The 72,089-nt window shown below is 38.4% G+C and overlaps 1 long non-coding RNA gene across 1 annotated transcript; it reads left to right on the top strand.

Moving 5' to 3' along the window:
• The first annotated feature begins 27,360 nt into the window (after positions 1 to 27,360).
• Positions 27,361 to 55,448, top strand: LOC113919179. Its single transcript, XR_003518876.2, has 3 exons — positions 27,361 to 27,701; positions 45,662 to 45,768; positions 55,427 to 55,448. It is a non-coding gene; the product is annotated as an uncharacterized LOC113919179 (long non-coding RNA).
• The last annotated feature ends 16,641 nt before the right edge of the window (positions 55,449 to 72,089 follow it).

Raw genomic sequence — 72,089 nt, 5'->3', positions numbered from 1 at the left:
TGAGTTTCTCCTTGGGAATCAGTCAGGAATGCTGGGAAGCTACATTTAGCTCTTGAGGTTCCTGTTATTATTAAAGAAACCATGCCTTGAGAGTCTAAATGCATGAGGGATGGAGAATTAGAACTTGAATTGCACTCATGCACCTTTTGGAAAGTAAATGCTCTTACATAATAACTTCAAGAATTTTATGAGAGAGTAATGACAAATAGAAGTTTATTTTTTGCTTCATCATTTTATGGTTTTTTATTTGCATATAAAATGCAAACTGGGAATAGTAGAAAGTTTATCATTCTTTGTATTAGTGATATTATTTACAAACTTACTGACCTATATCCTCTTATCTCACAAACGGGGAGAAGTAGTGCTTCTCATCACCTGTAAATTAAGGGTGAACAGGAGAGAACGGATCATTAAAGTCCTTTCCAACTTGGACATTCAGCAATTCTACTGCTATGATTGTAATAGTCACAGTGAGAAGAGAGGGCTCTGTTCTCCCCCCCCCCATTTTTATCTAATGAAATTCTACCCCATCTTCAAAACTCAGTTCAAATATTTCCTTTTCCCTCGACACTGCCCCACATTCTCTCTGTCACGTCCCTCAACTCTGCTCCCACAGGGAAGAGTCAGAATTAATCTCCCCTTCTGTGAGCATTCACAGCACTTTGTTCATATTGCTCATAAAGAGTGGATCGGAGTGTACTCTGAGAAGTGGGGTGCTAGTTTATTTCTCCCCACCCTTTCATTGCTTCCCTCCGTGCTGGGAAGTGCTAGGAAACTAGCAGGAGGCTACTCATCATGAGTTTAATCACCCCGAGGCAGCAAATGAATGGCTCTCAGTCTGCTTTCTTAAGCTTCCAAAAAGCACGTAGTAGAATTTATTTCACGTTTTAAAAATAAAAATTGCCACAGCTTCTTGTGTTTAAAGAACATTATTTTGAATTTTAGCCCGTTCTTGATTATAAAATGCCTAACTTCCTCTCCCCTGTTTAGAGTGATTACTCACACTGGTTTGTTTTGTAATCATATCAAACCTTATTTTATTTTAATCATGATGTTGAGTCTGACACATTTCTTACCTTTCCAGTTACAGAACCATTAAGGAAACCAAATTTCATAATCTTCTTCATGCCATTTGTTCAATGGCTATAATACTTAAAATATCACCCTCAAAGAACAATCCAGAAAAGAATTTCAGAGGGTCACGTGAGTTTTCCGGTCAGCTTCGTAACCCGCAAGCGGAGAGCTAGCAATGCTCAATGACCAGTGTTGCTAACGAACCACTGAATGTCTGACAGTGGCAAGGAAAAACCCCAGATCTTGCACCTCTTTTGTTCTCTCCATTAAAACTTCACTACTTTTCATGACTGTTCAGACAATTCTACCTCGCGAAAGAGTAATATTTACGCTTCCCTCCTAAAATACAAATTGCTTACATATCTCAGTCTTGTTCTGAGTTCCATCAATGTATCAATGTGCTTGTGTACTGAAGTCCTACTCTATTAGCCAATATTTTTAACAAGATATGGATGTGAAAAAAAGATATAAAAAGTAAAGTAGATATGACTCTCATAAAAGAGCCATTAAGGGACATAGCTAAAAGATTAAGGTAAATATATATTATGAGACATGGTAATAAGGTGGTCAGGCACTCTTGAAATTAAGTTGAAATGTAATATCCAGAGATGAAAGGAAATGAAATATGAAACCCTGAGATACTTATTAAGCCGTCAGTGGGAATCTGGTTGGTGACGTCACAGCCAGCAGAGAAAAGAAGACACGTGCAAAGTTGGACCAGATCCAGTTTGCGCTGTAGATTTATGCAGTTAATTTTGTCCCCTGACTGCATTCAGATGAGCATTTCTCCTCGACATACACCAAGAAAATTGCTGCATTATAGCTGTGTTAATGGTAATCAGCATGCTAATGAGCACCAGAAGGTCGTTATAGCAAAGAGAGGTTCAAAGATGTATAACCCAGAGAAACAAGAACGTAATTCTTCAGGGAATGCAAGTGTCTTGTTTGTAGGTCATAGATTATTTGTTTTGGTCACTGCATTGCACAGGGAGTTTAATTTAAGCAGGAAAAAAAAATGAAGCTTTTTGAATTGTGAGAGCAGCCCCGCTTAATTAAGAAAAGTAACACTGGATAGCTTTGAACTGGTGGTAAAAATAGAATCTTCAGTAGATCGAAGATAGTACCAAATAGGGCTGTCCAACGTGGGGTTCCATCTGTCCTTATGCAAAATGTGAGACTTTAATTGTATTTATTTGTAAGCCCGCAGTTGCTTCACAGCTCTCCGGCAAGGACAGGGTCAAAATATCAGGGGTGACAAAGGTAACGCTCAGAAATTAAGTCATGGTATTGTGCAAACAGTGTCAGGGTCTAAACCTTCTGAGAGCATTAGAAATATTTCATTGTTTACTTCAGGTGCACATTTTAGCTTCAAAAGGTTAAGTATTTATTGATACTGACAAGGGAGAGTATTCAATCAGGAACACTGCTGCTATAGCTTATTAAAAGCTCACAGACATAAATGATGCGCAGATTTTTAGGCTAAGCTAAGTAGTTTCTCCCAGGAACCTCCCCCCACCAAAGATTTAGGGAGCCACATTAGTTCATCAATTCCTACCTTGTATCAGTAGAAACAGAATCATAATATCACCCGCTTAAATCATTATACAGGTCCTGTGTTTTTGTTTAATGCGTACTTTCAAATAGACTGTTTTGCTAATATGCTCTTTGGGTAGATTTATAACCAAAGAACGATGTCTTAGAAATGAACAATGGTAATAATTTTATTTCCCCTCTTTGCTAGAACATGGATTTTTTCACAATACTCAAATGAATGTTTTTTCCATCCCGAAAAGGACAAATAAAATGGTTTCTGATAGACAGATGATAGACGGATAGATAGACCAATAGATGGATGGATGAATACACACACATGTATAGGACTGATTATAATATAATGTAATCTACTATATTGTAATATAATAGTATACCTTCATACTGTACTATACACTATACCACACTAAGGGCATTTTACAATTTCCAACCCAATACCTCTCTGAGTTAAAAGTTCCTGCTTTTTACATTTACCAGTTTCCTCAAATAAACACCTTCTTTTGTGATGTCAGGAAACATCCCTTGTTCTGAATTCTCAAGGTTAAACATCCGGGGGCCCAAAACTTCCTCCCTGGAAAAAAAAACACCCTTTGGATGAAGCCAATGTTTTAATTGTTTGGGTCCATCTTGCCACTTTTTAAAAAAACATCTGTGACCCATATCCTCTCATAAAGGTACTATCCCATCTATACAGAATAATTAAATGGGAGAAGAATAGGCTTTCATACCAATTTGGAAAAAAGAAAAAAAGAAAAAACAAACAAGAAAAAATGAAATAATAGCCAGGGAGGGAGGGGAGAGGAAGGAAGGGAGAAGGGGAGGAAGAGAAGTAGTGACGGATTATGGAGGCATAGGAATGTAGGACGAATAGGTAAAATACTTAACAATTATCACTATAACAGTATGGGGTTGGGGAAATATAATTGAAAGACAAAATCTTCTTCCAACACAGAAAACCTCTCCACAGAGGTAGTGAAGAAAGAAAACACCTTTGTTGCTGAATAAGCATTAATCCAAATGTGATGCACATGGCAGGCAATCTGCTGAGAGATTGCAAAAACACAAAAGCAACTGACCCCGCCCCTTACATAGCCACGCAGACACAACCCATTACATACATGTTCTTGAGATAAATGGTAACTAGCCCTTAAGTCAGAGGACTTGCCAGCAGCATCTGTTCATCCTCACTTCACCTGATAGTTGGGGTGACCATCTGTGTTGACTAATTGGCTTTATCCAGAGGAAAAAGAAACTTCTCAGATCTCTATGACAGGAAGTAGTTTGGGAAGTTGGAACAGGTGTGTGGAAGGTAGGTTCCTTCCCTCGCACAGACCCTGGGGGGTAGGGGTGTTATCTTCCTTGACGTTTACATTTTAAAGGGATGACTCCTAGGTCCTTGAGAAAGACATTCCCAGATCAGAAAGCTGACAAAAGTCCTATCTAGTTTTCAAAAGGATTCCTATATATTTCAAACAGATGAGAAAGTATGTTCATGACAAGTTTTCTAAGGTAAATGCTCTGAGAAAAAAGGAGGGGAAGAGAATCTCTTCCCTTACTTTCAAGAGGAAGAAATAAGCCTCTCTTAAAAAAAAAAAAAAAAAAAAGATTTTATTTACTTATTTGACAGAGAGAGACACTGTGAGAGAGGGAACACAAGCAGGGGAATGTGAGAGGGAGAAGCAGGCTTCCCGCTGAGCAAGGAGCCCAATGATGTGGGGCTCGATCCCAGGACCCTGAGATCATGACCTGAGCTGAAGGCAGACGCTTAAGGACTGAACCACCCAGGTGCCCCAAGAATTGAGCCTTTTATCTTTAAGTTGTATTTGTCCTACAACGGGCACCACTGATTTTAACCCCAAATAACCCACTGGGTCACTCTGAGGTTTGGGTTACTTGTCCTGATAGAAGGGTGGGCAGGAGTCTGAACTGAGCTTTTCCAGTTCAGAGAACCCTGGAGTCCCCCAGGTCTGACTCTCTCATCCACTGGGAGTTTGGTTGTAGTTCGTTCCTTAACGAACTCAGCGCTTCTCCCACTTTAACGTGCATACGGGGTTGGCCCTGGAATCTCCAGCACAACACAATTTCCAGCACTCTCCCCAGTGGGGCGGCAGCGGCTGGTCCAAGGCCCATACCCTGAATGACAAGCAACTCCGGTCAGTTCTCACAGGCATAAATCCCACCAAATACAGAAAAGACCCACACTGAACAAATTCTTTACTGAGAGAGTTAAGAAATTGTTTCTTGGAGCAGCAGAGACTTAGAGGCTTCACACAGTCATGCACACCTAGTTTCACCCTGAAAGACAGATCCATCCTATCCTCGAACACTTTCAGCTTCCATTTTTAACATCCGTGCACTCCCCTGTTGGATAGCCCACCGTCTCATGTGTGGAGATGCGATCTGCTCCCTTATACTTTTGACCTATTGGGTTGACTATGTCCTCTGGAACTACATACAATAACATGAGATAGAAAGAGCTTAGCTCTCCATAACACTTTAGAACTTATAAAAGCAAATTTATGTCGATTATCCGATTTTATCAACATAACTGTTTATATATTTGTAGCTAGCAGTTGTTGCTGTTGTTGTTTGTTGTTGTTGTTGTTTTTACTGCTGCCTTATCTTCTGTGGTTTAACTCCCCAGGGTTTCCAGATCTTTCACCACTTTGATCTCCTTCATTTACACTCACTGTAATTTTTAGTCCCTATTTTAATTGGGTACAAATTAATGGCAATTAAAGAATTAGGCCTTATCTCAGTAAATCCTTCCTAGTAAAGATTTCCTTACCATAAATATTTCCTTTTGTTAAGTTAATGTGCTTCATTCGTAATAGTATTCCTTCTTATGAATAGGAATAAACCAAATATTCTTATAGAAAAGAGCAGGCATCATATGAGTTTGTTAAACATTTTTCTCCTTTTCCTAAGCAGATTTGTTATAAACATGTTTGTATCTCATATGTCATCCTATAATAGAGGAACCAAGACTTTAGAGAAGAAGAAACCATGTTTATGAAAACCCTAACTGCCCCACAGATCTGTTCTACATGTAGACCATGTAGAAGGGTTGTGGTGTTAACTCACACTTTATCTTGGTTCAGACTCTCAGATACTCTTCTCTACCAAATACAGCCTCCACAAATAAAGAGGCAGGGGTACGTGGGGGCTTCCTGACATCAGAGGAGAGTGGAGGCTGGCGCTAATAGACACGCTAGTCCTTGGCTGGTACCTGCACACTTCTGCTATGTCCTGAATCCACCTGTAGCCTGGGAGTCCTGCAGATCTTGAACTTGTGGTTTATTCTTTTGGCTCCTGGAAACTCTGGGTCTCCACCATGTCTAATGTCCAGTCTCTTAGCTCATGCAGAGAGAGAGACCCCTGGAGGGCTGTCCCCAAGAAGGCTATGTGTCAACTCAGCTTCCACGATGCATGGAAACTGAGAAAGCCTAAAGAGAGGCAGCTAGATCTTCGTTCTGTCTGGACCACGCTCTCTCTCCCTCCATAAGGCTCTTTGCTGAGCAGTCTCCTCCCAACATTCCAAATGGGCGGTGCAACACGGACATCATTCGATCACTGCTTCCTGTCAGCTACTTAATGCCAGGGCACAGCCCTCTACACACCACAGCACCACTGTTGCTTCCCCAAACCAGCCCAAGAAGGGAAAACCAGGCAACCCCAGTCTCACAGTCCTCTCCTTTTACCACAATCTCCTGAGGCCAAAAAAGACTATTTTCCCCTACTTCCTTTCCAGTCTGAACCCCACTTACACAGAACTGTGATCAGACTTGCTAAGCCTGCCTAATGGTACACTTAAAGAGTAGATGAAGAAATTCAGGTAATTTGTTCAGATGATCTGGCATACGAGGCTTGATTCTTGATGCGCTTTTAATGCAAGAAGATGAATAGTATGTGCTTTCTCATTGTATTCTGGGTGAGCACTGTTAGTTGTTTCTTCGAATCCTTCCTTCCTTCTTCCTCGCCACAAGAACCCTGGTTCTGTATTATGCAGCTATGAGTGTTGGGGGAGGTTGAACTCCTCCCTAATTTGTCTGCTGATTTTGATTCCTGGGACTGTGGCAGCCATTTTGAAACCATGAGGACCACCCAGCTGTAAGGGAGACAGGTGATACTGAGAAAAGTGGCACAGATAAATGGGATAAAATGATTCCTTGGTACCGTCATTGAGCTCCTGAGTTAACCAAGTGCCCCTGCTCAAAACTTCCTATGTAAGATAACAAATTTTTCTCATTATTTAAGCCATTTCCAGTTGGATTTTTGTTATTTGGAACAGAGTGTATCCAAACTGATGTCCTGCCTTTCTGTAACATTCTCCTCCAAGGCAGAAAAATAACCTGGGCAAAATACTAAAAGAAAGGAAATAGTAAAAAAAAAAAACTAATGATATTAGTAAGAGTAAGCCTGGGAACAGCAAGTACTTAAGTGCAGAGTTCTGTCTCTCTCTCACTTAGAGTCTCACTACCATTGCCCTAGTTTAGGATGCACCCATCATTTCTCATAGCAAGTTGCAATAATTAGTCTAACTGCTGCTCATCTCTACCACCACCTCGAATCCATCCTTTCTACTGATTCTAGGGTCTCTTACTAAAACACAAATTTCATATGACTCTCTTACCTAAGACCCTTCCGTGGGCCCCTGTGGTCTCTGTGATGAAGTCCAAACTACAGGTCATTTTCTACAAAGCTCTTATGACCTCGCCCCTGCTTACTTTCTCAGCTTCAGTTTCTGCTCATCACTGCCTGCCATTCTGTGCCACAATCACCCCAAAGCTGAGAGTTTGGGAATGCACTGTGTCATTTTCTTGCCTGTGTGCTTCTTAGGTGCCATTCCTGGTACTTAGGGATCAGCTTCCTCAGGTCTAAAGATTGACAAAACCTCAGTCATTCCTCTCAACTCAGCTGAAGCTTCACTGTTCCCAGAATCAACCCCCTGAGAGCACTCAGAAATGGTGCATTACATTTGGGGTATTAGTTGAACCTTGCCCGGACCCCTCCTGGGGTAACTCTCAAATGAAAAGCACTCCATGTCTGTCTCTCCCATATAGATTCTGGATTCATTAAGGAACAAAACCTTGTTGATTTTTGTATCTTCATCACTCAGTGCAGCTTCTAAGATCCAGTAAGGCAGCACAGCATAACCCAAGTTCTGGCTGGGTTCAGATCTTGGTTCCATCACTCCCGGTTGTATGACTTTGGACAAATAATTAACCTCTCTGTTCTTTAATTTCCTTATCTATTAAGCGGGGGAGATAATAATAGCTATAATCAATAATAGTAATAATAACCAATAGCTTTGCTCTGTGTATTGAGTCTATTCATGTACAGATATTTACAACACTGTCCAACTCATAGTATGCCTCCAATAAATATTATTTTTTATAATTAGCATTGGCACACAATAAATATTTGTGGACGGTACCGAAGGCATGCAGGGGCTCTTGAGCCCACCCTCTTCTCTAGGGAGCCAAATAGAGCTTATAAGGGCAGTGAGTTCTGCTCCCAGATAGATTTATGCTACACTACACCCTATGATACCCCTCGTCCCACAGAGTCTCCAATGTTCGCAAGAACTGTGGAGGCTGTGCCCACTACTCCTTCTCATATAGATCCCACAACAAACAATAAATGTATACATTTAATCTGAGCCCTGCTTCATCTCCCGCATGATGCTTAGGGCTGAGATGATGTAAGGGCCCCTGGAGCGCCCAGGAGGATTAAAAGGTGAGTTGACAGAAACACAATAGTGGAATCCTGAACCCTGCATCCAAACACAGTACTATGAGTGGTGTCATCTTGGGAAGACATTTAACCTAATTAAACCTCAGTTTCCATATGGAAAATGCAAGTGATAAAGACTGTTCCACCTACCTCATTGGGCAGATATAAGAAAGAGATGAAGTAAAACATGTGAATATTCATTTGTCAAGCACCTGATAATTTATAAAAGCAAGAAATTTGCTAATTACCCCATCAAAAACCTTCTCTGAGTGCTGCAGTTTGTCTGACCCATGGATCCCTCCTGTAATATCCTCAAGGGACACCCCCCAAGTCTGAGACTTTTCATAGGACCTGACATCAATGTATTGTGTGTGCATGAATGTGTGTGTGTGTGTGCGTGTGTGTGTGAATGCCTGACATGTCCATCTACTCTCGTATCTATACCTCACATCCTAAGAAATCAAATTACTTATTTTATTCCTACCAGGAATAAAATAGAAGAATTTACTCTAATGACTACCACACAGTAGAGTAAAATGAGCTTCAGACGACTATGAAAGAGCATAATGTTCTAGTTTAACAGAAACCAAGGAAACCTAGTATATCCAGCATCAATTTTTCTTCTTTCTTATTCTTTCTTTGTGGTGAAGCTGAGAATAATGCCCTCGGGTTTTTCTCACTATATATGTAGATGGGGAGCAGAAAGGAGCCGCAATGGTACAGACTCAGAGACAGTGCAATTAGAAAGGCTGAGATAATTTGTTGGTCTTTTAACACAGTGTTTCTTTACTATTGAAGTCACCTCAAATCAACAATTTTAACATAATGTAATTCAACAAAAATATTATTTCAAGCATAAGAAAATTTTATAGGAGGAAACATATTGGATGAAGTATCGCTTGTGGTATAATTTTAATTCTGAAAGATCTTGCTAAGAGGGCTTATTTAAATAGGTTCTCCCTGAGATGAATATTTAGGGGGAAAAAATTCCTACAGGATGATTTATAGCAAAATTATATGAACAGAATGAAGGACAGAAGAATTTTATTAGAAAAGGGTCTCATTTCCACAAAATATAAATTATACCTTTTAGAAAATATATTGAATTTTATTAATATTCTGTAGACAGCCTGAAGTGTTAATCTCCACCCCTACCTATAAGACTTTCATTATGATGTACAAGGTGTATTTACCCTTTAACCAAATAATTTTTGAGCAACGCGGTGGAGCCTTCAGTTTACATATCCTACAAAATATTTTCATTGCAGTTACAGAGTCTTATATTTTGCTGGCAACATTTAATGATATATATCTGAGGGTGTATATTTTATATACATGTATGCATGCTTTTGGTGTTACCACACAAGAACACATAATGATAAACTCATTGTGTTTGATATCTGAAAGACTGTTTCCCCAATATCCACTGTTACTGTTGTTATGGTCTTGGCCATTGTTTTTAAGGAGAAACACAAGAAGTTTGAATTTTTTCAATGCTATGATTAAAATTTGGCCTCGCTTCATCTTGAAATTTATAGTTAGAGGAATTACTTAGGGTAGGCCACTGAGTACTGTATTTCTGCCTGGCATTTGAAAGTGACCTCATTTAGACCTTGGTAACTAATATTTTTGATGAGGAAATTGACTTATTATTATTCAAAGAACTTGGTTATAAATCCTTGTCCAGTCTCTACCAGTCTTGAAAATTGAGGCTTTCTTGGGATGTGACTTTGTTGTAGCAAACGAGTGAACTGACCCCTGATACAGTTTGAGTTTCAGCAAGGACAGCTAGCATTTAGATTTTATATTACTTTGAAAGTGAAGACTGAGATGAAGAATGAGGACAAACTCGGGAGATTAAAAAGACTAGAACTCATTTTGAACTCTCAGTAAATATTATCAAATATTTTCCTCTTAAATACATGCACACAAAATGCAGCAATCGATACACATCTTCCTCCTAGGACATGTAAAGACAGCAGTCTCCCCATCCTGTTCAAAATACCTGGGAGATACACCATTGCAAAAATTATTGTTCTCTTTTTATAAAATGGGAAGAATCTTGCTTAAAAAGTTGGGCCTAAGTTAAAACCAGAAGCCAAGCTGTTCCTTACAACGTAAAAAAATATTTCACTGATTCCCCACTGAGTGCTAATTAAGGCCAGCTTCTATTCACATCTCCACAAAGAGGAAAATACTGAAAAGTACCTGATTATTTGAAATGATAACACCTGGGCATTTCATCCAAGGTCATACAGAGATTTGAAGCCCCAGGGAACCACACAGGAGGGAAATCTCTGGTATTTATTATTGGTCAAAATGGCAAACATTTCCAGGTAATGGAATGGAAGCACAGAGATACGTTTTAGCACAAGTATTTCTGGCTTACCCTCAGAATAAATGTTCAAATTCAAGAATCCATAGCCTCTTCATATGGATAAAAAGAGTTGAAACAAGACATTAGACCTATCAAGATATGTCTCTAAAAAATTTAATGGGATGGTAAAAAGGAAAAAGTATTTTAGAATTATTGTTATCAATCTATACGAAAACACCAGCATCATTCTCTAACTATGGAATTTTAGAGCTGTAAGAATTTTGAAGAGACTATTTACTCTCTGACACACATCTTCACATTTGAGGATACAAACTCAGAGTTGTTATCATGTGTCTAATGTCACACAGCCAACCAATGGCAAAGTCAGGACTTGAACTAGGGTCTGCTTATATCTATATATATCTTAAGTTCTGCTATTTTTCAGGACCCCTTGACTCAGGCAAAGTTCAATATTGTCAAAGATATCAAATGTAGCCTTTGCTTTTAAGGGGAAACAAACCAAATTAAATCTATCTTCAATCAACAAAATTTGATTCTTCATATAGTCCTTTGTGTCCCACTATGGTTTTCATAAGTGACCATTAACAGAGGAACAGCTGAAGTGTGGAGATGTTAGAATGGGTGACTACGGATAAATCTTCAATAAATTTAAATCATTAGTTTGTATTATGGCCTCTTATTTTTTTATTGTAAATTTATTTTCGTTTTATTCATTTATGTATTTACTTGACCCTCACCATATTCCAAAAAGAAATTAAAATGGCATAGAAGTTACCTAGGCCTGGGTTCTGTATTCCTTCTGCCAAGCCTCAACACGCATCTGTCAAAAATTAATAGAATAAGGCAACTGGGCAGTTTCCTTCTTCATCACGTCTGATGACTTGTCCTGGTGATCCATCACTGCTGTGAATATTCGAATATCTGCCCAAGACGACATGGAAAGGTGAAGTCACAGTTACCACATAATACAATTATGCAATAAATCAAACATAAAATGCTCGTTTCAGTTATGTTGCTTATATACCTACAGAACTGACCCAATTAAGAAAATATGGATTATTCATTTCTAAGGTTTATTCCTAGATATTACATAAAAATTGTAGGCCTTTATTTAAGTAAATGGTTTTCCCAAAGTCTCTGTAAGCAACTCTAGGCCCTAAGATAACCAGTCCTAGAGAAGCTTCTTACTCCACCTGCTTATCATTCAATTGCATGCTTTGGTCACTCAAGCTATTGTCAATGGAAATTTGGAGTATCAGAGGAAAAAAAGAGAAGAGATGAAATCTTCTCTTTGGCAGCATTTGGTGCCTTTAAAATAAAAAGTCAGCATCCCCTCCGCTATATAAGCTCAAAGCATCACATTTGCTGGCATCTTTTCAAAGGGCCTGAATTGTATTTCTCGCTTTCCTTGATTTATCCCCCTGTTGGCCCCTGCAGGAGAGCATCATTTTTTTTCTCCTGCCTTCTGTCTTCTATATTTCATTTCAGGTGTCTATCGAGGCAACGAAAGACAAAGCTCTCTGCTTTCCCTTGTACTAAAGTTCTATATGGAATCAGTTCACCTGTCTGTCACTCCTCATTAAATTCTTACCCTCTTCATTCACATCCTGATCTTTGCAAATGAACATTTGCTTAATAAATGTTCCCAAGACTAACAGTGCAGACTGAAAATCCCACACAGCAGTAAATTATTAACTCAGTCACAGAGGGAGTGCCATATATGACTTTTCAGAATGAGTTATTATGTGGATCATCATGTAATTATGAATTTTTCAAGCCATGATAGAGGAAAATTGAATATTTAATATTTTATGGACATATTCTACACTGAGGACATCTTTCAAAATTTTATGATAATTTTTAGAGTGAGCGAAGAGCAGAACAAAAGTTACAAAATAATTGCAAACTTGAATATTTAATCACTAGGGACATTGTTGGTTATTTCTCAAATTATATAATGTAACCAACGCTGTGAACTTTTAATCATAGTGTATTCAAATGGGGGAAAAAGTGCATTAAAATCAATCCATAAATATGTTTTGGTTGTTTAAGAAATAAGAATACAGAGTTTAATGTTGTCAAATTGAGACCTTAAGGTATAAATATTCATGTGGGAGGTAATCTTGAGTGACTTGTTCTAGATGAGCTGTTGTTGAACAAAAACTTTTTTAAATGAGCCATTTCAAAATGTTCAAAATCAAAACCGGGGCATAAGCACTAAAATATTTTAAAAGTCTTAGCTGAGAATAAAATGGAAAGATGAAATCGGTGTTTGCCAAAAAATAAAAAAAAAAAAAATCTGTGATAAATATGAGCTCTTTGGTGAAAAAAATAAAGGAAAATTAAAACAAGATTTTGATATGAATTACCCTATTTATTTACACAATTCATGCATCCATAATATAGCACTTCGATTATCACCCATGTTTTAACTTTGAAAATTAGAATATTTAGTGATTTCAAATTATTTCTTAATAGGTTCCCCTTGTTGGAGGAGGTCATTTCCCAGCACTAGAATACTAATAAACTTTAAGGACATTTGAACTCAGAGGTTCTCAACACTGGCTGCACATTAGCATTGCCCAGTCCTATCCCCCGGGCATTGTGAATTGGCCTGAAGTGAGGCTGGACTCTGATGGTTTTGAAACTTTTCAAATTATTTTAATTTTCAGCCATGGTTTAAAATCACTGACACCAATAGGGCTGCCATCCAGTTTCCAGAGGCCAAAACTTCATATATCCTTTTTTTTTATTTACTCATTGTTTTTTTGTTTGTTTTTTAATTTTATTATGTTATGTTAATCACCATACATTACATCATTAGTTTTTGATGTAGTGTTCCAGGATTCGTTGTTTTCATATAACACCCAGTGCTCCATGCAGTACATGCCCTCTTTAATACCATCACCAGGCTAACCCGTCCTCCCAAATCCAAAAGAATCACCTTTTAAATACATTGGGTATATGAGCACTAAAGATACAGGGATGACTAGTAAACAGCCCTGGTCCTCATATTGCATATAATCTAAAAACACACACACATAAATTACTGCAATTCAGTGCAATTACTGCTGTTAGAAAGGTGTATGCCAAGTGATAGAGTAGTGGAGAGAAAATCAACATTAAAGGCACCAAAGTGGACGTTTTTAAACCTGAAGTTTGACTAAGAAAAAAATATGACTATACTGTATCTTGCATTCATTCATTCATTCATTCTTTCACTTATTTAAATACTTACCCCCCAAAAATGTATTAAGTGACTATTGTATTTTAAATATTATCTTCTTCTCATGGACTATGGAAGGTTATTGACAATAAGGAATGTGTGTCACCTAGCTATTGCTGCATAACAAACTACAACAAAGTTCAAGTGACTTAAAACTACAACTATTTATTTGCTCATGTTTCTGCAGATTGGCAATTTAGGTGAGGATCAACAGTTTAATCAGAAAAGTATGTCTGAGTTACCTCTTATGATTTTTGAAGAAAGTGAGATTTGACAACAATGTCTACACTTGCCAGAGAAATTGAATCTGTTTAGTGGAGTGAATAGATTCTTTACAAAAAAAAAAAAAAAAAAATGGATCTATATACTGTGGAAAGCTTTAGGGAAACAAAACAAACAAACAAAAAAACCCCACAAGTAGACTACCAAAGTTGGGATACCAATTTTCTGCTCAGTCTTTATCCAGTATTATTTCCCAGCCCTGTAAATAAGAGGTGGGGATCAGTTATTCCTTTCTGTCTAAGACCATCCCAATTGCAGACCCCCTTCTTTGCTCTCTAGGACAATAAACCAGAAGCAGGATAAAAGAGTCTTACAAACTAATATTGGTCTCCAACTTCTCTTGAACAGAGTAGTAAAGAAGGCACAGAAGCCCAACAAGGTGTGGAGTCACAAAGATTTCCCACTCTCCTCTGGAGTCCTGGCACTTCCACAAGTAGACGGGAGACTGGGGAGGAGGTGGAGAAGCACAGTACTGTACTTCACCACTGGATTACTGGGGACAAAGTGCTGAAATTTGAGGCCATGGGTTTTTGTTTTGTTTAGTATTTAGTCTTGCTATCCTTTTTGTTTGTTTGCTCACTTATTTATATGTTTTACAGATAAGAAAACTGAACTTAGAAAATTTTGCTATATCATAGACTCACTTGAAAGTTAGGAAGTTATTCAGGATAAGACAGGTACTGAGTACATTCCAATAACTCTCCTCATCTTGGCTTTCTCTTTGTTTGGTTGGTTGGTTGTGGTAAGAACATGTAGCATGAGATCTACATTCTTAAATTTTTAAGTGTACAATAAAGTATTGTTAACCAGGGGTACCTGGGTGGTTCAGTTGGTTAAGCATCCATCTTTAGCTCGGGTCGTGATCTTGGGGTCCTGGGATCAAGCCCCATGTCTGGCTCCCTGCTTAGCAGGGAGTCTGCTTCTCCCTCTCCCTCTGCCCCTCCTGCCACCCCCCCCCCCGCTCATGCTCTCTCTCTCTCTCTCTCCCTCTCTCAAATAAATAAAATCTTTTTTAAAAAAACATATTATTAACCATAGCCACAATGTTGTACAGCAGATCTCTAGAACTTATTCATTTTGCATAAATAAAACTGCATACCCACTGAATAGCAACTCCCCATTTCCCCCTTTTCCAGTCCCTGTCAACCATTATTCTGCCCTCTGTTTCTATGAGTTTGACTATTTTAAATACCTCATATATGTGGAATCATACAGTATTTGTCCTGTTACTGGCATATTTCACTTAACATAATGTCCTCAATGTTCATCCATGTTGCCACATATGGCAGATTTCCTTCTTTTTTAGTGCGGAATAATAGTTCATTGCACATATATACCACATTTCCTTTATCTATTCATCCATCAATGGACATTTATGTTGTTTCCATATCTTGCCTACTGTGAATAATGCTACAGTGAACATGGGAAAGTAGGTATCTCTTCAAGAGCCCAATTTCAATTCTTTTGAGTAAATACCCAGCAGTAAAATTGCTAGATTATATGGTAGTTCTAGTTTTAATTTTTTGAGGAACCTACATATTGCTTTCCATAATGACTGCACCAATTTACATTCCCACCAATAAAGCACAAGGGTTACCTTTTCTCCACATCCTGGCCAACATTATGATATTTTTAATCTGAACACAAAACTATGGAAAACAATATACCTTGAAATAATCTCAGTGAACAAAACTCCCAAACATTTTAAATTTAAAAAAAAGGGGGGGGGGGCGCTTGCATAACTGGCATGAGCAATCATGTGTCTAATGGAAGACTAAAACAAAACAAAACAAAAAACCCACAAAAACCAGTAAACATAACAGTTCTCCCCAAACTATTCTACATTTAATGTATTCCTAGTCCCAGTGGGAATTTTTAGGAAAACAAATTCAGAAAAAACGAATTCCACAAACTATCCTGAAATTCTTCTGGGAAAGTGTTTAAAATACTGCTAAAAGAAAAAAGAAAACTGGGAATATTTTTTTCTTTTCTCTATTTTATGAAAGCTTTTATGCTTTTTAAAATTTTTTATGATAAAATTGTATTTTAGTTTGTGAATATTTGATCATTAGATGTTCAAAATAATATTAAAGCCTTAATATATGCAAATCTACTGTTGAACTAAAAATAATATTTCCCATTCATTAATCTTTTAAAAATGGATTCACTGAGTGCTAATGTTGAAACAGGAATTCTGCTAGTTTCTGAGGATTCAGAGATAAATGAGATACAGCTCCTGCTCTCAAAGGAGTTCACAGTCCTGTGAAAAGAGAGGACAGTAAATAATACAATTACCATGTGGTGTACTCTGTGCTGGGATGGGGACTCTCACAGGGTCCTGTGCGAGGATATATAAGAGGGACCCTTGGGGACAGACGTTGAGAGGGCCTGAGCAGCTAAGAAGGCAGGCTGAAGGAGGGAATGCTGACCAGTAAGGCTGCAGAAGTAGATGACTGCCACATCATACCAAGCACTCTGCATCTCTTCTCCACTGAAGCATCAGGCCTTGACCGAGGACACTGACAGCCCATCAAGGTCCCTCACCCTCAACAGCTCTAGTCCCAGGATGACTGTCTACCTCTAATACAGATGTGCATAGGTGTACATTCCTGAAGTGCATTTTCATTTAGGGCAGGTAGAGTTTGATCCGAAATACCACTTAAAATTTAGGGCACCAATCTTTTTTTAAAAAATCAGTATTCGCTGGTGAAATCTTGCTTTATAAAAGTGCTGACTCATTCATCTTTCTTTTAACCACCCAGGCATCACATTGAAGATACTTAACCACTACCAGGAGCTCGAACTGAGAAAGTGCCAGAACAAGGTGAATGGCTGCAAGTGCCAGGTCAAGCATCCTTCTGGAGCTGTCACAAAGAATCCCCTTGCTCGCCTTGCCCAGGGCCATGAAGCATCGCAAGCAGACCGGCAGAGCTGCAAGCAAGCCCCCTGAACACAGCAGAAGAGAACCGACCACAGCACCTGAAGCTGGCGTGTTCTTTTTCACAGGGATGGCCAACCTGCGGTGTACAGAACAGCTATTCTTCCGCATAATGACTGAAGATCCACCAGAGTCGAGGCGAAGAGAAGAATGGAGGAGAGGGGTAAGTGTTCTAGAGTGAAGATGGGGGTTGTAACAAAAAGGAAATCGAAGAGCAAAGAAAAGTGTGCAGCAGGCAGCTGAACTCCCCCAGTAGGCCCCGGGCCCACAGGCACGGTCTGCCTGGTCGTGATGATCCAGATTGGCTCAGAGAGGAACCAAGTCTGAAAGTAGATCTCCCTATTCTGATAAAATGGGTCTCTTTATCACGTTTGCATCACACTGACTAACCCGCCTGATCCCAAACTCGGTCCTCTAAGTTCATTTTCTTTCTTTTTTTTTTTTTTAAGATTTTTTATTTATTTATTTGAGAGAGAGAGAATGAGAGACAGAGAGCACAAGAGGGAAGCGGGTCAGAGGGAGAAACAGACTCCCCACTGAGCAGGGAGCCCCAAAGCGGGACTCGATTCCGGGACTCCGGGATCATGACCTGAGCCGAAGGCAGTCGCTTAACCAACTGAGCCACCCAGGCGCCCTTCTAAGTTCATTTTCTAGGTGCCCCCAGAATGCCCATGGCCAACAAAAAAATCTGTCTGTCCTCCTCCCTGCCCCTCCCCTGGATCTAGAAAAAATCGTAGCTCGTAATTTTCTGATTTACTGGAGTAAGAGGCAGCTTCCCAAAACCTAGCTAACATCAAGAAGGCCTGTGGAGACTGGTACTCTTATTGTTACTGCTGCTAGCATCTGATATTAATTTTGTATATTATGTGCTAGCACTAGATGCAGACCCTTCAATGATTATATTTCAAAGGGATAGACCTCAGTCCTTGAGAAACTTCTCTAAGTTGCAGAAGATTCACATCTCAAAGGGTCAGAGAAAGAATTTACAACTATAATTTGTTTGTAATACATTTTTTTGAGTACAGTTGAAACACAATGCTACATTAGCTTCATGTGTACAACTTAGTGATTTAACAAGTTTATACATTATGCTATTGTCACAAGTGTAGCCACCATCTGTCATCATGCAACACTATTATAATACCATTGAGTAGACTTCTTATGCTGTACCTTTCATTCTCCTGGTTTATTCATTCCATAACTGGAAGCCTGTATCTCCTGCTTCCCTTCCCACGTCTGACCATCCGCCCGACCCCATCCCCTTTGTTCTCTGTAGTCCTGGGTCTGGTTCTACTTTTTGTTTGTTTGTTTATTAATTTGTTCTGTTTTTTAGATTCCACATATAAACAACTGCAAGTTTTCTAAACTAAATGCTCTAAGAAAAGGGAGGTCAAGGGCCTAAGGTCAGGAAGAAGCCTGTCTAAAGGTTAGTCAAACTGAACATTTGGCCATCTTGGTTAAAAATCACTTCAAATTTTATGAGCAATGTTATGCTTCAGGTAGCATATTTAGAGGGAAGTGTTGAGTTTCTTAGATGAGTAAAATAATTCAATCTCTCAGACTCTGGGACTACAACACAGTGTGAGCTATGTTATCATTGCCAAGTCCTGTATGGCCCCAAGTGCTTTTTACTTCCGAGGAACCCCACCTCTGTCCTGGTTTCACCCAAGATATCCCTGGAAATGAAAAAAAAAAAACAAAGGCGATATTGGCTGATGTGCATGTTGACAAACTACCACCCTTTAAAAGGAGAGGCGTTTACTTTTGTCTCAGCAAATACAAGCCATCTTGCCTATCAAGCCGATTAAAGCATATAGGACAAAATGTCTTCTAATTGCCCCAAATCAGCTCACGTCTTCTTCCAAGACTTATTCATTTGTCCATTTATTCATTAAATGTTTATGTGGCAGGATTTGTGCTAAGCAATAGATGACATTCTCCCAAAGCAGATACAAACTGCACCGTACCTACAAAACCCACTTTGAGGGGTCAGAGCTAACATGATATTAATATGATAATAATAAATATTTATTCAATATTTCTGACAAGCCCTATGCAAAATACTTTGCATCATTTGTATTATCTCATGGTCATAAGAGCCTTGTGAGTTCAGTGCTATTATTATCAGATCCCTACTTTACAAATGAGGAACCTGAGTCTCAGAGTGGTTACGTGAATTATCCAAGATTAAGTGGCTATTAACAGGTAGAATAGGGACTTTAAACCTATGCTCCCGATCATTTATTATAATTCCCTGCTGAATACTATACAGAGCATTATGTGCCTCCTTCATGAATTCAGTGTAAATTCAGCAAGTACATATTAAGAATTTAGAATTCACAGTTAGTGGAAATGCCTCTGTTTCAGGGCAGAGAGGGCAAGAAATGATCTCTAAGATGCCAGTAACACACAAAGCTTGATGCTAAAACTCAATCAGAGTGCTCCCAGAGTACCAGCAGGGCACATGGTTTGGTGAAACAAAGAGGGCCCTGCCCTGGAGAAGGCTACATTCATTAGTGCCATGTGTCCCCAACTTCTGGCCATATTCACAATTTTTGCTCTCTCCATGTGTCACCTGTACTGTTATTTATTTAATATTTATCTTTAAATAGACCTACTTGATACCATCTCAGTGAATGGAGGGGGGAAAGGTGCATTTAATTATTGCCATTAAAATAAATAGAGCTCTATTATAAGGTAAAGATTCACCTGTGTACTAAGTTCATCTCAAGTGCAACTTTTGGAAGGACTACTTGCCCTCAGTCTACTTTTGGTTTCCTCTTTCTCATCCCAACTCTGGGAAAATGCTCTAGGCTTTTCTCATTTTTCTCTACCCTCCAGGCCCCTGCCACCCCACTGCACACATCAGTGAGTATCCAAACCCCATTAACCAGGGCCTTCATGGGTAACTCACGAGATAGTCTGATAAAGTAACTCCTTGGAGGGTGTTCACAGAGTAATAGCCATCAATAATTAGGAATTTGCAATGATCAGCATGAGACAAATGTGTAACATGGATTATGTTATTCAGTCTTCACAATAGTGTGATGAGGAAGGTATTATTAACTTCTTTTTATATATGAAGAGACCAAATGCAGTCTGTATTTGGACTATGTGAAGGGAGGTCAAATAGTTTGCCCGATGTCCCATAGCTAGTATGTTGCAGGCCTGTGCCCTCCCAAATCTAAATACCCTTCCATACTAAGGTGGTCAACTTTTCTATACTGCTGTTAATGGGAGCCCTATGCTTAGGCCGGTGTTATAGCTCACAGAAGGATTGCCCTCCCCATCCCACACATCTGCCACCCACTGTCTTCCTCTGTGTTCATCTGCCACATGGTCACCACACACACATACACACTTGCGTGCGCGCACGCACACACACACACACACACACACACTTCAAACTTCCCATTGTCTACTGGATATAGGGTAAAGTGCAGACCTCTTATAGCATTCAAGGCTCATCACAATCTGGCCACAACTTGGCTTGCCTGAGCCCTTTCCCTCTCCCCTCACAGCCATATTGGATCTCAGCCTTCTTTGGCAGTCTGCGTTCCCTTACAGCTGTGCAAAAATGTAGCCATGAGCACTGCAAGGGCAAAGCAGGGGCATGAGCTTGGAAATAGAGAGACCTGTTTGAATCCCCAAAGTGGGTAAGCTATTTAACCTCCTCTGCTTTTTTACATAAAAAAGTGGTAATATGTCTCCCGTGTTAGAATTGGGCTAGATCTATCTACAGCATGCCACCCAGTGCCTGGTACTTTACATGGCAACCAGCACCTGGCAGGCCTTCAAATACAAGCCGCTATTACACCTGTGCCCATGTTGTTCCCTTGAAAACTACCTGGAATTATTTTTTCCTCTCATCTTGGTAAACGCATATCCATTCTTCAAGCTCGAATATCACTTCCTTTGTGAAGGCTCTCCTGATTTCTTCAGGCAGTGTTAATCCCTCCTTCCCCCACCATTCCCTAGCACTCAGCACCCATCTCAACTATAATATTTTCAATTGGCTTATAATTGTCTATCACTTTTTCTCTCTTCCATTAGATCATGAATTCTTCAGGAGCCTATATATCTACCAAGTGCAATACTTAGCACATAGTAAGCTGACAAATGTTTGTTGAACGACTTAATGTGTTTCTCCTTCCCAGACATCATTTGTGTTTGAATAATGCTATAAAATTGGACTGAAATTTTAGGTACTGAAGCAGAAGCAGTGAGGTAGTGTGGTTGAAAAGTGAGATATTTCTCCAAAATCCCCAAACACATCTACTCTCTATGCATAAAGCCATTTCGGTTCCAGAATCATCGTCTGCAAATTATATTGGTCTTCCCTCAGAAGCATGAGGGAATTTTTGTGACAGGAAAAGATAACGCTTACAAAACCTTTTCATTGTAAACGTTGATTATTTATGAACTCTTATAGGAGAGGGACCCTCTGGATGCTGGCACATGAGAGAAGCCATCCCCCCCAATTTATAATAAATGAATGTTGGAGTAAATCTCTTCATTAACCAGATAGAGAAAGGAATTTACGCTCCAAAGTAATCACTCATCTCTTCAGCCACAAAAGCCCCAAAGACCTCACTTTCTGAACGTTCTGTCCAATGGGACAAACCTTTGTTGACCTATTTAGCACAAGCATGACTTCAGCAGGTAGATTCTACAAAGCTAGCAACCCAAAGCAAACACACAGCAACACTGCCTGGAAACCGGTGGGTGGCCTTGGCTGGTGAAAACCCGTCCTTCAAGCAACTGAGGCAGGAGCCCATTAAAGGTGTTAATTTTACATGATGTGGCACGGCAAGTTTATAAATAAATAACAAATGAACATTCCCCACGGTTCCTCTCCTCTGAATTTCTGTATACCTGCTACAGGCCTGGCAACAGCAGGAGCTGCTCAGATGCCAGATCCGGAATTGCTCTTCAAAAAGTGAGGGGGGAGGCATTTCTGTCACCAAGACTCGATAAGTTTTGACACTTACATCACTGGATCCAGACACCTTTAAAAAAAATAGCCAACTAATCCGTCCTCTGTGGTTGGATGTGCTCAATTTAAGATTATTATCATGAGCTACAAGAACAAAACACAGATGTTAGAGTTTCAGAAAAATGTACTGTGGGGGACTATTAGTAAAAAATACTGTTTAAAATATATAACATATGTAACTATTAAATACATAAAAATCCCATGTACCAAGAGGCAAAACATGATGAAAGTTGTTGAATATTTTAAGTACCTATATTGCTGCATAAAATGGTTCTGTGCGGTAGAATTTTCTATTGCAGGAGATTTATGAAATTTTGTCAAAGTGGTAGATCATGCTGAAGTCAGGGGAAATACTAGCACACTTTAGGTTGCTTTCTATTTTTAATTAAGTTTGAAACTGCATCTTTGCACTTGTGAGTGTGCATATAAATATATGTAAGTGCAGACGTGATTAACAATAATGCTGATCTATGCAGACATTCAAATTCACTCACAAAATGACCCCCTCCCATTACAGAGCAAATTACTTAATTGAGGCTGGGGCTGTGTAATCAGAATGAACCAGAAGGAGAATGGCGAAATTTGACCAGCATGGTTCATCCTTGCTTATTTTAGCAGCTGAGGAGGCAGGGATTAAACGAGCCCTATAGGGTGCTGACCGGGATTTCCAAATGGAGATGAGCCATGAAGACTAAATGCTGTGTTACTTGTTGTGTTTACCATGTCCATAAAGGTGAAGATTGACTGAGCTTGTGTGCCTGACTAAAGGCCATTTACATGCTTATTCGGAGGGAAAAATCTGGGGAAAAGTTTCCAAGGCACCCTTGAGTATTAACCGGGATCCAAGTTATTCAGGTTCCAAAATACTAAGCCAGTATTAACAACAGTGGAGTCAAGGGCAAATAACCACGTCAGATGCACAGAAGTGAGAGTCTACATTGAAGAAAGCAGAGAAAAAAAGAGAAACAGACACATTGCAAACAGTAAACTCTCTCTAGACATGACCCAATTCACCTTAAGCTCTCCTCCACCTCTACCCCACCTCCATTCCTCTGGATCAACCTCTTCTCCAAATTTCCAGTGCACCCACAGTCCATACCGTATAACCTACCATGTAATTATATAATCTTTTGTCCTGTTCATGTTGTTTAATATGTAATTGTTTTCATCCTAACTAGACTTAAATTCTATTTGGAGGTCAGGAACTACATCTCATATATGTGCATTTTCCCCAGGGCCTAGCACAGCTTTATGCACATTAAAAGTTTCAGCAATTGCTCATTGGTTGAGTCAATATCAAGTCCTTTTTGCCCTCTAGCAAGGATTGATAGCAAGTACCATCCATTCTTCCTCCATCATACCGCATCTACACCTGTTCCAGTGTTCCTACAAAACACATAAACATATACACTAAAATATATGAGGATATTTTTCTATTTATTATACATTTTATTCTATAACTTCTTTTTTACACAACCATACCTATACATTTCAACTCATGCTTTCTAATAGTTGGGTATAATTCCATCATGTAGTTGTATCACAATTTATCTAGTCATTTCCCTTGCAGCCATTTATTCCAATATTACAATAAATAAATTTATCCATGTCATTTTATACTTATGTTTTTATTCTTTGTAGAGTCCCAGAGTAGGGCTGTGGAGTTAAAGGTTATTTTGCAAAACTGAATTACTAAATATACCTCCGGTTTACTTTTCCAAAATATTTAGTAAGTCATTCTCCTACTATTTGCATATTTCAACGTCTACTTCCCCACACTCTTGACAGCACTGGGTATTATCAAACCTTTTTAATATTTACCAAGACAAAAGGGTTAGGATCAAGATTAGAGCAAAAAATGGTATCTCACACTTTTGTTTTGCATTTATCTGCTAGTGAAGGCAGGTCTCTTCATTGTCCATTTGCTTTTCTTCTTGTAAGAATTGCCTTTCATAGTTTCCTTTTTTTTAAAGATTTTATTTATTTATTTGAGAGAGAGAGAATGAGAGATAGAGAGCACGAGAGGGAAGAGGGTCAGAGGGAGAAGCAGACTCCCTGCCGAGCAGGGAGCCCGATGCGGGACTTGATCCCGGGACTCTGGGATCATGACCTGAGCCGAAGGCAGTCGCTTAACCAACTGAGCCACCCAGGCGCCTGCCTTTCATAGTTTCTACTCATTATTATATTTAATATATAGGAGTTATCTGTATATAAGGGATATTTTTCATTAATAAATGATATACATAATGTTCTTCCAGGTAAGTCTTATATATTTTTTTAACTCCTGAAGGATAATGACCATATCTTAGAGCCTATCTCCCAATCCTTTCTTGCTAGCAACCAGGCAGAGCATATAATAACATGCCCATTGAGAGGATTCAATAAATACATTCAACAGCTTCAACAAATGTCAGTCAAAAGTGATTTGGTCATATGGTTAAACTGAGTAGACAAATACTCGTTGCAGAGTGGTGCATTCAGTATCCTAAAATGTCTCCTTGATCAAGAAAGGCATTTCCATTTTAGTCAAAACTTGGCATCCAGGTTAATGCCTATCCTTAGCTCCAGCCTCACCCCGGCTTAGTTCCAACAGAGAAGACTTCATATAATGCTTTTGAGACCAAAGATAATTTGTGAAAATATAACTGCAGAGGATATTTGAGGGGGTAAAAATGAGGAAAGGGATTAAAAGGGAGCTTTTGGTATGCATGCACTGCACATAGCAGTGCAGACCAATGTTTTAATTCTAGCACAAATCTACTCACTGTGTGGTACGTAGGCCCTGTCTTTGCTTACACAACAAAGGGCAGAACATTAAGATGCACACAAATGAAGACACATTAGAGACATATGTAAATATAGCAAACATTTACACTGTGAATATCAAGAGGAAACTTATTTTTTTTTGTGGTGGTGGCAAGAAAATTTACAAAATCTTCATTCTAGCAAAATTCATTACTATTTCAGGGATTTGGGGAACAATCTAGATTAAACTATGATGTGAGGATTTGGTGTGAATGAGGTGGAAAAGTAAACCAGGAAACTTAGAATGTAGGTGTAGGAGATACTCCTTCATGTTTTGAAAAGAACTGGTTCATGGATAATCCAGGGTGCTCTGAAGGAAGATTCTGAAGTTTGAGATGGGGCAGATAAGGCTTATGCATCCATTCAAAGAGAATTAAGGTTTGATTCACCATTCTGGAGGCTTGGTCATTTTCATTCCCAGCTGATGGAGCCACCTGCAACTCTACCACCAATTCTCCCTCTGATTGGATTTATAGGGACCCTGTGAGCCCTGCTACACAAAACCAATAGTTCAGTGAAGTAATTTTGTTAATTGGATGTCACTGACTAATTGAGGTATTCCAAATGGAACACTCCCTTTAACTGGTAAGTTATATGGGCAGAAAAGTGTTGAATTCTAGAATTCCATAGAACAGAATAATATATAGAAAATAAAAATCATTTTCAACAAATGTTTAATGACACAGGGAAAATGCTCATGATAGGTGTACTGAAAGAAGCAAGACGTAAAACTGTATCTAGATACTGGCTTCATTTCAGTAAAGGACACACACATATATTTTGTATATAAAAGTGCAGATAAAAGATGGAAAGAAAATACCACAAAACGTCAACAGTGCTTATTTCAATGGGACTTTTCAGTGATTTTTATTTTCTTCTTTTTCCTTTTTTACTTTACAAATAATTTTAAGATGAGCATTGTTATTTTTAAATCATCAAAAGCTATTTTAATATAAATATTCTTTTACAGTATTACATTTTTTAGATTACTTTTTAAATTTTTTTTATTATGTTATGTTAATCACCATACATTACATCATTAGTTTTGGGGGGTTTTTTTGTTTGTTTGTTTGTTTGTTTTTAAAATATTTTATTTATTTATTTGACAGAGACACAGCGAGAGAGTAAACACAAGCAGGGGGAGTGGGAGAGGGAGAAGCAGGCTTCCCGCCGAGCAGGGAGCCCGATGCGGGGCTCGATCCCAGGACCCTGGGACCATGACCCGAGCCGAAGGCAGACACTTAACGACTGAGCCACCCAGGCGCCCCATATCATTAGTTTTTGATGTAGTGTTCCTTGATTCATTGTTTGCATATAACTGATTTTTGGCTCAGATGATGCTCCGTCATATTTTGCCCTTTTATTTTCCCTCAGCTAATTAATCTGAATTCAAACTTCTCCTCATCCCATTTCCCATTCCTGCAGTTTCCATTTCTTCACAATCCTCTTAACCACCTCGGGAGGACTAAGCTATGGGGGGACGGGGAATGGCATGCCCACCAGTCTTTGCTTCCAATGTTCCCACACTACCTCACATGTGGTAAAGATAAAAGGAAAGAGGAGGAAAAGATTATGAAAGTTGCTTTCGGATTCAAGTTTAACCATTATACATCTGTCTTTTCCCATGAGAAATGTTCATACGAGAAAGGAAGTTTACAAGATTTTTAAGCAATAACTCACAAACTTGTTTCTGACAGTTTGTGGTTTATCTATCACCTATCTATTCGCTTATTTTTGAGAGAGTGCTACAAACTCAAGCATATTTCAAAATGCCCTTGTATGTCTTAATACGGTATTGAATAAAAAAGTAAACAAAGGCTTTAAGAAGAAATATATGGAGGGATTTCTTCACCTGTAAAATTTGTGCTGTGTGGATGGATAGTCTCCATGTGATTTTGTGGCACTTAATTTATTATTATTGTTATTATTTAGGTTATGGACAACACGGTGAAATTCACCTTATAAAATTGGGTTCATGCACTAGTGTTTTTCCTTATTTGTCATACTTGCAACATGACACAAGAAAAATGGACAGATTATTGACTGTAGCTCCACCAACCAGAATATTGCATTTTTACACACACAGTTATGACTAAAAGTCACGAGTGGGAAGGAAAGGAAGGTGGGATAAAATTGTGGTTTCTTCTTCATCTACAACAACAACAACAACAACAAAAAAGGGTCTTGCCATCATACATTTTACTTATGTGGGGGAATTTTCAAACACATGAGAGCAAAACTGGGTCTTCTTGGCTCTTTGTCAAAGGGTTATCAGCATGTGTGTGTTCTGAAATACTGGAATAGCTAATAAACAGTAGAACCAGAATGTGAGCCAGGCATTCTGACCAGAGCTCTCACACTGAAGCCTTACCCTGCAATGATGAGCTAACTCCCAATAATCTGTGACACTTTCTACAAGTGTTTGCATAGAACGGGATCCTGTCTTAACCACAGCAGCTGATTTTCAAATGGTGAAATTCCTGGCACCACTGGAGTTGCTGATCTCAAACCGGAGAAAGTTAGAAATAGATTCTTGCTTTTCTTTGCCTCCAACTTTTACATGTGGTGTGAACTGAGTTTGAACGAGAAAAGTGACAGGAAAAAAAAAAACAAAAAACAAAAAACAACTGAGCGTCAGGAGCCCTGCGTCTGGTCTTAGTTCTGCCCCCCGGATAACTGACTGCTTTTGCACAATTCAGACTTCACGCTTCTTATTTCCATGCACAAAACATCAGAACAAATGATTTCTTGTTTGGTAAGTCTACAACTAGACCTCGATCTTCCCTGCCCTGTCCCCTTCCCTACATCGCCACAGCGAATGGTGAGAACAAGTAACTCTGTGTGAGTGTGAGCACATGAGTGTATATGTGCATTGTCCAGAATTTATTCATGTGGTGTATGATCTGCTCTAGATGGGAAAAGTTGAAAATAATTAGGTAAGTATTTATAAAACCGTGTCCAAGCTTTTTGGAAAGGTAAGAGAACTTTTATCCCCCTCCTATTGCTAAAATTACAGAATGAGATTCACTTCAAATCTGCTTCCGTCAATTTTATTTTGTCTTTTAATTTCAATACCTATGACCTTAAATTGTATGTAACAGCACTAATTTGAGCAACAAAGGCAAGGACAAAGAATTTCTGAATTATCTCATGTCATAGAAGCCTGATTACTTGTAACTCCGTACAGCCGCAGGTATAAACACAACAATTGCGGGTGGGATTCAATCCTGTAAAAACTCAGTTGGTAAAATTGGCCTGATTTGCCTCTAATTATACAAATCTGAAATGTGTCTTTCTTTTACCAAACCTTAGAAAATGCAGAACGAGTCTTTGATTTGGAGAAACAGGACCACAAAGCACAAAGTTGCTTTGACCATAGTTTGCGCTCAATAAATATTTACCAAAAAGTTATGTGATAGTGGATTTTTGGCCTGACTAGTCCTGATACTGCTTTAAATCTCCACTCTGTGCTTGTAGCTGCTAGAACATAAGAGCTGCCATGAATTAAAGAGCAACACTTCAAAAAGGCAGGGTTGGCGAATGGCCCGGAGTCAAGCCAATAGGTGGAAAATACAGGATAAAACCCTTGAAATCCAGCTCTCCCAAGAAGGCATGTTTGCTTTTTAGCTGACACAATATACCTCCACCCCAATGACATTTTCCCCCCATCGTGATAGCTAACATTTTTAATCCGTCTTTCACTATAAATTGCCTATATGTGTCTGTTTAAGGCCACTTGACTTCATAGTCCATTCAAAATGCAATTTAAAGACACTCATCTAATCCATTTCTTCTAAACAATGAGCCTAGTTTGATTGTAGGAAAAGAAATATTGAAGAATCTTCTAGGGAAGCTTTGAACACTCCCAGGGAAAGGGCACTTTCAGGGAATGGGTAAGTACTTTGAAAACCCTAAGGAGCTTTGTAGCTAGGGATGACCTTATAACCCCTCAACAGCTTTTTGCAAACAAAATCTTTCAAGCTGCATCTAAAAGACTGGTGAGCAACAATTTGAAGAATGAGGTTTTCTTTTGTGTCCGATTACAGAGCTCAGCAGTTCTAACCTTTTTGTTCTATTATATTTCTGATCTAAACAAGGAATTATTTATTACCAGAAAATGGTGGTATTCAGATCATAAGCCTCCTCAGAGCCCCGACTTTGATCCTCAACCGTATTCGGGGATTTAGGGAGGAGAAGTCTACTTATTTGGAGAGAATCCTAAAATCCACTCTGAGAAGCTGCTTCTCCAGATAGAAGGCACTCAGGGCTCTGGTCATTGAAAATGAACCTGTCTTACAACTCCTTGATTTCAATTTGTTATCATAATGCAGTTTTCCCAGTACCTTGAAGTTTTAATTTCCCACGTATATGAAATTTCTTCTCCATGCCAAGAAGTAAATGTATTTATTAAAAGCTTAATTCAATGTGAATTTTTGACGAAATTACCAAGGGATTAGTTCACATTCCTCCATTAACGTTTCCTGGTAATAGTCGAGGGAATATTCACAATACAACAGAGGACAGGCCCCTGGATATATACATGTTACACAATGTTTTGCTCTGCCCCATGTGGAATTGGGGTGCCATTGCTAAAACTGAACCCTAAAGATGTTTAAAATCTTAAATAAAGTAGCTAGGAAAATTATCATTTAAAAGCAATATTTAATACTCTTTGATACTGTTTTGGGGGCAGACTATTCCTTGAGTTCTGGGAAAATCATCCAAATTTTCAGTTTTTCAACATAAAGCACAGACGCTCTTCTGAAATGGAGATACTTGAGACTAGCATCTACAAAGAGCTAAACTGCTCTGGGTGGTAATATAAAGCAGTCTCTTGTAGAGACAGTGTTGGATCTTGGCAAGTTATATTCCCTTCAGAGAAATGTTCATTTTCTTAGTATGGACTGAGTTTCCCTGTGCCTGTTCTGGGAGTCTGGGAGGGACAGAAGTAAGTTGGGAGAGGTGGGGAAGGAAGGGAAGAGGGAAGGAAGGATGGGAGAAAAGAAGTAGCTGTTAGGCAACTTGTACCTGTGGGCCCAAGGCTGAAGAAGAAAACTGTTTTCAGGGGAAACTGTGAAACATGGGGAAATGTGGAAATGTTTTGCGTATCTGTATTGGGAAGCAGGGATGCAAAGTCATTATAATTTCCATATTAATGGAAATGTGACCTCATTTAAATATGCCCCTACTTTATTCTCACCGGTTGATGAAATTTAGACATACACATTACATACCAGAAGAATAAAAGGTTCCCATGTTACAGATCTTTTTACCAAATTAATATTTGGCCTGTTTTAGTGGAGGAGAAATATGGTTTTATATTAACATGCTATAGGTAACACTTAGTCCGATATTTTAGTTGACTACATTAAGCAGATTTTTAAGTTGCAAAATATCTTTTAAAAATTGCTTGAGGGGCACCTGGGTGACTCAGTCGGTTAGGCATCTGACTCTTGATTTCAGCTCAGGTCATGATCTCAGAGTTGTGAGATCAAGCCCTGTGTCCAACTCTGCACTGGGCATAGAGCTTGCTTAAGATTCTCTCTTTCCCTCTCCCCCTGCCCCTCCCCACTCCTGCTCTAAAAAACAAAACAAAAAGCAAACAAACAAAAAATAGCTTGAGTGGAGTTTCTTAATACCTAATGATTATTCTATAATTTGTGATTTATTTATAAAAAGGATATATTCTTATTGTAATGACTCAAGCAGTTCAATATGTATTTGTTGATTCACCGCTTGTGTGTAGGAAACACCCCAGGTAAGTCCTGCCTTCTAGGGGCCCATACTTTCTTTGACAGGTAGAAATGTGTACAGATAATGGCAAGATGGAATGCAAAACATTGCAGTTGAGATAATCACGTATGTTCAGAAAGTCCTGAAGAGGCTGATTTCACATGGCCCTGGTGTAATCGGGAGCTTGGGTGGGGATGGGGGATGGGGGGTGAGAGGTCAGGGAAGATTTCCAGAGCTGAGAATGGTGGAGTAGCATTAACAAGGACAAGAAGCAGGAGTAAGGTGTTCTAAGACAGAAAATCATGGTTGATGTGGGAGGTCGTAAATACGGAGGTGCAAACTCTAAGTATTTGGTTCAGTGGGAGCACGCTATTTGAAGTGGGGGCAAGTGGATGAGGAGGTAAGCAGGCTGAGCAGAGGCCAATATGCTTGAAAACTTGGATATAAAGATGAAATTTCTGCACAGCCAAGGAGATGCCACAAAGCCCAAAGCCAAATCTAAGATGGTTAATTTACTTCTAGCATAAAAAAAATGTCTAACACATTTTGTTACTCTTTTTTAAAATCTATGGGAGGGGCGCCTGGGTGGCTCAGTTGGTTAAGCGACTGCCTTCGGCTCAGGTCATGATCCCGGAGTCCCGGGATCGAGTCCCGCATCGGGCTCCCTGCTCAGCAGGGAGTCTGCTTCTCCCTCTGACCCTCTTCCTTCTCGTGCTCTCTATCTCTCATTCTCTCTCTCTCTCAAATAAATAAATAAAATTTTTTTAAATGTTTAAAAATATAAGTAAAATCTATGGGAGTTTAAGTCAACGAGTAAGTTGTTATATGTAGGAACCCTTAGAGCAATGAAGACACAACTTCTTGCTAACAAGGGGAGTAAGGAGAAGCATAAAAAGCAGACATAAGAACCTAAACACTCTGCAGTTTGGGTCACTGAGTATAATCTACTCCATAAATTGACAAACTTTTTCTATAAAGGCCAGATAGTATTTTAGGCTTTGTAGGTTGTCTGGTATCTGTCATAACTACTCAGCTCTACCATTGTAGCATAAAGTAGAAACACACTATACACAAATGGATGGGCATGACTATGTTCCAATGGGGCTTTATTTACAGAGCACATAGAGGGCCACATTGGCCCCTATCCTGGTCTAATGCCCCCTAAAAGGGGTGCTGTATTAAAACACAATACCATAATTGACATTTATAATTATGACCTTAATTCAGCAAAAAATATTTTGATTTTGTTTGGTGTTCTCCATTTAAGAAGTCAGGACAATTTGTAAAGCATATTACAAAAAGTCTATCTAGAATTAGAAAGAATTTTGGTAACTAAGGGATAAATATTAAGCAAATGAGAGAAAATAACCTAAAAAGAATAGGATATTTCCTATATGTTCACATAGCTGAAGTTTTTACTGCTATAGATTTCTGTGCCAGCATGTATATAATGCTTACACATGTGGTCTACACCTGCACTGTGCAACATGGTAGCCACCAGACACATGTGGCTATTGAGCACTTGAAATGTGGTTAGTATGACTGAGGACATGACTCTTTAGCTTTATTTATTTTTGAGTTAAATTTAAGTTTAAAAGCAGATATGCACTTCAGCAATTGGAAAACTTTAAAATATATTTGATACAACTTGGGTAAACTGTTTCAACATACCTTTTGGAAATCTAAATACAGATCAACTATTTTTCATGAACACTTAGCATCTGACTTGAGCTGTGGATGGCATTATATTTCTCTTGGACAAAATGACCAGTATGTCTATCTCTCTATTGTCTAGAATATCACATGAAGGAAGTCAACATTTTTCCACCTATATTTGAAGAGTCAAGAAAGATTAGACCACAGAGAGTTTGTGCCCCAGTGAGTTAATGGGAGAGAGGCAATTAAATCCATAGTCCTATTATTTCGGTTCTTGGCTCATCCTATTGAACTATGATGTCTTACAAACTCTTAATGGAATCAAATCCCCCCTGAGATACCTTTAAATCCACATTATTTGGCTAATGTGAATTTTGATGTTTGTGAGTAGACCAGTAGCTGAAGAGATCAATTGTAAACCCCAAGAGATAGGTCCCCTCGCCCTCGCCCAGGCTGCGAGACTGAAGGGGCGGCCCAGCACCTGCAGTTCCAACAAACACACATATCCTGATGACTCTTTGAGAAAGAGCCAACAAAACCCAGATTTGCTCTTTGTCTGCCACATAAGCTAACATGTATGACAGTAGAAGTAAAACCAGACCCAGGTAAATGATTCACAGTTAAGTTTTCTTCTTCTTTGCCACTTCTCATTCAAACCCAATAACAACAAAGGTAAAACTCAAAGGCAAAAAAAAAAGAATGACTTATTTCTAACAACCTCCAATTTGAGATCTCAACAAGAACATTTTGAATAAGTTTACAACAATAATTATAATTGTTACCTATACTTCTTCCCTGCCCAAAGCCCAAAGAGTGATAATCAAAACATTAACAGGGTGTACACACTGAGCACCATCCTATCAGAATGAATGCTGGCTGAAGCTGGAAAGGAAGTTTCTGCAGCCTCTTCACTCCAGGTCCCCATTATTCCTTAACCTCCTACCACATTTGCTTTGTATTCCTAGCCTGAAGTTCCAGATGACCTCTAGAGGGCTGCACTGAGCTTGCAGCCACTTTGACAAAGACTGGAATCCTTCCCAGCTCTCCCCAGATCTCCCTGCTTATGGTACTGGAGCTGGCAGTCATTGCCCCAGACCTGCAGTTTCTGGCTTGGGTCTTATACTGAACTGCTCATCACCCAGAACAACAGCACAGCCTCACAAACAACAGTACCACCCACCATGAGGCCTCTGCTGAAGACCCTGCCCCATCTCGCCCATTGAATTCCATCTTCCACCTTCACAGTAGCTGCAAATCTACCTTTGGATGCAGGACTTGACTACTCCATTGCCCTCATGGAGACCTGCTCTCCCCCCAGCCATATACTCTCCATCCTCCCCACCCCCATAACCCTGTCAGGCCATATCTCAGCCTTCCTCCAAGATCTACCATCCTCTCAATGTGTGAAGACTCCCTCGGTGCTCATGTATCTTTATTCTCATTTGCCTCTGGGACATAAATGGATGAATGTTTTATTTCATTTGGTGGTTATTTCTCACATGTTATGTTCTGTCTATATTTGTAACTTGACAAAGAGCTTAAAAAAAAACTAATGTTAACTAACTGGAACTTAAGTAAAAACTTTAAAAAAAACTAATTTTTTTTTCTAAGTATACAGTAGACTGGATAAACAAAGACTGGATCGTGATATATTCATTCCATGGATATTCCATGGAATAGACACTAAGAATAAATGAGCTACCATTACCTTCACCAACGTGGGTCAATTTCACAGATATCGTGATGAAGTATGGTTGCATTTACATGAAATTCAAAAGCAGCCTACACTAATTTACGACTTTAGAAATCAAGGTAGTGGCTACCTCTGAGGAAGAGGAAGAGGAAAAGAATTTTAAGGTGGCTCAAGGGAGGATTCTGGAGGCTAGCAATATTCTATTTCTTGCCCTGAATGGTTATTACATGAAGGAGTTCACTTTATGACAGTTTACTGAACCATACACTTATGTTTTGTGCATCATGTATGTGTGTTACACTCCAATTAAAATGTTGAGAATTTGTTTCCAATAGACAGGAAATAAAAATAAAATAAATTATGTTCAGTATTCAGTGATGAAGGCTGTTTCTCAAGTGTGAAATAGGTAATGAGTACTTTTGATTTGGGAAACCTCATTGACATTTCTAATGGTGCCAGAAATTTCACCATTAGAAAGCAGCCTTTGTAGTTAAGGCAGGATCCTGTTATACACAAATACTGGTGGAAAGTGTGTCACATGTTATTGGGGGTTAGCTCATCCTTATAATGTAGAGCTTCATGTGAGAGCTCTGGAGTCAGAAGGTGCAGCTCCCATACTGTGTCTACCATTTACTAATACTTTTGTTCCATTAAAAAGTACTTCAAGACTTAGACTGAAGGCACCAACCATTTTATTTTCTCACAGATCGTGTGAGTCAAGATTTTTGGGAAGTGTTCATCTCAGTGATCCCTTTGCTCTGTGTAGCATTGATTAAGATCACTCAGTGATTCTCAGCTGGCAGATGAACTGGTCTGGAGGGTTCAAGACAGTTTCATTCATAAGTTTGTTACTGGACATGAAATGACTCAAACACTCAGATTGCCAACAAGAGCATTCACACATGACCTCTCTGTGAGTTTGGTTTCTTCACAGTATGGAAGCCTCAGGGTAATCAGACTTCTCACATGGCAGCTCAGGGCTCCAAGCATGAGCATTCCAGTGATCAAGGCAGAAGCCACATTGCCTTTTTTGTTCCAGATACAGAAGCCAAGTATTGAAACAACAGCCATACTCTGTCAGGTGAAGTGGTCATAAGTAACCCAGATTCAAAGGGAAGAGACATAGGTCTGATTCTTTAATGGGAGAAGTCACAAGGTCACATTTTCAGAGAACACGCAGAATGAGAGATATTGGTACAGAGATCTGTCAAAATAACCATCTACCATACTTGCTGTGTGACTTCAGGTAAATCTTTTAAACTCACAAAGATTGTTACTTCATTTGTAAAATGATGGTAATAATAATAGCCATCTCATGGGATTACTTTGAAGACAGATGAGAAAATACACATTAGGTGCTTAGCACAGTGCCAGGCTCATGGTAAGAGATCAGGATAAATTATTTATTTACCTCTACATTGAAGTATCAGGAACTGAGGAAAGTTGAGGGGGACAGAGAGATGGCTCCAGAATAAAAGGCAGAGGGTAGACTTGGGCAGACAGGCAGAGAGGGAAGGAACAAGCAAGTTGCACAATAAAGGATGTTTTCCAAGAAGGCAATGTGGCTCAGAAAACAATGCTGGGCAAGAACAAAAAACAAACTTTCTCAGCTTCACAATTTTTCCTAGGATTGCCTTGGTATTTTGTCAGGCAAGCAGTGGGAGATGACTTGTTTATAAAAGTCACTTTCATTAGAAACATCAGATTGTCTTCATTCTTGGGGTTGCCAAGGAAAAATAAAAGAGGGACCCTGCTTTTGACACATTCTGACACTGATAGCAAAGAGTAATCTTTCTTAAGTCTCTAAACAAATGAACACCAACCTTTCCGGGCCATGGTGGTACCCTGGGACTTGCCACGGAAATGGAAGAATGTAACAAACTTTAAGTGAAATAAATGGATCTCTTCCAAACAACTCCCAGATGAGCCAGGTGAAGGGAATCTGTATTACAGGATGTTTTATTAATACTTAATGGAAAGAGCCAAAAACCCTTTGCCACTTGGCAGTTGTGAAATAAGCCTCTTTAGCCAATGATAAGAACAGGAGGCTATGTAAATTAACTCTTTGCACAGAATTAATGTAAGGTTTTCAATCACAGAACTGGCTTAGTGAGCATGATGCATCAGTTGGCAACTAGTTAAATGGTGTTCTATGCCATTTTTTTTAACTGAAAGAAACCAGAAATATATGAAAGACAGAGTAGATAATAAATCTTATTGCAAGTTCTCTACATAGATTTAAGGCCACCCTTTCAGTTTGTCAATCAAGAATACTTATCAAACACCCAGTGGATACTAAATTTGAGCTGTGTGGAAGCCAAAGCTTCTACAGTCTCAGAATGAACATACAAATTTGAGGATGGCAAAGTCATGTTGATTGTGATTCTATACAAAGGAGATGATTGCAACATTGGACTTTGAGCTTTCTATCAAACAAACAAAAATTTTTAAAAACTAAAATATTTGCTCAGTTCCTACCATGGGCACAGGCCTTGCTATGTACAGTGAGATATACAAAGTTGAGTAAGATCCAACTGCTATTGTCATATGTGTCATAATCTAGTGCAGGAGACAGGGGCAAACATCAATAACCCTTTTATGAAGCTCATAAAGATCGAATATCATAATAGAATAAAAACATCATTCTTTGGGGATATTTGAAATAGAGTGATTCATTCTAACAGGGGTATAGTGAACAGAGAAGGTTCATTAAATAAAGTGGAATTTGAGTGAGACCCTTAAAAAGTAGGTAGTGCTTTGGAGCAATGTCTATGGTCTAAGAATATCCAAATAGAATGAGCGAATTTGGCAGGCTCTAGGAACAGGAAAATACGGAATATTCCAAGAAGAAGGAGCTGAATGTACTGTGAGATCCTTTTGTTTATTTTCAACAACTTGCTGGCACATGGTAGAAGCTCAAGAAAGGTTAAGTAAATGAATAAAGCATTGGGGGATAGATATAGAATTAAAAGGATAAATAAAGGGGGAAAACACAAGAAAAGAAAAAAGAAAGAAAAGAGAAAAAAAAGAAATACTTGAATGTCCAGTCCAAAAGTTCAGACCTTATTTCCTATGTAATGACATGACAGATTGATGCCATAGGACAACCCAACCATATGGGTTAATGATGAGAATGAGAATAAGAGGGGTAGTGGCAAACATGAACTTCTCTTCTGTTTATTTCCCACCAACTCTCATGAGTTACAGATGGGGTGCTTGCCTAATTCGTTAAATTATAAGAATGGTGTGGCAGACTGAGAGCTAAGTTATCATGATTTTACTTCCAACTCTGTAATTAATCTTTCTCCAAAATATTTTCAAAAATTCTCAGGACCTGATCTAATCCATCTTTAAAATGAGATAACTGTGGGGCGCCTGGGTGGCTCAGTTATTAAGCATCTGCCTTATGCTCAGGTCATGATCCCAGGGTCCTGGGATCGAGCCCCGCATCAGGCTCCCTGCTCAGCAGGAAGCCTGCTTCTCCCTCTCCCACTCCCCCTGCTTGTGTTCCCTCTCTCGCTGTGTCTCTCTCCATCAAATAAATAAATAAAATCTTAAAAAATAAATAAATAAAATAAAATGAGATAACTGTGGGAATAAAAGGCACAGCATAAGGAATATAGTCAATGTTATTATAATAGGGTTGTATGATGACAGATGGTAGTACACTTGTGGTGAGCATAGCATAACATATAGATTTGTCAAATCACTATGTTGTCCACCTGAAACTAATGTAACATTGTGTGTCAGCTACAGTCAAATTAAAAAAAAATTAAAGAAAATTTTGATAACTGTGATAATGGTTTAAGCCTTGAAGATACAAGGGAAAAAAAAGAAACACCAGAACAAGATCAAGTCATTTGACTACATAAGAAATGAAAACTCTGGTACAAATTAAAAAAGGCTAAAAGAAAAATGCAATAAACATACAGTAAAAAAAAAATACAGTAAATAAAACAGATAAAATATATTTGTTATATAAAAATATTACTGGGTTTGGTAAGAAAAATACCAAGAAATCAATAGGTAAATGGTAAAAAGACTAAGTTAACTGAGAAATTACTCACATAAAAAGAAATAGAAAGCAAAACAGGAAGTATTCAACCTGGACAGTAAGAAAAATAATGCATGTTAAAACAGATGCCATTTTCTAGATGAAGAACAACTATGCTTTAATGTTAATAGCCAATTCTGCCAGGGTTGCAATAAAACATACACTTTTTACATTGTTGTGGAAGTACTATTAATTAGTGCAACTCTTGGAAATCTACTTGACAGGATGTACAAAGAGCCATAATAAGTGTGAATCCCACTCATGGGACTTGACCTAGAGAAAAATCCAAAAGAAGGGAAATTTATAGATTTGAAGAAATTATAATTATAATAGTAATTATAACAGCAAAAATCTGAGAAAGGCAAAGTAAATTTAACAAGCAGGTATTGAATGTCTACATTGTGCTCTGTGATAACAGTGAAGAAAACCAGGAGGGTACGGCTGCCGTCATCATGAGCTCAACCAAGGCAAAGCTTACTGAGCATGCTCAAAAATGAGAGGCATTCAAAACGTTTACAAAGGGAGGCTATGAGCCTGCCGTGAGCCTGACCTCTTAAGGCCGAGGTGCTGATTACGGGAAGCCCCTTAGAATTACTTGCGGAGCTTTTAAAATATATTCCTGTGTAAGCTCCACCATTAGGAGATTCTGCCTCAGGATCTACAGATTTCAGTTGTGGTTTTCCTGGTCCAGTTTCCCACACTGAGAAGGTGTAAAGAAAATACACTCATGCACCGATGTGTCTGACATTGCTGATCAGATAGTCATGTTTGTCAAATGCTCCGTAAAAGCATCACAATGCACAATCATGAAAAATTAAATTGCTATAAAATATGGCTTCCATTCATAGGGTGCTGATGACTCTAAATGAATGTTTTGTTTGCATGAATGTTAAACCTTTAAGTGACTGAGAAAGTGTTATCATAAATATAAGTGGTAAATTTTTGTACTGGCCACCAGAGAAATAAATGACTAAAGTCTAAATGGATTTTTATCGTTCATCTTTGCTCATACCACTTTTAAAAACTGAGTGTCTATTATTAAAGGTATTCATAAAAATATATAATTAAATCTGGAACTCACTAGCAACCCTTCCTTCTCTCTCTCTCTCTCTCTCTGTGCCCATGACATACAGTCCCCAAATGGAAATTCCACTTTGTCTATATTGTGTAAGAGTACCATCTTAACTGTTCCGTTTTTCCATGCTATAATTCTCAAGTTGTTTCCAATGTGTGCGATTTTAACAAATCCTAATTGGTTGCATAATAGGAGCAAACAGCCTATACAGTATTAAACCACTTCTACAACACCTATTTTCCGTATGCAAATCAGACAGAAACAAATGTTTGGCCCCAGCTGGGCAAAATGTCCCATTTAGAATTCTTTTCCTCTTCTTTGTTCTTTGATGTTCTGCAAATGAGCTTTAGAACTCCACTCTTCACACAATTCAATTTTACAGACCCATTATCTGAGATATAATGTGGAGGTTAAATATATCAGGGCAGCCATTATGTGAAAATAATTAACAGTAATGAATAATGCACTAATTCCACTGATGAGAGATGGTTATATGTGTAATGAAGTGTTGGGGCAGCCCTGACAAATGAAATTAAAATATTTAAACACTGTTTTATGATATTACTTTGCTCATATAATTTCCTTTACCTACAATGAGCCACTTGGATTATCGTCATTATCTTGACAGCTCTGAAGGATGAAATAGTGCGGGTTAATGTGACAGCGATTAGTCAGCGGGAAAATCCATCACCCAGGGCAGAACAGGCTGAGGCAGAAAAGGCCTCACGCTGTCCTGTTTCCAACACGAGAAGAATGATACTATCAACATCACTTCAATATTAAATGGATAGAATTATCTTGTCATTCAGTTACAGCCTCTGAAGAACTACCTATTTGTACCTGCAAAGGAAAGGTCAGCCTTTCTTAATCACCCATAAAAATATGTTGATGGATTCTTTATATCAATAACAGTGACAGGAACAGAGACCGGAAAGAAGCATGACAATTTAAAAGCAAGAAGTTTCTCCCTCAAGTCCTTACATTTGCCCCGTAATTTCTACTTAAATTAAAATTGAATTTCAGAGTCCAATTTGTTGAGAGGGACACGGGTGCCTACTTCCTCTCCTTCCTCTGAGATTATTACATCCGACTCCTATTTTGAAAGTAAATTCTGCCTCTGCCAAACTTCATTCCATGAATATTCTTTGGAATCATTATTCCTAAACCTGTGTGTGTGTAACTGCCTTTCGAGAGGCAGCAAGTTTGAATTTTTAAAACCTGGTGATGTGATAATCTATCTGCTCTTCATTAAAGTTGATATTAGAGTTCACTTTAAAATATGTGTGGGGAGAGGAGGTCATTGGTCACATGGGTGGGCAGGGCTATTACATCACCAACATCCCCTCACATTGTCATCATTCTAGTTTCTAAACTGACAGGAGGGATATCGTGTCCAGAAATCTTTTCTCTATATAAAATGCATAAAAAAGGTAAAATCCTATTTTTTTTTTACTTCATTTTTCTTTTGCTTCAAAACAATTGTGAATAAGTGGAGAAATTGCTGCAATTAGAACAGATTTCCAGAGACTTGTGGTCTAGTTTTCTCTTTGCCTTTGGTTACAAGATGACTTGCTTTGATTCTGCTCCCATGAGTGTAAAAAAAAGGACATGCTCATTAAAGAATAAAGTCTAAGTTCTGCTCTACTTTCCTTTAACTAGTTCTGATATATTGGAAATCCTCTTGTGCAACAATGCATCATTATTCAGAGTGTGAAAAACAGCTTGTTTCATATGTTAATATTTAAAGTTAAGTTTGAAAGCCCATTTCCTTTATTTCAAGCCAGAGTCTCTTTGCAGAATAACAAGGGCATCAACTCCACTAGCAAACCTTTGCTGGCCTGGTCCTGCTAACATCAGGACACAACAGCACAACTAGGAAAGACCAGTATATTCATAAGCACTTTTCAAAAGATAAAATAAATAACTCAGTATCTCCTCTAATGCATAGGTATAACAATAGTATAGTTACCCCTACATCAATAGGATAAGTATACAAATACCATGAAAGCCTCATTTAGGAATTGAAATGCTCATTATTATCCGAATGGACAATCAAAGCGCAATATGATAAAACACTTGTCAACACAAATACTAGAGGAATGCAATAAGCTTATGTAAAGGGTAACATTAATTATATAACATCAGTCTATTCATAATAGAACCTGCAGTTAAAATATCAAGACCCATTATATAAGGGGTGGTATTATAGTTACTCGATAATTTATGTAGCCATCTAATTTGCAACGTCATACTCGAATGCTAATTTATTACCAGCTCCTATTGCTAGCTCAGCTATACTTAAGGAAAAACCAAAAAAAGAGAAAATTTATGCAACACTCAAAAACTCTGTGTACACAAATTTGAAAAGTGTATGACATCATGTATAACATACGTCTCTATCGCAATAGGAAATAACCCTTGAAAATAATATTATCTCTTTCCCTTACTTCCTGCATTTGGTTTGAAAAAAAAAAATTACAGTTTGCTTCAATTATCTGACAATGAAGTGCCCCAGTAATAAATCTAACATTAAAAAATCATTTCCAGCAAATTACTCCCATAAAATCAATGAAGGTCAGGCTCAGCTGTAGCAACAAATAAATGACATGCTATTGACAGACTAGATGGACTTAATTGTCATTTATAAAGGTTAAGGGGATAAAACAATCTAATAGAAAGCAGATGTTTACTAAACAAAAACAAAACAAAACAAAATAAAAAAGGAGATGCATGAGATAAAGCGAGTTAGGCATGAACAGCCTCAACGTTCTTCTGGCCTGGTCCCAGGGCAACAACCCCAGTCATTCCAAGCGTCGGCAGCATGCCTGTTTGATTCAGTCAATATTTATCTGCTTCAGGGCTGCTTTGTGATCTTTCTACCTTTTATATGTTGAAGTCATGAAACAGATTTTCTGCTAATAGAAAAGGAAGAATTGATAAAATTGAATAACAGTAGCCAGGTTAAAAGCAGTTTGACCCACTTCAAAATTCCAGTGGTTGTATCTTGGAGAATAGCAAACACTGAGAGAAGACAGCTTGCCATTTCTCTGATAGGAAGGAAAGAAGCCTGCTGATTGTGACAGTGGTCTTCACCAGACAGAAACCTAGATTTTAAACCTTAATATTTTATTCAAAAATAATTTCAAAAAAATACCTTGTTTGTAAACACTAGAACATAACCAAATCAATCTGGAAGGCTCTTTCTAGCTAATAATTTCTCCCTCCCATAAATGTTCGCAATGTTTACTATGGGATGATGGGTCAAACTGCTTTGCTTGTGCAGATTTCTCAGAATTGACTCCAAAACTTGTCCTACCTGGAAACGTCCAGGATCTTTCCTCTGAATCATAACATGGACTCTCAGTTACTGCTTTAATGGAAACGGGAGCATACTGAAAAGATCCAGGTCTCTGGAAACCATAGCTTCACAGAATCTCTAAAAGTGAAAAGGACCATAGATCATTGAACCCAACGTCTTGGCTTCAAGTTTCAGAGGAAGAAACCCAGAAGCAGACGGAGTAAGAGAATCTTCCCTAAGGGGCTAGGTCAGAACTAGCTCCCCCATCACCTGACTCCCAAGGCAATGTTCTTACCACACTTAGCCTTGACCTAAAATGTTAAAAGGGCAGAAATATTGTCTGCTTCTTACAGACAACTGTTTATCAAAATATACCCTCTGGTGATCTCAAGGGTGCCCACAATTACATTCTTCATTGCTTAAAAGAGCAAGGACCAAGTTTCTCAAATGAAAAACTTCTCTCTCCTCCCCACAGTGAGCAACTCCCCAAAAATCTGGTCCTTCCTCACTTGGACACCCCAGTCACTCCCAAGCCTTAAAATAGAAAAAAAACAAGGAAAGAGGAAAGGAAGAAAGTAGGGAGGAAGGCAGGGGGAGCAAGGGAAAAAGAAAATTCCAGTTAACTTTAATCTCTGAAATTGACCTACCTATCTCAAATCCTTCGCATAAAGTTAAAAAGCAAATAAAAACCTTCATATAAAAAATGGAAATAAATGTGAATTTTTTTTAAAAGAGTTTACTTATTGGGCGACTGGGTGGCTCAGTTGGTTAAGCGACTGCCTTCAGCTCAGGTCATGATCCTGGAGTCCCAGGATCGAGTCCTACATGGGGCTCCCTGCTCAGCAGGGAGTCTGCTTCTCCCTCTGTGACCCTCCTCCCTCTCGTGCTCTCTATCTCTCATTCTCTCTCTCTCAAATAGATAAATAAACTCTTAAAAAAAAAAGAGTTTATTTATTTATTTGACAGAGACAGAGACAGCGAGAGAGGGAACACAAGCAGGGGGAGTGGGAGAGGGAGAAGCAGGCTTCCCGCCGAGGAGGGAGCCCGATGTGGGGCTCGATCCCAGGACCCAGGGATCATGACCTGAGCTGAAGGCAGACGCTTAACGATTGAGCCACCCAGGAGCCCTGATATTTTCTTCTTAATGAGTTCCTCAATGTTGAGAAGCTAAAGTCACTAAGCCTTCTCTCAGTTGTTAATAAAAGAACATTTGTTCAAAATTCAAGCATTAATTCTCAATCCACATTCTTTTGCTAGTAGACCTCATTTCGTAAAATATTTCATTTATAATCACAATGTTAAACACTGTTTTACAGTGTTTAAATGTGTTTACAATGTAAAACAGTGTTTTCCTGAAGACAACCAAAGTGGCAAAAGGGAATTTGTTCTTAAAAGGAGAGCTGTATTATAATATAACCCTAAAGTAATATAACTTCCTCATATGTGGAAAACCTGAATTCTTGAAGCTACAGCTCAAGAGACTGTTAGTAGCCTTGTTAGTCCCATCTATAAAGTGGAAATAAAATTTTTTAATCTTTTTATTCCAGTTGGACTTTATAAAGATGGATAAGTCCAGGTTTGGTACCCCCAGTAGGTAAAGTGGGTAAAGACATACAGACAGGCTTGGACAGAGTCCAGGAACAATCACAAATGATTTCGTTGCTCCCACTTTACACCTCCAATTCACACTCCACTCTCAGGCACACCTACCAGGAGAACCCGATGTATGCACAGAGAGCATTTAGCCATCTGCAATTCAAGTGTGATATCAGTATAAAAGCTTTTCAAAACTATAACTCAAGCATAGATTTCTCTCTCAAGATTATCATCCCTTTTCTTGACTTCTACCAAGATGGCTTCAAAATCAACCCTGGAAACAGAAATCATCACCTTCCACTGGACATGTATCTACTGGCATATTTGCCATTTCTCCTAATGGCACTATCATCCTGACATCAGCTTCTCCATCCTCTTCTCTTTGCCCAAGCAATCACATACCACCAATTCCTATTCCTGTTGCATGATCATTGCCACATTTCCCTTTCTTTTCACTTCCAACAAACCAATGTGGCTCAGCTCTCATTACTTCATGAAGAAGCAATATCCCAAGAGACTGGCCTCCCATCTTTTCTCTACCTCCAAGGGTCAAGTTTCTCAAATGAAAAAACTGCAAGATTTGATCCTGACTACAGAATCCAAACACTTCAGTCTCCTTTCCAAAACCTCGCAATCTGACCCCCATCTTTCCCAACTAATATAGAACACTTTCCTCTCAGTTTTATCCACAGGATCCCTGCTCCTCATCATGTACCATTTCCCCAGATGCACCTTACAAGTTCCCTCCTCAGCACTGGGCCTGGATGAAAGATGGGGATTCCTGCACTTTGTACCTCCATTAGTTCTGAAATGTCCCATCTCCATCTCTCCCACCCAAATCCCACACATTCCTCAAGGCCGGTTAACTAGTCTCCCTGCTTTCTGCTCAGAGATGATTATTTATTCTTGCATTTATTCATATTTACCTAATAAGTGTCTATGATAGGAATAGTATTACTTTAGGGACCAAGAAAAGATGAAACTGAAAAACTTGGAAAAGTCCCTTAAGGTTACCAAGCTATGAAGTAAACAAAGCTTTTTCTTAAAGATCTCTCTGGTGTAAGGTGGAAAGTAAGAAACACCATAAGAAAGAGCTGCTAAGTGCCACAGAGGCAGAGGAAGGAGAAACCCGTTTAGCTGAATAAAATGGTAGTGACATGTGCCTTGGAAATGAGGAATGGGCAGTGTTTGGGCAGGTGGATGGAGGGAAAAGATATTTTCTGTGGAGGAAACTGGACACAAGAGTGCTCCAGTGAATGAAGGGTAGTGGTTTTCTATAACTGTCTCGGCAGCGGGCCCCTGATGTTGGTTCCTTTGTAAAGGCAATGGCTGCTGGAAAGCTTCTGTTAGGGAGCCCTTTCATGCCTAATATTGGTAGGCTATGCAGTCACAACTTAAAAAGAAAGATCTGACAATCAACTTTATGAACCCTCAGCTATAAGCATCTGTGCATAACTGTATAATTTTTAAACCTAATTGGTTGGAGAAATTAACATAATTTATAATATAATAAATTATAAATTTATATATAATAAAACATAAATTTATATATAATAATATAAATATAATTTATAATAACATAACACATAAACACTGTGTTAAAAATTCAGGATCCTTCAGATATGCAAGATATAAGAAGTGCGACAAGATTTCCAAAGATGACGCTGTACCCTGTACCTTCTGCTTTTTGACTGATGCAGACACAGTCTATGGTAAGGTGAGCATGATTACAATCTGCCTGGAGAAAGGAAGGCTGAGTCACTACCTAATAACTGTCATGGAACACAGCACTCCATGAAACATGTGGCATGGGATGATACAGATAATCCAAGACATACCTTGAATCCCACTGAAGCCATGGTTTTTTAAAATATTAACTATAGGGCACCTGGGTGGCTCAGATGGTTAAGTGTCTGCCTTCAGCTCAGGTCATGATCCCAGGGTCCTGGGATTGAGGCCCACATCAGGCTCCTGGCTCGGCAGAGAGGCTGCCTCTCCCCCTGCTCATTCTCTCTCTCTCTCTCTCTCTCTCTCTCTCTCTCTGTATCTCTGTGTCTCAAATGAATAAATAAAATCCTTTAAAAAATAAAAATATGTAAAATATTAACTATACAGGCACAGGGATCATGGTAGCTAGAAGTACGGTATAGTGCAGGTTATACAAAAGTCATTCTAGTTCTCATTGTTTTCAAGTCTAGTCTTCTTTAGCAAAACCTGACCTGGTGATTGGCAATTTGAGCCAACTGAAAGAGATAGTTGTCAAACAAACACAATTGCTCAACTCTAATCAGGTTTCTTGGAGGGAGGCATTGGTTCCACACAGATTTGAATGACCAGGCATACTGCCTCAAAGAAAAACTGGTATTGACTACGTCCTCCCTACACCATAACTTGATTGGAATCCTGGCTCTGGAGCATTCTCTCTGTATTTCAACACATTTTTATACTTAAAATACATGTAAAAAATAATAGAAAGATTTGAGAAAAAAATTATCTTTAACTGAGACTTAAATTTTTTTTCCATTTATTCTGAGCTGAATAATTTCATTCAAGGTCCTCAATGCATTCCAGAAACTCAATATGATTATGCTACTTGATAAAAAAAACTATGGTACAATGATGGCACATTTCACTCTACCAAATACCAGGTAAACAGAGGAGTCAGAATTGCTCATCAATTTTTCTCAATGCCCAGATCAATACATAAACAAATAAGAAAGTAAACAAAGTAACTTTAGTTACTTTGTAACTAAAGTTACAAAGTAACTTTAACAAAGAAAGTAATAATGCATTCAGAAGGCCCCCAAAAATGCATATAAACTTACTCAATGTTAAAATTAGGATTTCCCACATATGGTGTGTTTAAAGATGCATTTGGCCACAAATATCAGAGTCCAACTAACAGAGGCTAAAATAATGAAGACATTTAATTATCTCACACAGCAGTCAGTCTGGAGTGGTTCCAGAACTGGCTCAAGAGCTCAAGGAGGTGAGGGAGTTGAGTCAGTGTCAATCTCACTAAAGGCTTTGTGCTTGTGGTAGGAGAACTATTTGAGTTCCAAGTATCTTACACACACAGAGCAGTGCTCTGAACAGGACAATGGTCTGGGATTATCAATATGGCTGCACAAGTAAAACTGGAATTCTGCTGACAAGAAAGAAGGAAAGATGGCTCTATATAGTAGGACTCACAGGGGTTAGGGTTTTTCATCTTCTAAGAGCGTTCTCACACTTATACTTGAAATCAATAAACTCCTCATGTCTGACACTACAACTCCCCAGTTCACACAGCTCTTTGAAAAACCAAAGCAGAATCTCTCCCCATCAGTCTAGTTCCTTCTTTCTAGAAGAAAAAGAAAAGATAAACTATCAATGTGAAGTTTTTCCTTTGTCAGATGTAATGTTAGGAGGCAATAGCCAGTTCAAAACAAGCAACAGATAGTCTGATCATGGGAGAAGCTGAGAATTGATGGTTCACTGTGGGGGAGGGCATAACATGGCTTTACCAAGATGATGGAGATAATTGAAGGCAAAACTAGCTACCACTCCATACTCTTACTACCAGTCATCAATTCACCAACTTCTACTCACACTTCATCATCAACTCAAGCAACAGCAATTAACTTGTTAAAATTTCCACAATTACGAGAATGGTAAATAATGATGTGTGTGTGTGTGTGTGTGTGCACGCGCGCGTGCACGTGTGTGTGGTTTATCCAGACCCAGTGATAAACCTACAATTCTGCATTTATTTATTTATTTTTCCTGGAGTTGTAAAACTGTCAGATGACATTTGTTTACTGAGGATATTTCCAACAAGGTAAACACTAAGAACACAGAGACTTTAAGTTATGATTTAGTGCTCAGAAAATTACTTTAAAAAAAATTTTAAGTATATTTTTAGCATCTGAAAACATTTGAAGGCCTAAGGTTCCAGGACATCTTGAACTAAAATAGGGTACATTTGAAAAATGTAAGCCAGATTTCTAGGAAAAAATATAAACAGAATACAAATGTTCAACAAGAAAATAATATTGCTAAAAGAATGTAAAGGTGACAGTGACAATAAACTGACATTACTTGGAAAATGCTGCAGAAAAGGTCAGTAGTTGATCCAATTCTAACCAATTTATCTCATTTATCAATCAGAGGTACTGTATTTTTTAATCCCTCTTGTTAGTTAAGAAAACACAGCCCTCTAAAAAACAAATCTCATCTTCATATCAGTTTTTTGTTTCATTCAGAGCTCAAAACTCATCCCCATAAAGCAGCTTTAGAATTGTATTGGTGAAAATATAGCATGGATTATTTTAGGAGTGGATCAGCTATGCTGCTAGGCTGCATAGAGAATGCATAAGGCATGAACTTTGGATTCAGAAAGAATTAGATTTGGATGCCTACGCTACCATTTCCTAGCTGTTTGACTTACAGCCAAGTACTTAAGTATTCTGAGCCACTTTTTTTAACTGGAAAGTAAAGATGAATAAAATAGTTATTTTGTTGGGAATGTTATAATGATTGAATCTGATAGTGTATATCAATTACTTGCATGAGGTAGGCACTCAAAAAAGAGTAGCCATTCACAGTAATAAGAACAGACTGTAGATTTTTAGAAGGAGAGTTTCACACTTCTTATAATTGTAGATAAATGCCTACAAAAGTAGGGACATTTAAGTAGGAAAAGTACTTTGGAGAACCAGACTTTAGTATGCTTTGAATCTTTACCACATGAGATAGATTAGATTACTGTTCAGAAAAATTCTCTTCCTCCCGCTCACTTCCTTAGGAGACATACCCTTTTTATTTCACTGGTCTTGGGTCTGACCATGTTTCTTTTTTGGCTAATGGGATATTAATGGACATGAGGCAAATAGAGGCTTGAAATACTCTTGAGCAGTTGGCCTACTCTCCTTGCCTCTGCCACTGACCTCAAAAGAACATGTCTGGATTAGCCCACTGATCCTAAAAGATCAAAGAGAGACACTTGGAACACAGCCAAGCTGTCTTCAGTGAGCCCAGCCTAGATTTTCAATGTTCTACACAGTCATGAATGAGTCCAGCTGAACCTAGGCTACAGAAGCCAAGAAACATTGTAAGAATAAAGGATTAATGTTTTACGCCACTGAGTTATAGGGACAGTTTTTAAGTAGTACTTCTCTGGTATTGACTAACTTATACATCACATATTTGCTACTGTGCTTGGAGAGCTACCATGGGCACATTCATCTGGTCATACCATGGAATTTATTTAAGACGTATGACTTGAGTACTTACCATGTGGTAGGACTGTGCCAGGCATGGAATCACAGTGGTATACAAATGGGCACAAACCTGAGTCAAGGCAAGTATTGAGTATCCCTGGCCTAAGTTAAAAAACATTCTTCAAGTGATCTTATAAGTAAATATTACCAAGGATTTTAAACACCAATTAAAAAACAAGAAAACAAATATAAAAAGCATTACATATTCTTCCCTTCTTCCTGGATAGAATATAATGTAACAGCAAATTCCTCTCAGTTAGGCCCTTTGTACTTCCAAATACAGTAAATACTTTATTCTTTCAGGTTAATTTGAGGAAAGTAGTTGTTCAAGTGGACAAAAGCAAACAATTAGAGCAAGTACTCAGAGCAAGACAGATTGTCAATAAAAAGAACAACAAAAGTGGAATCAAAAATAAATTGCTGGAATCTCACTTCTTTTATTTTTTTAAAGATTTATTTATTTATTTGTCAGAGAGAGAGGGAGAAAGAGAGAGCAAGCACAAGCAGGGGAGGGGAAGGGGCAGAGGCAGAGGGAGAAGTAGGCTCCCCACCAAGCAGGGAGCCCGACACGGAACTCGATCCCAGAACCCTGGGATCATGGCCTGAGCTGAAGGCAGCCACTTAAATGACTGAACTACCCAGGTATCCCTGGAATCTCACTTCTTTTCTTAACATACTTTTAATAAAATAGTTTTACATAACGTATTTTATTTTCTTTAGAACAGTTTAATTCCAGTGTTGGCATCATAGCAGTTTGAGTTAATAGGCATTCATCTCTAACGACAACCCATAGATGCAATTATAGTCAACATGCTAGATTAAAGATTCTAAAATTATGTTTGAATACATAGTCGAACTAAAAAAGAAAAGAAAAGCTAAGTTAGATGAAGGGAGAACTAAAAATCAGGGCAGCAGTTTCACCAAAAGCTCAGCCACTCAGATACATTTTAAAGCCAGATATAATCATAGGAGTGTGGGACTATTTTTAAGGCCAATGTAGGAACAAGCAAGATAATATTGAGAGAGAAACTTAGATGAAGACCTTTTAGAAAGTCAAGATCTTTAAAGTCCCACCCAGTTAGTAAAATGGACTGGAAAAACTCTTACTTGCTGCTAGACATAGTGTGGAAGATTGCTTATAGGACTTTGTCTCTTGGAAGGAAAAAAAAAAGTTGTTTATAAAAATGAAAATTACTACCTTGTACCTTGTGAAAATGTGGAGGGCTAGATTTATATTATCCCTATGTTGGGAGAGTCTGAGCTGAAAAATTAAAGCCCCTGGGATCCTGGCCAAAAAAAAAAAAAAAATGTACAATTGCCACATAGAAAAAATATATTCAACCCAAGGTACATGGAACCTTCTAAGAAAACAAAAAACAAACAAAATCCCATGTCAAACATGAACTCACAGTAAAAAATCAAGGGAACAAACCATCACAAGGGAACATCAGAAAATATAAACAACTGAGAAATGGCACTACAAATAAAATAACTTGAAGGAAAAATAATAATAAAGGTCTGTCCAAAATTAGCATAAAACAAAGAGAAACCATGATGAATTAGGGTAAAAAATGAACTAAAAATAGGTATACCTAAATAACAACAAAGTTGCAGTTCTAGAAGCAAACTACACAAGCTAACACAGGAAGACAAAAAAGATGACCCATAAAAAAAGCCAAGAAACCAATTATAGTGATAGATGCTAAAAGACATTGAAATATCTTCAAATAGTTGGTGAAAATAACTGGCAAATTAGAATTCAATGGAAAGCAAAAATCACAGTTTTCAAATGAACAAAAATAAAAACACTCTAAGAAACACTGAAAATTATTTTTTTGAAGATTTTTATTTATTTACTTGACAGAAAGAGAGAGAGCACAAGCAGAGGAGCAGCAGAAAGAGGAAGAGGGAGAAGGAGGCTTTCTGCCGAGCAGGGAGCATGAAGTGGGGCTCCATCCCAGGACCCTGCAATCGTGACCTGAGCTGAAGGCAGACGCTTAACCAACTTAGCAACCCAGGCACCCTGAAACACTGAAAATTCTATCATTTACAGATAATCTATGAAGTAACAAATAAAGAGTGTGTTTTTATTAAAAAGAAGTTAATAATTTCCTTGGTGTGCAAAGGAATTGTAAAAATGTAGATGAATCTATCATGAACACTACATCAAAAACTAATGATGTAATGTATGGTGATTAATATAACATAATAAAATTTTTTAAAAAATGTAGATGAATCTAAAGAAAGAATAACTTCTAAAATTTAAAATTTTTTAATTTAAAATTTAAGAATATCAATTATAATAATAAGTATGTTGAAAGCATTATAAACAAAGTGAAAGTAAAATATTGAACAATAACAAATGCAGTTGATTAGAATCAAAATATTCTAAGAACCTTATCGTTCAATAGGAAAATAGAAATACTGATTGTTTCTTGATATTAAATCAACTATGCTTGGTGAAAATTTAAGGGTAATTGCAAGAACAGGCATGGAATGCATAACTTTCAAATTAAGAGATGAAATAAAAACAACAAAAAAACTTAATAAATTAAAAGGAGAAAAAGGAAGCAATGAAAAGCATGGTAAATATAAACCACAAAATAATATGTTATAAATTAGACCCCCAAAGCAGTAATCCACTTAATATAAATGGACTAAACTTCTTTGTCAAAAGATAGAGATGTTCAGATTAAAATTAAATAAGAAAAAAATCAAAATCCAGGTCTGTTTACAAAAGAAATATCAAAATGTAGTGAAACAAAAAGATTGAATTTAAAGTAATAAAAGGTGAAACTAACCAAAATAAAGCTGGTCAGGCAATATTTTTTTTAAATATTTTATTTTTATTTATTTGAGAGAGAGAGAGAGATAGCAACAGAGATAGCAAGAGGAAGTGTGAGTGGGGAGGAAAAGGAGAAGCAGGTTCCCCATGGAGCAGGGAGCCCGACGCAGAGCTCCATCCTAGGACCCTGGGATTATGACCTGAGCTGAAAGCAGACGCTTAACCGATGGAGACACCAAGGCACTCCTATCAGGCAATATTAATATAAAACAGAATAAACACTGAAGTAAAACCAATTTTTTTTTAGAGAGAGAGATTGAGAGCAAGCATTGGGGGGGTATGGGGGGAGGGGGAGAGGGAGAGAGAGAATCTTAAGCAGGCTCCATACCCAACACGGAGCCAGATGCATGGGGCTCAAGCTCTTGACCCTGAGATCATGACCTGAGCCAAAATCAAGAGTCAGATGCTTAACCAACTGAGCCACCCAGGCACCTCAACATAAAACCAATTCTTATGGTTAAAGAAGTACATTTCCTAAAGATAAAAGAAAAATTCACCTAATAGAACAATCCTGGATATTTGTACATAGAACAATGGAGCCCTAAAATGCATAAGGCCAAAATTTCTTGATTTTAAGGAGCAATACTCAAATCTACCATCAAGATTCGGTTTAAAAAAAATCTCCCAGGGGGGAAATCGGAGGGGGAGATGAACTATGAGAGACTATGGACTCTGAGAAACAAACTGAGGGTTCTAGAGGGGAGGGGGGTGGGGGGATGGGTTAGCCTGGTGATGGGTATTAAAGAGGGCACGTACTGCATGGAGCACTGGGTGTTGTAAGCAAACAATGAATCATGGAACACTACATCAGAAACTAATGATGTAATGTATGGTGATTAACATAACATAATAATAAAAAACATCTCCCAGAAATATGTAGATCAGGCATTCAAGAAACAGATAGAGAAGATGTGAACACCACATTAAAAATCTCAAACTGATAGAAATATATAGAACCCTGTACCTAACAATTAGTGGACACACATTTTTTTAAGCATGCCTGGAACATGTTTAAAGATTGCCTATGTTGAAGGCCAGAAAGAATGTTATCAATAAACAAAAAAGAATTCATTTCCCTGATGACATATGATGTGGACCATCTTTTAACCTTAAAATCAGTTTGTCGATATCCACAAAATAATTTGTTGGCAATTTGACTGGGATTGCACTGAATCTATAGATCAATTATTGTTTTAATTTGAATTTCCCCTATGATATATTTCTTTGATTCTAAAGTGTACATGTGAGACGAAAGATCCAGAATAGCCAATAAAATATTGAAGAAGAACAAAGTTGGAAGACTGACGCTATCTGACTTTAAAACTTACTATAAAGATATAGTAATCAAGACAGTGTGGTGTTTGCAGAAGAATAGACAAATAGATTGATGGAACAGAACAGAGAGTCCAGAAATAGTCCCACGTGAATATAATCAACTGATCTTTGATAAAGGAACAAAACAATAGAGAAAAGCTAGTCTTTTCAACATATGGTTCTAAGAACATCTGAACATCCACATACAAAAAAAAAAAAAGAATTCAGACAGAAATCTTATACCCTTCACAAAATTAAGCCCAATTGGATCATAGATCCAAATGTAAAGTGCAAAACTATAAAACTCCTAGACGATAGCATAGGAGAAAATATAAATGACCTTAGGTTTGGTGATGACTTTTTAGATACAACACCAAAGTCATGATCCATGAAAGAAATAATGGATAAGCTGGACTTCATTAAAATTAAAAATTTCTGCTCTACAAAAGACAATGTCAAGAGAATGAGAAGACAAGCCACAGACTGGGAGAAAATATTTGCAAAAGACATATCTAAGAAAGGACTGTTACCTGAAATATACAAAAAAGTCAGAACTCAACAATAATAAAACAAACAACCTGACTAAAAATTGAGCTAAAGACATGAATGGACACTCAGCAAAGAAGGTATATAGATGGCAAGTAAGCGTATGAAAAAACATTCGACATTATAAGTCATTAGGCAACTGCAAATTAAAACAACAATAAGGTATCACTACACATCTATCAGAATGACCAAAATCCTGTAACAACGACAACATCCAGTGCTGGCAACAGGAACTCTTATTCATTGCTAGTAGGAAGCCACTTTGGAAGACAGTTTTGCAGTTTCTTACAGAACTAGACATTCTTTTACCATACAATCCAGCAATCACATTCCTTGGTATTTACCCAAAGGAGTTAAAAACTTACGTCTACACAAAAAACACGCACACAGATGTTTACAGCAGCTTCACTTATAATTGTTAAAACTAGGAAGCAACCAAGATGTTCCTCAGTGGGTGAACGTGTAAACAAACTGTGGTACACTCAGAAAATGGAATATTATTCGGCACTAAAAATAAATGGGCTATCAGGCCATAAAAAGACATGGAGGAACCTTAAATATACATGACTAAGTGAAAGAAGCTAGCTTGAAGAGACTGCAACCATGTGATTCCAATTATATGACATTCTAAAAAAGGTAAAACTGTGGAGACAGTAAAAAGATCACTGGTTGACAGGGATCAGCAGGGAGAGAGGGATGAATAGATGGAGCACAGAGGATTTTTTAGGACAATAAAACTATCTTGTGTGATACCATAATGGTGGATATATGTCGTTTCACATTTGTCCAAACCCATGGAATGTACAACACCAAGAGTGAACCCTAAAGTAAACTATGGACTTTGGGTGATAACAATGTATTAAAGTAGGTTCATCAATTGTAAGGAATGGACCCCTGTGTTGGGGGATGTTGATGACAGGGGAGGTTATGTACATGTGGGAACAGGGGTATATGGGAAATCTCTGTACCTGCCATCCAATTTTGCAATGAACCTAAAAGTGCTCTTAAAAAGAAGTTTTATTTTCTAAAGTTTTCTATTATAAAAATCTTGTAATTTAGTTCTACTAAAAAAAGAATCCATATCACATGGATGATATTCTCTGACAACAATATCAACAGTGATATCAATATCAAAAGAGTTTAAATAAAAAATCCTTTGTAGAATAAAATATATATTCTAAATAATTCCTCATTGTTTACAAAAAATAATAGAAATTGGAAAACACTTAAAACTGAATATAAATAAGCATACTTTCACAGATGGTAGAGACCACCAAGGGGACACAGTAAAGGTGCTTCTAAGGAAAACCCTTTGCAAATTTATATTGCAAGTTCTAGAACTTCATTTTCATGACTAAAAATTATTGTAAAATAAATTGTCTAACCAGAGAATTTTTTTTAATCAACAGATTCAGCATAATACCCAAGGAGAAGAGAATGAGCAAATCTAAGAAAAAGTCTGGCAAAAACCTAAGTATTTGTAATCAAGATGGAATCTTACCTTTTAAGTAAAGCCTGCTTCAAAACAAATGGAGGAAAATGTAGTTATACCTTCACCCTCTGCCCCCATTTCATTTCTGTTAAACAAATATTTTTCAAGGGCCTACGATATACAAGACACAAAAAGGGGGCATGCTGATGAATCAGACCCTTCAACACACTCATGAATCCTGTCCTCAAAGAGTTTTCAGACTACTAGGAGAGATCAGCTCAGAAAGGTACCCATTGGATAAAATGTGGCAAGTGCACAGAGGTTTTTCCTGTGTGATATGTGACCACAGAGGATGGAAACGAGCCCCAGTTTGTGGTTCAAGCATGGCTTTTGAAAGAAAAGGCTATGCAGCTTTCCCAAGACATCAAATTGGTTTTTTTGTATGCACACTGTAACCCTCACAATTTAAGCAAAATGTACTAGAGAATTTAAATGTCTCTGAATTTTCCTGAAGTATCTAAAATAGGCTCACAAGTAATTCATCAACTTCTCAATTGCATTGCCTGAGGTAACTCAAAAGAAAGAGAAAAAACAACCATTACTTATTAGTAGCCCTGAGCAGATATAGGGACTGAACTGGGACCTCTCTCGCAAGATCTTTGCTAAAACTGAGTAGAGCTTTCGGAAACAGTTCCTTAGGGTAAGTAAGCACCAGCATATGACAGCACAATATTACTTTTTTGTATTCCAATGTAAAAATTAACATTCCAACCATCAGACTGGAAAGAAGACAGGGACCAGGGACGCAGGTTACCATTATAATGTCTGTTTCTAGGTACTTGGGAAGGACAAACAGAAAGTGATCGAAAGAACATGGTTCAACCTCATAGGATTGAGTGTTACAAGGCAAAAAAAAAAAAAAAAAGTGACTAAGTCACTTGAAACGTTTTTATTTAATCATATATAATTTTTAAAGCAAAACTGATTAAACTCACTCAAGTAAATTTCAAGGTCTTATGCCATTCACATCTGCCCATACATGAGGCTTCTTGAACTTGCCCCGTGGCTCGAAAGCCAGAATGAAAAATTATTACTAAGGAAAGCAGCAAACAGTACCTTGTTCAACAGATCTCAGTCACCTTGCTGCCATGTGGTTCTCCCGGGACATCCTAGTTCTGACAATGAATGTGGCACATCAGAAAAAATATCACCTAATCCACGGCATTTTCCAAGGCCAAGCCTCACTCAACTCAACCACCTGGTACAGTGGGTGTTTCAAAAGCTGCCGCTCCAGGAAGGGCTTCCCCGTTACGCATTCCTTCCAAAGTCACCACCTCTCACTACTTTATTTCCTCTCAGGCAGTTTTTCTTGAAAGACTGGTATTTGTGCCAATCTGATACCCAGTTCATTGTACTTATTTTATGTATTTTCTACTTCAAATGTGTCAGGCTGGCTTCAGTGAGACCATGCTGCTTTGAGACCATCACACTTTGAAATGTGTGTAAGCATGTGCATGTGTGTGAGAGAGCATAGGTACCTGCACACGTGTTTTTGGAATTTGAGTGTTGCAAACAGTTAAGTCCCTCAGAGTGTGTTTTGTTTGTTTGCCAGGGCACTTTTCAAGTTTGATTCATTTCCGAGGCAAGAGCTCTGAGGAGTCAAGAGGCAGCGTGTCCTCCAGGAAGCCGGTGGCATTCTCTACAGGGATGCTCAGTGAAAGATGAAATTAAAAAAAAAAATGTACAGGGCATTGAAACTCACCAGCACCTTGCCAAACCAGACCCAACAATTCACCACTTGTTTCTTGGAATTTAGATTGTACTGGGCTTTGGGAGCTTTCTGTTCCTTTGCCTAGACTTTCTTTTGCAATTATCGAAAATTAGATCTGATTTTGCTTGGCTTCCCTTGGTTTTCAAGCATGGTCATGGTTATTATTTTATTTTTTTTTTTTAATTTTTTTATTATGTTAATCACCATATATTACATCATTAGTTTTTGGTGCAGTGTTCCATGATTCATTGTTATGGTTATTATTTTAAACAAAGATCAATTCTCCCACTGGTTAGGGAAAAGAGAGAAGCATCTATTGTTCTGGTGGCAATATGATGCTCGGTTCAATTTCAACAGTTAGTGTGGAGGAATAGGAAATTGAAGGCAAAAGGCACATTTAAGTATCTCTATAATGTGAACTTAATATTAGAAGAGGTTTCTCTAACCATAGTAGAGATATTTGAGAGAGGATTTTTATTCTATGGCTTAAGTTATTCTATGGCTAAGCTTTTATTTGTTCTTACAGGAGAACTTTCTGGTCCAGTGCCACCTCAGTAGATGTCCTGGAGTCAGAACCATACCATGCATACACACACACACACACACACACACACACACACGTAGCCCCCTCCCCATGTGTGTGTGTGTGTCTGTGTGTGTGTGTGTGTGTGTGTGTGTGTAATATATTCCAAGGAAAGAAAACATAAAATGCCTCTTCTTTTTAGCTTGGCTAATAACTTCTAATCAAACCAGTTTTAAAGGAGAGGACCTCACTAATCTTGACTCTATAATTACAGGCTCTAGAGTCACAAATAAATTACTTTTAAAAATTAAATTCTAGTAGTTACGCCACTTAGAAAAGAACTATTGTAGTGGAATTTCACTGAAATGGTAAATAACATGATGCATGTAAAATTCTACACTAAAGACTATGTCAAAATAGAAAGTTCATCATCCCTCCACGCAGGTGTAACTGAGAATTTCTATGTGTGGAGAGAGAAGCAATGAGGGAAGGGAAGGATCAAGAAAAGACTAGAGTAGTAAAGGGAAAAGAAAAGAAGTTAGGTTGATTGGAGATTTTGCAGGGATTAGGGGGTAATGAGAATGCTTATATCATTACTTAGAGATAGACATAACAAACGCATGTGTGTGTAGAAGCCCCAGTATTAAAGAGAATACACAGTGTCTCACTGGAGCTTTGGAGTGAAAAAGCCAAAGGCCTGACCTCAGACTCAGTCATTTACCAGCTAAGAAGCTGGGTGAGTCCCATAACTTCTAGGAGCCTGCATTCCTTCATGTGAAACACACGAGATAAGCATTTCTTCCTTGAAACTTTGTCATAAAGATTAAATCACAGAACTAACAAACGGGGTAGCACAGTGCCTGGCATATAGTAGGTAGTCATTACCTGTTAAAGTTTTTCCCTTCTGCTTTCTCTGCCCCACTCACCACCATCCCCACTTGGACCAAACGTGAGAGTTTGGAAATGTTATCATCTGAAATAAAAATCCCATAAAGATGGGTTACATTTTGACAGCAAGCTATGCAGCCACCCAGCTGTCCCTGTCCTCACCTATTTTAATGAAACAATTTTGAATCAACCCCTCGCTAAGCACCATGTAAGCGAGCTAGAGTGTGTTGAATCAGTGCTCCTGCTTAGGCAAGGTTTCTGGAAGGCAGAGGGAAGTCTGAAGCACAGAGCTGGAGTTGGTTTGGTTCAGCGGAAGAACAACTGTGACATCTAAAGGCAGACGGTCGGCTGAAACTCAGCCTTGGTTCAGAAACACGAGAAAAGCTGTCACGCAAATGGCCAATGCTGCTGCTGCATACGGAAATAGAGACTAAATATTCTTTCCTGCTATTTCTTTTAATGCACTTTCCTATTTGGCACAGATCCCTTTTGCAATAAAACCACGAAGTCTTTCTGAAAAGTAAATATGTTCTTTCATTAATCACCACTTTCCACTAGCTTTTTTCCAACTTCACAGCTGAGAAGTCTGCAGGACCACAAACCTTCAACTAGTGTGCTACCTTGATTAAGGCACAAAACGTTAAAAGCAAATTACTATGAAAGTATGAAACAATTTGCACTTAATGTTTCAGTCATATCTGTAAAAAATATGACTTAAATATAGTTTTATTAATAATACATATTTTAATTAAACGGCTGGAGGTGCATCTAGCAGGAAAAATTGAATCTTCTCTGGATTTCACATACTGGTATGATTCATGGGCAGTAAATATGCAAAGCTTTATGCCCATAAGGCAATCAAACTCCAAAGCTGATATGCATGTTTTTATCTAAAAGAATGAAATCTAGTAAGGGCTAGAAATAATAATAATAACAGACTGCCAGAGCAATGTAATGAATTGGCTCTAGCCAATAGTGTCCTTTACCGTATCATAAAATCATCCTTTCAGTCACAATTACATCCACTCCAACATTTATTATTACTTCCATTATTCTCATTACACAAGGAAATCCTGTATATGTACTTATGCATATTGAAAAACTTCACAAATATGAACGATAAAATCCTGGGAAAGGAATGACTGCCTTCACGAAGCAGAAATGCTCGCCTCTGCAGGATGTTTAGGTGTTGCTTAGTTCCAGAAGGACCACACTTTACCCTTGCTACTTCCCTAATGTTTGCCTAGATTATTGGTTTGCTAGGGCTGCCATAATAAAGTACCAAAGACTGGGCGTTAAAGTCATTTAACAACAGACATTTATTTGCTCACAGTTCTGGAGCCTAGAAGTCTGAGATCAAGGTGTCAGGAGGGTTAGTTTTTTTTCTGAGGCCTCTCTCCTCGGCTGGTAGAGAGATGGCTGTCTTCTCCCCGTGTAGTCCTGCAGCCTCTGTATGTGTGTCTGTGTCCCAATTTCCTCTTATAAAGATAACAGTCATATTGGATTAGGGCCTACTCTAGCGACGTCATTTTCAACTTAATTACCTCTTTAAAGATTATCTCTCGTTCAAATACCCACTTTCTGAGACACTGTGGGTTAGGACATCAACATATGAACCTTGGGAGCGGGGGACACAATGCAGTCCATAACACCTGGAAATTATCTCTCAGTTGCAAAATGTGCTATTACCTGCTCCTAAGCACTCTATTCCGCTAAAAAGAAGAGCCTGGTAAACTTGTAAGACAATGCAGAGGAGACTCAAATAAAAGCTAAGGTTTTCATTTATTTATTTATTTATTTTTACTTTGAATTTCTCTGAAAAAATATTTTCATTCTAATTGTAGTCATCACTGTGAAACACTTGTAAAATTAAAAATAAAAAGTTGACCACCTCTGACTAGCTTTCTATTAGTTCTCCTACTGGGAAGAGAAGATGATCTTCTGGAAGTGACTAATGTCTAGAAACTAATGATAAAATGTTTTAGTTGTACTCAGTCAATGGGATCGGCTATAGTGGGTTTACATTACTATAACGAAACAAAAAGTCATTTCTTTATCTGGAAGTCCCCTTTGGGACACGGCAAGGGAGACAAGTTGTGATGTCTCTTCCTGCATAGTTACCTTCACTCCACCTGTGTCACAAGAAGCCCAGGACTTACCTAAAATTAGGTATGGATATGGAGCAAGATTACTCAATAGCCTGGCATTCACCTAAAGTGTGAGGTCATCATCCAGCTCTTAGGTCAGGTTTGGGAGTAGTTGATTCCCAATAGCTTATTTTAATGGCCCAGATGTAGGCATCCAAGTAACTTTTTTGATATTGTAGATTTAAATTTTCTACTCTGATACTCAGGCTAATTTTAAACAAATCTACCAAGCAAAAATAAAAGCAAATAAAGAACACAAAGACCAAACATCCTGAGGAATAACACTTATTCCCAAAGAGCAAGCTACATACAGCTCCAAACCAGGCTCAGAAATGAGGGGCTCAGAGGCGCCTGGGTGGCTCATTTGGTTAAGCCTCCGACTCTTGGTTTCGGATCAGGTCATGATCTCAGGATCGTGAGACTGAGCCCCTCATTGGTCTCCATACTCAGTAGGGAGTCTGCTTGAGATTCTTTCCCCCTCCTTCTCCCTCCTCCTCTGCTCCTCCCCCATGGCGCCCCTCACCCCCGATGCTCACTCATGTTCTACCTTTCTCTCTCTCTCTCTCTCTCTCTCAAATAAGTAAATAAAATCTAAAAAAAAAAAATGAGGAGTTCATTTCCATGAGTCTGTTATTACTCCAAGGAAGTAATTATAATTATTAATTTGTACAAAGTCATGGAATGAGTATTGACAGAATGAAAATTCATCCATTCATTCAACAAATACTTATTGAGCAGCCAAGTATGCCAGGCCCTGTTCTAGGCATCACAATTTTCTTGAGAGAAAAGAAAATTTAAGACTGAAGTTTGTTGCAAACTTCTGAATGAGCAACAGTTCTCTCCTCTTTCTTATACTGTTATATGATTACTTCTGCAATTCATCTTTTGATTTATGGCAATGCAGTTTTCTGATTTGATTAATGCACTTTAGATGAGGTAGCAGTGCAGTTATGAATATTCCAAAGAGTGTAGAAAGTCACTGATTTGATGCCGGGATGATGGCTGGGTACGTGTATGACCCTTCACTGAATGCTGCCACTGTATGGCAGCTGTTAGTAATTAAAAATACAGTGAAGGGGCACCTGGGGGGCTCAATGGGTTAAACGTCTGCCTTAGGCTCAGGTCATGATCTCAGGGGCCTGGGATTGAGCCTGCTCAGCGGGAGGTCTGCTTCTCCCTCTGCCTCTGCCATTCCCCTCCTGTGCTCTCTGGCTCTCTCTGTCAAATAAATAAAATCTTTAAAAAGATTAATTAATTAATTAATTAAAAATACAGTGAATATGTAAGAAGACTTAAAGAAAGCAATGAAGCCAAGTCATCATTGCTTCTACCAAAGCCAGAAGAGGAACAGGATACACTCAATCCCTCCCCCCTTAACCCCTCCCCCTCAGCAGTCTCCGCCCCCCTTCCCACTACCTGGAGCGCAGGAAGAGTTGGGTATTGGTGTGTCTCCTGGGCAGCAGCCCATGGGAGCCCCTTTCCAAGATCCCTAATCTGAAAGCAGCCACATTGACTCATCTACCTGCTCTCCCCACTCAAGTGATTGAGCTGGATTTTCTAGGTCTCCAGAAACTGCCATGCATACACACAGCTGAGAAAGAACAGGGACCCACCCATTCACTGAACATTAAGCCAAACATGAACTTTTGACAGTGTACAGCTTGCCAGGAAGCTGAGGGCCAATTTGGATGCTCAGTGATTTATAACCACTGTACTGGCCCTCCTGTTTGGTAATTTTGGTCTTTCTCCATTCTCTCCAAGGTCCTCATTTTCTGTTGATAACCTTACCTCACATGAGTTCTTGGTTTCAAGCAGCTCAAAGATAGTCTCAGGTGCCATCGTTCATTCAGTAAACACATTTTGCAAACTAGTTTTGTGCCATGAACTGTGCCAGGCCTGGGGATAAATAACAGAGAAAGACATGAAGATCCCAGCACTCGAGGAGGTTTACCCCTGGGTCACCAACAGCCCTGATGGAACCCTGGGTCATCTGTGCTCTGTCTTCTCTACAGACCTGCCATCCCCTGAGGATGTTGTGGATTGGCTGCCTGACTTAGAACCCTCCTGTCCTTCCTGCCACCCCTTCTCTGCCTCAGGAAGGGGAGACTGCTGCTGAGTCCTGCCAAAATTTCTTCTTGTCACTATGTTCATTAAAAAGATATTAAGTCCAAGACTCAATTCCCGCTCCTTCAAAGCCTAGAGCATAACAAAGAGCTTATTCCACAGAAATTAAAAGCACAGAAGTTACAAAAGTACTAAGTTCAGATTTTTAATGTTTCCTAGATCAATGAAAGTAAGATGCTCTCCCCATGGAAATTAATTCAATTTTAATTCTATTTGTATTAATAGTTATTTTTCTCAGGGAAGGAGGATAACACTTCTGGAAGAGAAGTCCCTAAAAACCATCTCCCTTTCCCCCCTCCTTGACCCCACCAGAAGGTACTGAGTTAATCTCTGCTGATGAAATGTAAAATTCCTTTAGCTTTCCCTGAGTCTGCTAACCAGGGGACAAGCCCCTGTACTGGGTATAACATGATGTACCTCTCCTTCTTAACATACCACAGCTGATATTTAGCTTTTTATTGTGTGAGTCTTTCATTAATGTCTGTTTCCCCTCCTAATCTGTAAGTCCCATGAGGCCAGGGGCTGCATTTTTTTCTTTTTCTTTCCTTTTTTTTCCTTTTCTTCCCCCTAATCATTACATCTCCGGGGCTACATACAGGGATGGTACATTGTAAATGCTTATTAAATTATCCAGCAATTATCCACCTATGAATTAATCAATTAATGTCCATGTCTCCACCTTGGGGATAGATTAGATGGCCAACAGCTGCACAGGTATAGAAAGCAAGGAAACCCACATGCATCCTTTAGAGTGTGCAGAATACTGGATATACTAAGTGTTCAATTAATGCTTAATGAGCGATTGAAAGATTCATTGATTAATTGATTGGTTAACCTGGGGGCTTATGAGGAGAAAATCACAACCTCCAAAAACTTCCTATGCTATTTAGTTCCAGGAAATAAAGGCCTGGACTTGGTCTCAGCAACTTTCTCTGAACTTGAAGCAACTTTCAATCCCTGAGATCCCGGGGAGAAGGTGAGGCCCTGGGACCCAGACAGGGGAGGCTCCAGGGCTAGGGTAAGCCCAGTGCTTCTGCATTACACAGGAGAGTCCTAACCTCTTTTAGCTCATTCCCAGAACTTCTCTAAACCTCCAGGACCAGCCTGGATTTAGGAGATAATGTGTAACCTTGGAAAGTCATGTCACTCCTAGATATTATAAAGTCCTGCAGGTACCTTAAATCACCAACCAAATGTCAATTCACTAGTTCAAATTGCCCAGTCCCATGTAGTAATCAGGACTGTGATCTTGATTCGAGTTTAAAATTTTCTTCCCTGCTGCGTATGGGCTCTTGGTCTTCCTATTCTCTTTCTCCTAACTGAAACTGACTGCACACAGGCTCCCTGCCCCCTTCAAATGGCATGTGTAGCTCCCCTCCCTCACTCTCCCTCCTCACCTCTTCTTCTCCCTCTCTCTTACTCACCTCCTCCCCTGTTTCTTCTCTCTCTCTCTCTTGCTTATCTCCCCCACTTGTCAGACCTGTTTTTGAGAGAAAGAAGACATGAATGGGGACAGGATAGTTATTATTTGACTGGCACCACCAATGATGTCTTCTCAATGTCTAAGCTGGAGAAACGTTTAAAAAGGACTTTTTCCGATGGCGGTATTTGTACACATTCTATGGAATTCCCAAGCATCGGCTACCTCTCCTGAAGTTCTTTTGAAAAGAACAGTGTGTTCTACTCCTCCAACCGCTGTGCCCTCTCAGTCCCCAGTGTCCTGGGAGGTATGCACCAAACAGACTCCCTCTGCTGGAATCCCATTGCCTTTCCATAGAGGTCCTTGAGCAGAATTTTCTAAACTTTATGGCATGGACATTTGCAAGCATTCCCAAAGTAAAAAGAATGAGACAATGAACCCCCATGTACCAATCATCTAGCCTCAACAATTATCAGCACATTTCAACCCCCCCCAGGGGTATTTTAAAGCAATTCTCAGATTATCTGTATTCACTGAGTAGAATTTAAAATGGTCCTAGGCCAGTTTTTTTCTCCCATGTGACCCTCATCTTGCCCAAAGGAAACATTCATTTTCCTGTGTCCTGACTAACTTTGGGGGGCAGATCTGTTCTGCCCAGTGGTCATGTTCCTTCACTCTGCTGCCAAAACAATGTAGGAATCCATCTCTGCTGCCACCTGAATTTCCAAGGCAGTATGTCAAAGTGCACACCCAACTACAAAGAACTATGCAGTAAGCGTTAGGCATAAACCTAAGGAAGCCCTTTTCCCCAGGCTTTGGCATAGGAAATAGCCACCATCATCTATGTCCCTCTCCTCTACAGTGGACAGGATGCACAGAACAGCACTTTCTCTAAAAAAAAAAAAAAAAAAATGTCACAAATAACTCTATCTCTACTCTCTCAATAATTTTATATCTTCAATGGGTAAGGTAGTTCAAGAGACTTCTAATCAATTTTCTGATGTCTCCTTGTAAAGTCTACATATGGCCAACACATCCAACAGGATGCAGCAATCACTGTAACTCAGTATCCTGCCCAAAACTTCAATTTAATATTCTGATTTAACTCACTTCCAAAGGAGTTTCAACAGTACATGCCTAGTTGTGTTTGTTCAATGATGTCAAAGCTACTACAACCTTCTCTTCTAGTATTTTTATTATCCTAAATTGCAGGTATTTGTAAATTTTTCCCCTTATAGCTACAACCAAGTCCCTGTATTCTGACACTAATCTGTCAGCGGTGAACTGTTATTGGTTTCCCATTTAATTCTGTTAGTATTCTCGCTTTTGAAATTAAACTATGATCATCTGCAGAAAGGGCTATGCTCATTGACATTAAATATGATTAGTTTCTGAGAAAGTGATTAGTTACAATTATGTTCTATTGCCACCAGTCCACTGAGATTTTCAACTTATTAACTCATGATACAGCTAAAACTAACTAAATCATTGTATGATAATGAATAAATTCTCATGCCATTGGTTAATTTCCTTCATGTATAGAGAAACATAATATGCAGATGCAGGAGGCATAAAACAACATCTTAGCCTTGGCCTATGTTTTACCTCCATACAAATTTAGACTAAGGTGGCTAGTCATTGAAGCCATGTTTTTTCCCACAAGCAACATTGTCAAAGTTCTGCCAGCAATTTGAGGAGAGATTTGGCCAATCACTTTCTCCTTGCCAAAGATTTTCTGATCTACACAAGATGATAGGCTCCCCCAGACCAGAAGCAGTGCTTACTTTGCTCCATTCTATCCCATCAGCCTAGCTTAGTGCCCAATACTTGATAAGTCCTCAGCAAATACGTGTTGGATGAATGTGTATATTGGATAATCAGGACATGTGGGATTTAATCACAATGAAAGTTAATTTTATCTCCTACTAGCCCTTTAAAATATATGCTGCAAAGAAAGATTTTCCCCTCTTTTGGATAAAAGCTTACGCAGTTCCATGACTATGCTGGTCACATGAAGTAATTCAAAGACCTATACTGATTTTAAGTCACCAAAGGTGCTCTCAGCTCTACCCTTTGAATGTGTAGTCCCATGTAGCTGTCAAAATTTCCATCTTTATCTCAAGTTATATCTTCATTTGAGACCTGCAGAGGGAAAAAAGCTGGGACAGGTAAGGCATGTGGTCAGCTTTTTAAACTGTTTTTGCTTGTCCTTTCCCACTTTGTTACCCAAGACTTTTAACTAGCAGAAAGGAAGGAGAGACTTGGTGCAATGATGTTCTTATTTTGCAAGCCAAAAACTGGGAGACAACACATACAACCGACAAAGGATTCGTATCCAAATACATTTTTTTTTAAATTCCTGGGAAGGGAATAATAAGCAAAAGACTAACAGTTACTAGAAAAATGAGGACTAAACAAGAATAGTCATCTTGGCAGAACTGAAACATAGATGGCCAATAATCATATAAAAAGAGAATGAAAACTGGTATAACCACTTTAGAAAATAATTCAGCATGGCCTGCTAAATTAGAAGACTCACATACAGTATGACCATCAACTGAATTCCTAGACAAATACTCTGGAGAAACCCTTGTATATGTGCATCAGAAGATGTACAAAAATATTCAATAAAACCATACATGGAGCAGCAAAAACGTGAAAAATCTAAATGCCTATTGATAATAGAAGGGATTGTCATATATTAATACCACACATAATATTAATAAAATACTATGCAGTGAAAATGAAAAACTACAATTAAGAGCATTATAATGGATGGATCTCAAAAGCTTAATGTTGAGTTCAAAAATAAAACAACACAATAAATGTATAGAAATACCTACACATAGAATAAAATCATGAAGAAAAACAAGGGAGTGTTAAGTATACAATTTAGGATAATGGTTCACTCAGGGAGGGAAGAAGAGAGAGATTCCAAAAGAGCAAACAAGAGCTTCAAGATATTGGTATTTTCCTATTTGGTAAACTGGGCTGGGGAGTATATGGATGTTCTTCTTAATTCTTTTAAACTATATATACATATTATTTATAATCTTTTGCATATATGTTATATTTATAAATTTTTTTAAGTTAAAAAATGTAAAACAAGGAAAAGAAATAATCTAAATAATCCAGATTGATCAAGTTTACTGAATCAATAATGATTTAGTTCTCCACTTTTACGAGTGTAAGCACAAATTCTCAAGTAAACTCAAGGGAGATCATAAAGGAAAAGAACAAAGGTTGTTGCATTTTGTCCAAGATTTAGATATTTATGAAGTACATAATGACCCTCTGAGTCATATAACACAGAAAGAAGCTATGCAGAGTCCTCATCAGGATTTTTTGTGAACACTCCAGTGGAAAAAATCTACCATCTTACAATGAGTTAAATGGAGTCACTCTTTACCTCTGTTCAAAGTCAGTGCTCCTTTATGACTAATGGCCTGTGGTCAACAGAAGAGCATAACCTTTGGCAACAGGCAGGATTTTTACTCCTACTTCTGCTACAGACTTACATGACCTTGGGCAAGTAGCTCTATCTCCCTGTGCCTCTTTTCCTTCATCTGTAAAATGGGAGTAATGCCTAAACTGCAGAGTTGGGAAGGTTAAGTGGCACAGTGCACATATGGCAGAAAGTGCCAAATGCTTGTTAGGTACAAAGAACTGACAGCTGTTACCATCATTACCACCAGTTTCATCACACACTATCACGTGATTGGCAGAGAGAAAGAAGCAGATGTATCTATTAAGTAATTTTCATAAACATGTTTTAACATGAACCTGAAGGGCTGCTCAGAGCATCTTGGTAGTTCTGTAAATTTTAAAAACCTCACATATATATAGACATATATATAGACATACATATACTGAATTACTAATTACTAATGCAGACTCTATAAAAATCCTGCTATATTTATATGTTCATACCCTGAGTACCTGAACTAATAAAATGGTATTAATGGCTATTTACATAAATTCACAATTCTAAATTAGACCTTTAATTTCTGTAATAAAAAAGAAAGTGGCTTGTACAATTTCCCATTTTTATTTTCCTACATGGAATACAGTAGACTCTAACAAAATGTATGACTTTGTGAATATTTCCAGGACTGCTAATATTTTATCTAATATTATATCTTATGTTTTCTGATCTCTGACCTTCGTTGATACTCCCAGAACCCTCATGAGCAGTGCTCACTATGACAACCCTTGGTAGAAGAAGCAGGATTAAATCGAAGTTAAATCATACATGGCTAGAAACTTTCAAAGAGGCCTCTCAGGGTCAGCAGTGATTTTTTCCATGTATATTTCTCCTCTTAAAGAATGTTTCTTAAATATTTGATTCATCAGGACTAAAATATATGTTTTATTTTGAAATAGATCACTAGTAAACACTGTAGAATAGAAATACGACCCTAAATTCTTCTTAGATTTTTTTTTTATTTCCACATTTTTCATTATATCAATATATATTCTTACATCCTCTGGGGAACAACAAAATGGACCAACAAGAGCACAAAAAAAAAAAATATATATATATATATATGAGACAATACAGCTTTAAAAGATGACAAAGATAACTTATTGACAGAAGAAATAGAAAAACATTATTTTTTAAATTAAATTGAATCGTTGCCTTAATATTTACAAAAGGTGATGAGCATTTGAAACCAAAAATGGATATACTTTCCTCAAGGGAGGAAAAAGAAATATTAGAGAGAATCAGAATCAGGTGAAGACCAGATTATGAAGAATTATAACACATTAGGAGCAAACACAGGACAGTTATGATGGAAATGGTAAATGGGAGAAAGGATTTAAACAGTCAATGGAAGCAAATAAGGAAAAGGCATTACTTAGCAAGAAGAAATTTCACTATCTTAGCACAAAGAAGGCCATAAAATCACTTGGGTAAACTTTAATTTAGAAGAAAGAGCAACTAGAATTGTTACTCAGTGATAACTTTAAAATACTAAATGTACCAACTTTCCTGCATCCACTACCCAAATCAAATGACTGACTAGGTCTCATAATATAGGATCTCCCACTTATCTGCCAATGGGAAAGTGGCCTCAGATTCCAACTCACGGCAAAATCTTCCTAAACCCCAAGTCTCCATTCTTTCTCCCACCCCCACTACCTAACTGTGATCCATTTTCCTCTTCAATACCCATACACTGCTTCTTAAAATATAAATTCAATCCTAAGAGTCTCTCCTGCTTATAATTCTTCGCTGGTTCTCTATTGCCTACAGGTAAAGTCCAGGTAAAGCCAAATTACCCAATTCAAGATTCTCCTTGACTCTGTCTCTGTCTTTCCACTCTCCAGTGCTTTTGCTTCTGCAATGGCCCTTGGCCCTCCAGCTAGACTGAAATACTGGCAGCCCTTAAATGCACAGACCTGCCTATTGGCTGCCTTTGGACCAGCTTTTCAGTGTACCTGGAATGCCTTTCCTTCCCTTGTCAACCTGAGAATCTTCTCACCCTTCATGACCCAGAATCCCCTGAAAGACAGAGAGCTTGTTTCCCTCTTCTTTTTATGTCCCAGGACACAGCACAGTGCCTGGTACAGAAATAAGGTTCTGTGAATGCACATTAGATGCATAGCATTAGGTAATGTTCAAAGGTTTTATGAACAGGTTTCTCATTGTCAGCTGCTACTTCAGTTCAGAGTAATTTTGTTTTCCTTTTCCTAAGCAACTGGGATGTCATAGCTTTAGGCATCCTACCACAAACATTTCAAAACTGAGAAAGTGACAATGAATAATGGGCCGATGTGGAGGAGTGGGGGAAGGGAGATAACAGTAAATGAGAAATGGCTGCCTCTTACTAGTTATATGATTTGGCTCAAATTACTTAAAATTTCTCAACTTCAGTGTCCTTATCAGCAAAATGGTGATATTCTCAGAGGGAACTGTTATGATTACAAAATGTGATTGTGAAACTGCTTGTTTGCTTCTTTGCTTGCTTGTTTGTTTCTAAAGACCTCACCTCTCCTCTACTACTGATTAATTCTGGCCAATGAGTTCCCTCATTTGTGGCCTATTTTTATCCCTTCAAATAGGTCAGGGTTATTATATTATCCTCCCCAGGATTTTGGTATTGCAGTAGCCCTTGAGATCAGAGTCATAGGTAACTGGTAGCATTAAAAGGTTAAGAATTTGTTCTTAATCAAACAGTGAGACAGTAATGGCACTACAAATAGAACCACATTTTTTATATTCTCATTTCCTTCCATGGAAATGAGGATACTTTTCATTTGCTAATGAACTACACGAAGGTCATAGCCATCGTCATGTTGAAATAGACACTCATCAGGTAATGTACTACAGAAGTGTTTATAGGTGAAATAATTATTCAATCAATCAAGTCACTATTAAGTGAGTGCCTACTCTGCACAAGGCATTTTGCTAAATCATGTGGCAGGCACAAAGAAGTATAGGACACATTCCCCCATCTCAGAGCCCCCAATAAATAACATACACTTTGAAAAAACAAACAACTCTCTCTCATAATACAGTACCGAAAGGATAGCTAAATAGAATTTACCCATAAAAATATAAATGTTTTTGCTAGATGTGGTATATCATTATATTCAATCATCCAGCCTCAAAGAAAGTTTGTGGGATGGCTTAAAAATCATATAAAGTAGGTCTAAGCTCAAATCTTCAGCCTGGATTTATTCACTCATTTACACCTTTATTCATTCATTCATTCATTCAACTGTAATGGAATGGCAAAATATTTATTGACAGAATTCCAGGAAGTCATAAAAAGTCATACCTACATGGATGCTGAACATGGCAGGGAGAGTTGTGAGTTGGGGATTCAAGACACTATAGCCTAAGAGGGAGAACAGAAAGAAAGAGAATGGGAGGTGGTGAGGGAGTAGCATGATCCTCCCTAGAAGTCCTCAAGACTTCAGCAAAATTGACAAACTCACGATATCATAAGTGAGCTAGGAGTTTTTGAGAGAAAAAAGCTAAAGATAGGACTTAACGTTTAACCAAGATGGTAAGCTACAATGCTGAAGCAGAGAGAAGGGACCATAAGTAAATAGTGTTAGAATTAGAAGGAATTGAAGGAGGAATGCTAGACCTCCAAAGACTATGGATGGCCAAAAGACAGTGAAGCCCTAAGACATCTGGGTTATATGTCAAATATTTATTAAGCATCTGCTATGTGCCAGTCACTGTGCTCAGAGCTGGGAATACAAGGATAAACAGTCCCTGATTTTACAGTGGTTACAAACTAGTTGGAGGCACAGAGAATGGAACAAATGGTTACACTATGGTGTGTAAGGGTGTTAGACTAGCGCTATGGTCTAAGTGCTTGTGCCCCTCCACCGCAAACTCATATGTTGAAATCCTAACTCTCAAGGTGACAGTATCAGGATGTGGGGCCTTGGGAGGTAATTAGGTCATGAAGCCCTCATGAATGATCCAGATTAGTGCCCTTATAAAAGAGATCCCACAAAGTTCCCCAGCCGCTTCAGCTACATGAAGACATGGAAAGGCAGCCATCTATGAACCAGGAAGTCCTTACCAGACACCAAATCTGCCAATACCATGATCTTGCATGTCCTAGTCTCCAGAACTATGAGAAATAAACGTTGTTTATAAGCCACCCACTCTAGGGTATTTTTTTATAGGAGCCCAGATGGACTAAGACAAATAGAGACAGTGTGCTATGTACATGAACATAAAGGAGAAATGACCTAGTCCTTACTAGATGCTATCTAAAGAGAACAGGCTCTGGAGGGAAT

The sequence above is a fragment of the Zalophus californianus genome, chromosome 3 (genome assembly GCF_009762305.2).
Source record: "Zalophus californianus isolate mZalCal1 chromosome 3, mZalCal1.pri.v2, whole genome shotgun sequence".
Lineage (NCBI taxonomy): Eukaryota > Metazoa > Chordata > Mammalia > Carnivora > Otariidae > Zalophus > Zalophus californianus.
Note: the sequence above shows the minus strand (reverse complement) of the source record. Positions and strands in the feature narration are given on the sequence as shown.